The sequence below is a fragment of the Sorex fumeus genome, unplaced genomic scaffold (assembly GCF_029834395.1).
Source record: "Sorex fumeus unplaced genomic scaffold, SorFum_2.1 ptg000007l, whole genome shotgun sequence".
NCBI classification, from domain to species: domain Eukaryota; kingdom Metazoa; phylum Chordata; class Mammalia; order Eulipotyphla; family Soricidae; genus Sorex; species Sorex fumeus.
The window spans coordinates 897062-969150 of NW_026606064.1; the positions used below are offsets into that span (position 1 = coordinate 897062).

General features: G+C 42.0%; 6 protein-coding genes across 6 annotated transcripts; all 6 read right to left on the reverse strand.

Annotated features, from left to right (window-relative positions):
• Positions 1–3248: 3248 nt before the first annotated feature.
• Positions 3249–4172, reverse strand: LOC130041446 (olfactory receptor 4D11-like). Its single transcript, XM_056133616.1, has one exon. It carries the CDS (start codon positions 4170–4172, stop codon positions 3249–3251), a length of 924 nt encoding a protein of 307 aa, XP_055989591.1.
• Positions 4173–16548: 12376 nt separating this feature from the next.
• LOC130041454 (olfactory receptor 4D11) lies at positions 16549–17484 on the reverse strand. Its single transcript, XM_056133629.1, has one exon. It carries the CDS (start codon positions 17482–17484, stop codon positions 16549–16551), a length of 936 nt encoding a protein of 311 aa, XP_055989604.1.
• Positions 17485–30818: 13334 nt separating this feature from the next.
• Positions 30819–31742, reverse strand: LOC130041462 (olfactory receptor 4D11-like). Its single transcript, XM_056133641.1, has one exon. It carries the CDS (start codon positions 31740–31742, stop codon positions 30819–30821), a length of 924 nt encoding a protein of 307 aa, XP_055989616.1.
• A 5580-nt stretch (positions 31743–37322) lies between these two features.
• Positions 37323–38258, reverse strand: LOC130044855 (olfactory receptor 4D9-like). Its single transcript, XM_056137515.1, has one exon. The coding sequence runs from the start codon at positions 38256–38258 to the stop codon at positions 37323–37325; it is 936 nt and encodes a 311-aa protein (XP_055993490.1).
• Positions 38259–51183: 12925 nt separating this feature from the next.
• On the reverse strand, positions 51184–52128 carry LOC130044944 (olfactory receptor 4D6). Its single transcript, XM_056137615.1, has one exon. The coding sequence runs from the start codon at positions 52126–52128 to the stop codon at positions 51184–51186; it is 945 nt and encodes a 314-aa protein (XP_055993590.1).
• Positions 52129–65782: 13654 nt separating this feature from the next.
• On the reverse strand, positions 65783–66730 carry LOC130045804 (olfactory receptor 5A1). Its single transcript, XM_056138687.1, has one exon. The coding sequence runs from the start codon at positions 66728–66730 to the stop codon at positions 65783–65785; it is 948 nt and encodes a 315-aa protein (XP_055994662.1).
• Between the last annotated feature and the right edge of the window lie 5359 nt (positions 66731–72089).

Here is a 72089-nt window from a genome sequence, read left to right on the forward strand (position 1 = left end):
TCGGCTCGGGACTGGGCTTCCTCTACCCAGTTCCCCTGTTCTTCCAGTAGCCACACCCACAAACTACCCCCGGTGCCATGCAATCTTACAAAAGGCCATGATCCAGAGAATATGAAATAAAGCTCCCAGAAGAGAGCGATGTATTTCCTGGAGTACACAACTGCACTGGGGCTGTGCGATCTCTTTACTCTAGCCCACTGATATACCTAAAGTAGCACACATGTGTTTGGTTTTAACATACTTGCTTGTATTCTCTTATATATGCGCTTAAATGGCCCCAGAATGAAATACAACAACCTTCACACAATTCCCTCTTATTGTGGTGAGAAGATGTTTGCTGGCTGGGTGGGTGTTTGAATATTACCTATAATGAACTATTGTGAACTACTTTATGAAAATAAAATGTATAAAAATCGTAAAAAAATGGGTAGAGGAAGACATATCAAACACCTCCCCTGCTCATGCCCCCTTATATAAAACCCCGTAAGAAAAAGACATACAGAAGAGCCATTTGCACTGGTTTTTACTGTGGCCCATGCCCAGCATGGTGTATGGTTCCCTGTGCACTGCCAGGAGTGATCCTTTAAGCACAGAACCAGAAGTGAGTTTTGAGCAAAGCCTGTTGTGTCCCACCACCACTCCCCAAAAGAGAATACATATTGATGGCCAGGAGGAGTATAAAAAAGTGTTCATCATCACATGTTTTCAGGGAAATGTAAATCAAAAGGACAGGGAGATGTAATCTCTCACCACTGAGAATGTGAGAAAAAACATGCGGGAGACCACCAATGTTGTCCTAGCTGTGGTGAAGGGGAACCCTCTTCCACTGTTGGTGGGAATGCTGTCTGCCTCAGCCTCTATAGATAACAGTAGGGAGACTTCTCAAAATGAAAGAATAGAAATCCTATCTTATCCAGCCATCATCTTACTTGGTATCTGCTCTAAGAACCCCAAAACATTAATCAACAAAATATATGAACAGCTATATTCACCACAGAAATAATCATGACATGGAAGCAACCCGAATGACCAACAACAGATGAGTGATAAGGAGGTTGTAATATATATACATAATGGAATATTGCACACTTGTGAGAAAAGATGAAATCCTACAGTTCACTGAAAGTTAGATGGAGCTGTGAGGTTAAGCAAAATAAATTGGAGGGTGATGGATGAATACTGGAGATTCTCAGTCATCTAAGGTATATAAAACAGTGGACTATATAACAACTTGAATAACGACAAATCCTTGGCCCTGAGCACAACTGGGTGCACCTCCCTATCCCTGTAAGTCCCAATCCCACCCAAAAATTAAGAATGGAATAAAGAAAGTGGTGGAAAGTCTTGGGAACTTTGTTAGTGGTAAAGTTGCAGTAACTTTGTGTAACAGAACCACGATTGTTAACAGTATTGCAACCATATTGCTTAAATTGCAACCAAAAAAATGTTGATTTGTCTCATTTATTTATTACCTACCTTACTTTTGTCAATCAATGTTCATGCTTGTTACTCTACTACAGCTCCAGTATAGAAGTGCTATTTCACTTTTTTCACCTTTGCTCTGAATCTCACACCATCCAGCTACCATCTAAGTATGTTTTTATAATAAATTGTTTTTTGGGGATATAGTGATAGCACAGAGCATAGGGCACTTGCCTTGCTCATGGTTGACCAGGGTTTGATCCTTGTGTCCTCAAATGATCCGTTGAACCCAGCCAGGAGTGATCCCTGAGTTAAGAGCCAGGAGTAAATCCTGGGTATGGACCATCCCTTCTCCATCCACCCCCAATAAAAAACAACAAAAAATATTTGAGACAAATGTTTACTTTTTATTTCTACCAAAATGATTTCCAAAATAGAAAAATACTAGTCTTTACTATTTTAAAACAGTTAAAAATTATTCATTCAAGTTTCATATTGTTTAATGCTTCTCCGCATTGTCTCCAGAGGGACCAATCTTTAACAGTGAAACCAAACTGATATTGGTCTTAGTGAAGCTGCAACTGGAAAAATCACTTGTGAGTAATAAGGGGGAACATGCATGGAACCTTGAAGTTGTGTCTTTTGTCTACATTTCCATGAGTATATGAGTCTGGTAATCTGGCATGTTCAGTCTATAGTGGATTCCCTTTTCCCTCTGCTTTTTGGGTGACATCTGGTGATGCTCAGGGTTACTGCTGGCTCTGCACTCAGAAATAACTCCGTGTGGTGCTTGGGGGACCCTATGGGATGCCAGGGATTGAACCAGGCAAACACCCTTCCTGCTGTACTATAGCTCCAGCCTCTACAGTGAATTCCCTGTAGGCTTGATAGGCTTGAAATTTTAGCTTGATAGGAATCCATCAGGATTTCTTTAAGGTTAACCTTTAATGTTTTTTATAGGGTAGGAGCCCAATGGAAAAATCAAGAAAAATTCAGTCAAGAAAAACTAAGTCAAGAAAAATCCCTGAAAACAAACAAACAAACAAATAAAACAAAAAAACAAAAAAAGAGAGAAAAATCCCTGAATCTGTGATAAGCTGTTGGGCCACTGCTCACATGGGTTTTGTAGACCACAGCTGCAATTTGGCGTCAGCAGGCCCATTAATGTAATAAAAAATATGCTGATTGTGGAAAAACAATAAATCTGATACTTGAAGTCTTATTTCAAACTTAACATAAGACCCTGAGTAAACGAGGCTTCTATTTATTTTCTGCTTGAAAAGTACATTTAACTGCTTAATATTTGTCCTGTTGGGGACACCATTTTGGTCTTTGAGAGGAAGTACAATTGTCAGATTAATTTTGTACCCCTATTTACTTTATGGTTATCAGAAAACTGCTTAGGACTGGAGCGACTGACCAACCTCAGTTTGATCCCTGACATCCTGTAGGCTGCAGCGACAGTACATATGGATAGGGTGCTTGCCTTGCAAGAAGTCGACCTGGGTTCGATCCCTGGCATCCCACATGGTCCCCCAAGCACCACCAGGAGTGATTCCTGAGAGCAGAGCCTGGAGCAGCCCCAGAGCAACACTCAGTGTGACCCGAAAAGCAACAACAACATCAACAACAACAAAACAGCAACTCCTCCCCACCACAGAAAACTGGGTTGTCAAGACCCCTTTACTTAAATGAGAAAATAAATGGTATCTAGTAGTTGGAGATGTTTCTTGGCAATATATTTGAGTACAAGTTCAAGCCCTTGGGGAAGACAATAAAAGTAGGCTTTAGTGATGAAGAAGTGGGAGTTGATGCACTAATTTATCTTAGAAGAAGATGTTACTTTTAAGTTTTCTCATGGCTGTCTTTATCTCCTGGTTCCTCAGAGTATAGATCAGGGGATTCAGCAGAGGGGAGATGACAGTGAAGGTGACGGTGATGACCTTATCAGATGGGAGGGCAGTAAATGGTCGGGCATAGACGTAGATGCAGGGTACAAAGTGAAGAGTCACTACAGTGATGTGGGAGGTGCAGGTGGAGAGGGCTTTCCTCCTGCCTTCCCCTGCCTGAGACCTCAGCAACATGAGGATGAACATATAAGACACAAGCAGGAAGACGAACCACAGAATAGCGATCAAACCATTGTTGGAAATCATTAAGATATCAAGAGCAAAGGTGTTGGTACAGGTAAGTTTCAGGATCTGGGGGACATCGCAGTAGAAACCGTCCACAACATTGGGTCCACAGAAGGGGAGGGGGAGCAATAGGGCAATCTGCACAATGGAATGGGCAAAGCCCCCCACCCAGGAGGCCGCAATGAGGGCGAAACATCGCTCCCTGCTCATGATGGTCACATAATGCAAGGGCTTGGAGATGGCCATGTAGCGATCAAGGGCCATCACAGAGAGAGAGAAAACGTCTGCCCCACCAATGAGATGAAAGAAGAATATCTGTGTCATGCAGCCATCGAAGGAGATGGTCTTTCTCCTGGATAGAAGGTCTATGAGGACCTTTGGAGTAGTGATGGAGGAGAAGCAGATGTCCAAGACGGAGAGATTGCGCAGTAAGAAGTACATGGGGGTATGAAGGTGAGACTCACAGGTGACGGTGACCAGGATGAGGAGGTTTCCCAGCAAAGTTGTCATGTATACAAGAGCCAGAAAAAGAAACAAGATCAAGCTCAGTTGTTGGGACTGGGTAATTCCCAGAAATATAAATTCTTTTACCCTGGTGCCATTTCCCAACTCCATTGAGTCATTTTTCCTCTTCCTTGTGGAGCTTGGAAAGAAATAAAGTACTATTTCAGAAACTGTGCGATTTATCACAGTTTCAGGTTCATAGAGTCAGGTGTTAGGCAATATCGAGGCATTATTTCAGGTGTTCTGAGATAAATGCTCTAGGGGCCCCAAATGACATCTTACTGCATAACCACACTCTTATTCTTTCGTTCTGAATAATAGCTATTATAGGAGACGCAAGAAAGTAATCTTTCAACTATCTAAGGTCTATTTACTAAGGTGGCGAGGGATATGTTAAGCGTTCAGAAGTGAACTATTGCTGAGCCAGCCCCAGGTGTGGCCATTGTCTCTACCTCTTTGCTGTGACTCGTGTCCTTTGAGCTGCATGAAGCGTTTTCTCTTAGAGTGGGACCATTGAAATAAAATTAAGAATTCTCACCTGCAGAATGATTCTGAACTGAATTCTAGTAAAACACTCTTTCCATTTTTAAAAAAAAAATTGAATTGCTGTGAGATACAGAGATACAAGGTGGTTCGTGATTGGGTTTCAGTCATACAACTTTCCAAAACCCATCCCTTCACCAGTGAACATTTCCCACTATCGGTTTCCCCAGTTTCTCTCCTCCACCCCCTTCTCTCCACCCGTCCCCTACACCTCTCCCCCAGGCTACCTCTTTTCTTTCCTCCCTTCCTTTCTCTCTCCTCTGTCTGTCTGTCTGTCTGTCTGTCTCTCCCCCCACCCCTGTCTCTCTTCTTCTGGGCATTATGGTTTGCATTACCAGTACTGGTTGTTACCATGTTTGTCCCTTTACCTACTTTCATTACTCAGTTCTTGTCCAGAGTGATCATTTCCAATGATCTTTGTGTTTCAAATTTTGAATCGCTAAATAACAATGTAATAAAATTATGATTTATAGTAATCACAAAACAATCCTATAACAACACAGAAAAGTAGAACCAGTTTTTGTTTTGTCTTGATTTTGTTTGGGGCCACACCAGACAGTGTTCAGGGGTGTTTGCTTGTGTGTATGTGTGTGTGTGTGTGTGTGTGTGTGTGTGTGTGTGTGTAAATCTGAAGTAAAAGCAGGTAGGAGTTCACTCTTCTCAGTCCTCTCAAACAGGTTTTTCCCTTTGCTGACTTGGAATACTGTGAGATTAACTTGGTCTAAGGATCTCCTTCAGTTTCAATATACAGTAATGTGTTTTTTTGCAGTGGATTTTTCTGTTTCAATTTAAAAATAACTTATTATATCAGCTTTTCAAATGATAAACTATTAAAGTTGTTGAGAGGCATTATAGTAATCTGTGTACATAATAACCTGTGGTGAAAATACACTGCTTTTATTAAATCTTTGTTACAGTATGTGTGTTGTACAAATCTTTCAAATTGTTTTAGTTATCAAATATTTTATTTTTCTTGTAACTTCACATTTGTCATAAGAAACACTCACATAGCCTATTCTGAGGAGATCCATTTGGAGCAAATAAACTGGTGAATTCTCTCTTCTTATGAAAATCTAAATTAAAGGCTCCGTTCTGCCCAATACAAAACCAACTCATTTCTGTCTCCCATCTTCTTTTTTCCTATTTATCATCTGTGTTATCACTGAAACCTCAGTCTCAAATAAGCATCTGTGCACATAATAAATTTGATTCATGATATTTATCAATGTGAGCCCTGACATCTTTATCAACCTTTCGTACCCTTATTTTCATAGTCTTATGATAGACACCAGACACCACAGTCCCACACACTTATGCAGAATTACAATTCTTACTTAAAATCTCCACCTTTCAAGGACTCCAACATTTTAAATTATGTTCCCCTCAATAGGACACTCCTGTAGCTTACAAATATTCTGAAAAACACTCTTTTGAAGGCCATTGATTTCATTACCTTGTCTTCTCTCTTAAGGTGAAGAAGACAAACTCAAGAACTGTCTTCTCAATATTCCATGCTGATTCACAATGACCCTTCCTATTTAAAAATACCTTAATCTCAGAACTAGCACGAGAATTACCAGAGGGATATAGATAGATATGTTTGTGGAAACACTGCTGGTGGCGAGTGTTCCAGTGGGAGTAATTAAGAAATTATTCAGGTACATATGATCAGGCACATGCCCTTTTTCTAGATCCTAAGAATTTCTAGCAGTCCCTCATTGAGCAAGCTCTAGTCAGGATTTTCTGAACTTTTCAAGTAGGTTTTGACTTTTGGACTTCTGTGTTGGGCTTTTATGCATTGTCTAATTTTAGCAAAGATACTTCTGTCAGGTTAGCCAGAACTCCCGACAGTTATATCTGATGACATGTCCATATCCAATCAAACTACTCATCCTCTGCTGTCCTCTAGATGATAGCTGGTCATTCTGGCTTGTCTTTATTATTATGATTGAAAAGTTAAAGGGAAACTCCCCAGTTGACAGAAACAGTTTAGGACTAAGTTAAAAGTGAAGGTCTTTTGTGTAGTTCTTTATTTAAAAATTTTTAAAATGTTTTTGCTTTTTTGGGTCACACCCGGTGATGCACAGGGATTACTCGTGGCTCTGCGCTCAGGAATTATTCCCTGCGGTGCTCAGGGACTCACGTGGGATGGTGGGATTGAACCTGAGCCAGTTGCGTGCAAGGCAAGCTAAACCACTGTACTATCTCTCCAGCCTTATGAAGAAACTATTTTTTTTAAAATGTAGGAGTATTGCTATTTATTCAGCCTCTGATTAAGCTGATTGAATTGTGCATGAACTCCACCTTACTTTTTTTCCATTTTTTATAATTTTATTTATTGAATCACCGTGAGAGCAGTTACAAAGCTTTTGGGTCTAAGTCTCGGTCATACAATGAAACACCAGTACATGAAGGAACTTTTTGAGATAATAGAAATAGTAAATATTTTGGTTTTAATGGTGGTCCTATGTCTTTAATTGTCAAATCTCATTTCAAAAATGATATACATCACTATAGAAGAACTATAAACAAAAAAGACAGAATTTAGATCATACTGCATGTTATACATTGAGATGACTAACTCAAAATAAACAAATAAATATATTCTTGCTATAGAAATCACAGGATAAAGTAAGTGGGCACTGGATTTCAGATGGAAATCAGTAACATTTTTACTAAAAGCCAATTCTGTGAATTGTTTTTATAGGCTTTTTTCCTATTCCTCTGGGAATAGTTGCATAAGTCAAGTAGACCAGAGGTTAGGCTAAATCACAGAAATATCAAACTCAAGGTGACTTTTTTGTTTCCTTTATGGGTCACACCCAACAATGCACAGTGGTACTCCTGGCTCATGAACTCAGGAATTATTCCTGGCGGTGCTCGGGGGACCATATGGGATGCTGGGAATCGAACCCAGGTCGGTTGCATGCAAGGCAAATGCCCTACCTGCTGTGTTATGGCTCCAGCTCCGGTGACCTATTCTTAGTAGAGAGGTTAAACCTCATTAGTACGAAAGTTGCAGTAAAAAGAATTTTGGCCTTTGCAGCTTTGCTTGGAAGCCCAGAGACCATGTCCAGAGAAACATGACTACACAGTACAGCGGGTTGAATTCAGGCATGGAACACACATGCCCACCTATCTGAGCTATCTCTCTGGCCTCCTTTTGGACATTCTGTTTTTGTCCTTGGTGCCTGTATTTGAACACAAGGCAGTGAAGAGGTGAAGGACTCACCCTGCAACAGCTTGCTCTTCCCCTTAGTTCTTAGACTTTCTTTTCTTTTTTGGGGGGGGGGTCTTTTGGGGGACCATATGGGATGCTGGGAATTGAATCCAGGTCAACCAGGTGCAAGGCGAATGCCCTACTCACTGTACTATGGCTCTGGACCTATTTTTAGGTTTTCTTGCTGAACATTCTTGCACTCTTGCTGACGCCTTGCTGAGGACTCTGCACTTTTGCTGAGCACTCTTGCCGAGACTTTGCTTTCTGAGTACTTTTGCCGAAGCTGCAGAACTTCAGCATTCAGTACACAGTTTCCTTCAAGGGAAAGTAAAAAAAAAGTAAAGGCCCTCCCGTTGATCATCGATTTGCTCGAGCGGGCCCAGTAACGTCTCCATTGGAGACTTTGTTGTTACTGTGTCTGGCAGTTTCCTTCAAGGGAAACTGAAGGAAATTTCTAGATTGCTCTTAGCATAGGCCTATGCTTAGAAAAGGTGCTGGATTAGAGGTCAGACATAAGAACTGGAACTGCAGCTTTGGATGTCCAAAGCCCAAGCAATGAGGAAAATAGATCCCTGCCCACATATCGAACAGGCTAACACCCAGGGGCAGCTGAGTCTGGGGGACAGAGCCTGACCTCGGAGGGCATTTGGGACGTCCTTGGGAGAATCCTAGTCTGGTTTTGTAACCTTGGAAACCTGGGAATACATGACAAATAAGCTCATGTCCAGAACCTGCTTTGCAAACTAAAATGCTTGGGGGAATTTCAGCTTCTGTTCTCTCCTGCCAGGTGCCTGCCAATGCCCAACCTCCATTACATATTCTAGAAAATGGAGCTCTCGCCTTTGTTCTGGGCCCAATTCTGGAGCACAAGATTAATTGGGTCTGCTAGTGTAATATAACAGTGTTTTTCATCTTCTCAAATAATGTTGCTGGGTTTTTCACTGGTTTGTGGTGGAAATTTCTGCTAGAAACGCGAATAAATACTTCTTAGCCTAGCACTTTAAGCTCATGCTAATAAACATATTTTTTCTACCAAGACCACTGTGCTTATGTATGTATCTGAAATCAAGGGATTATAAAGCAATTGTTTTAAATATATTTGATGAATTTTGTGGCTTTTCTATTTTATTCTAGACTAATGAATCAGACTGATGAATCATATCACATACTTTAGAGATTGAAACCCACGGTATCAAAATATTGCCCAGAAGAAACTGTGTCCTCAAAGTGTGGGAATTGTCAGGTCGAGGGCAGAAGACTCACTGGAGTGCCGCTAAAATGGTAGATTCTACAACAGAACTACCGAATCTATTGGGGATGGAGCCTGTAGCTTTGCATTTTAATTAAAGCACTTTGCATTGGGAGTGGCTGATTTGGTGGCAGATTTCCAGCTCTGATTAGCGTGAGTCTAAAAGTTGTACCCAGAGGCCTGGGCGATAGTACAGCGGGTAGGGCCTTCGCCTTGCATGAGGCTAACCTGGGTTCCATCCAGGGCATCCCATTTGGTCCCCAAAGCACTGCCTGGAATAATACCTGGGTTCAGAGCCAGGAGCAACCCCTGAGAATTGCTGGGTGTGACCCAAAAAGCAAAATAAAATAAAATAAAATAAAAGTTGTACCCAGGGTTGTCTTCAGGTCAATATTCAGGAAGCTTCTGGAAGCTGTAATAGTCTGTATAATAAATAGCTTATCTACAAAGTCATTTTCCACTCCTAAATAAAGAGGTAATTTTGTTGTTGTTTTGGTGAGAGTAACTAATGGGATAGGGATTTTGCTCCTTTATTTCTGGGGGGAAAAGTTTCTTTCAAGTCTGCCTAACAACTATGGTATATATAGGAATGACTCCCTCTAGCGGTAAGGGATCAAAACAACTTCCTCTATGAACAATGCTTAGTGCTTTTTATTTTTTTTTCAATTTTTTATTTTAATGAATCACCGTGAGATACACTTATAGACTTTCTTTTCTTTTTTTCTTTCTTTCTTTTTATTCACTGTCACTGTGACTGTCCTCCCGTTGTTCATCAATTTGCTTGAGCGGGCCCAGTAACATCTCCATTGGAGACTTTGTTGTTACTGTGTTTGGCATATCGAATACGTCACGGGGAGCTTGCCAGGCTCAGCTGTGAGGGCGAGATACTCTCGGTAGCTTGCTGAGCTCTCCGAGAGGGGCGGAGGAATCGAACTCGGGTCGGCCATGTTGGCTGCGTGCAAGGCAAACGCCCTACCACTGTGCTATCGCTCCAGCCCTTTTTATTCAAAAAAATAAACATTTATTTATTGAATCACTGAGAGAACAGTTACAAAGCTTCAGGTTTAAGTCTCGGTCATACAATGATCAAACACACATCCCTTCACCAGTGCATATTTTCCACCACCAAGAACCCCAATATACCCCCCATACCTCCTCCTGCTTGTGAGGCAGATGATTTCCACTGAACTCTCTCTGTACTTTGATTACATTCATTATTTCGACAAAAGATGCACCATTATTATTTGGAATTTTCCCCTAACAATCAGATCTGCTGAAAAGGCATGAAATAATTTGTTTTCTATTGCTGGTTATGGAAGAACATACGATGTCATGTGGCCTCCATAGTGGCCAAGTGATTTTTGGATTGCTGATATTTTACTAATTAAGTCTGGAGGGATTTCTGTCAAAAGCTGCATAGTTCCAAGATTGGCTTGTGTACTTGGCCATGCCAGAGAGCGGCTTGTGGAGGGCAACTTGTGGTCTTGGCAGGGCGGGAAGGTTGCGCCGGTTCTGCGCACCCCATCCTATGAGGCCACAGTTGCTGTCACCGCCAGCTCATACCTAGCTGTCCAGAAGATTCTGAGGAGGCGGCTACTGTGCCGCTGGGTGTGTGTGTGTGGGGAAGTTGGAAGGGACAGGCACCCTTTCCCTCCCAGAATGGAGGGCACGATGCCGTAGCTTACTGCATAATCCATTCACATTTCTGCCAAAAGCTGCTGGGTTTCGAATTAGGTCCGTGTGCCTCTAGGGCCATGACCATGGTCTCCGCAGAGAGGGAAGGACATCGATTAGTGCTTTTTGACTGTGTTTGCAGCCTGGAGGTTAAGCATTCCACCTTGCTGTGTGTGAGGCCCTGGGTTCATTTCCTGACAATACAAAAAGTAGGAAAAGAGAACTCTCCAGTGTGGAAGATACTGAACAACTTATCGAGTTTTTTAAATAGAATTTTATTTTAAATAGAACTTTATGTTTTGTTTTGTTTTGGAGTTACACCTGGTTATGCTCAGGAGTTGTCCTCAGAAATTTCTTCTGGCTGTGCACAGGAAACTGTATGGGACACTGGGGTATGAATCCTGGATTGACCACTTGCAAGGCAAGTGTCCTCCCTGCTGTATACTCTCTTTGCCTCCATAGAACTTTATTTTAAATAGAGTTTGTCCTGTCACCAAACAAAATGTTGTGATCTTTGTACAGAAAAGAAATCCTTTTCCTTTAGTCATAGGAAATGGATTTTTGTATATACTACTTATTGCCAAAGCACTTTGTCTTTTATAAAGCTTCACTAAGCAAATGTAAATAAGGTAAAGGTAAAGGCCCTCCTGTTGATCGTCGATTTGCTCGAGCGGGCCCAGTAACGTCTCCATTGGAGACTTTGTTGTTACTGTGTCTGGCATATTGAATGCTCTCGGTAGCTTGCCGGGCTCTCCGAGAGGGGCGGAGGAATCGAACTCGGGTCAGCCATGTTGGCCGCTTGTAAGGCGAACGCCCTACCCGCTGTGCTATCAAATGTAAGGTTTTAAAAAAATCTTTGCTCATCCCATCGAAAAAATGGGTAGACATGCTGAAGGTAACTATCCACATGCTCGGATGAGCTCCACTCATGAAGAAACTGGCAGGGGAATCCAGGTATGCAGGACCCATGACTGAAATCTCCAAGCCCGCTTGGATTGGGACTGGGCCTCCTCTACCCAGCTCCCCAGTTTTCCAGTAATCTGGCAGTCACATCCACAAACTACCCCCGATGCCAAGTAATCTCATCAATGGCCATGATCCAAGAGACTATAAAATAAAGCTCCCAGAAGAGAACGATATAGTTCCTGGAGTACAAGATCGCATTTGGGGCCACGAGACCTCTTATTTCCTAGCCCACTGATTTACCTAAAGTAGCACACATGTGTTTGGTTTTTAACAAACTTGCTTGTATTCTCTTATATATGTGCTTAAATGGCCCCAGAATGAAATACGACACCTTCACGAACTTCTCTCTTATTATTGTGGGGGAAGATGCTCACTGGTTGGGTGGGTGTTTGAATATTATTTGTAATGAACTATTGTGAACTACTTTATGAAAATAAAATGTATAAAATCGTAAAAAATGGGTAGAGGAGATGAGCACTTTTTAAAAGAAGACACATCAAACACCTCCCCTGCTCCTGCCCCCTTATATAAAACCCCGTAAGAAAAAGACATACAGAAGAGCCATTTGCACTGGCTTTTACTGTGGTCCATGCCCAGCATGGTGTATGATTCCCTGTGCACTACCAGGAGTGATCCTTTAAGCACAGAACCAGAAGTGAGTTTTGAGCAAAGCCCATTGTGTCCCACCACCACTCCCCAAAAGAGAATACATATTGGATGGCCAGCAGGAGTATAAAAAAGTGTTCATCATTATATGTTTTTAGGAAAATGTAAATCAAAAGTACAGGGAGATGTCCCCTATCATTACTGAGAATGTGAGAAAAAAGAAGGGCTGGAGACCATCAGTGTTGTCCTATCTGTGGTGAAGGGGAACCCTCTTCCACTGTTGGTGGGAATGCTGTCTGCCTCAGCCTTATAGAAAACAGTAAGGAGACTTTTCAAAATGAAAGAATAGAAAACCCATCTGATACAGCCATCGTCTTACTTGGCATCTGCTCCAAGAACCCCAAAATATTAATTCAACAAAACATATGCACAGCTATATTCACCACAGTAATAATCAAGACATGGTAGTAACCCAAATGTCCAACTAAAAAATAGTGGATAAAGATGTTGTGCTAAGTATACATAGTGGAATATTACACACTGTGAGAAAAGATGAAATCCTGCAGTTCACTGCTAGTTGGATGAAGCTGTGAGATTAAGCAAAATAAATTGGAGGGTGATGAATGAATACTGGAGCTTCTCAGTCTTCTAAGGTATACAGAGAAACAAAACAGTGAATAATGACAAATCCTTGGCCCTGAGCACAGCTAGGTATGCCTCTGTATCCCTGTAAGACCCAACCCCACAAAAAAATTAAGAGTGCAATAGAGTAGTGCAGAGTCTTTGGGAACTACTACAACTGTTCTAACAGAATTACAATGGTAGTTTTACCACTACTACTATTGTTATAGCAGAACTACAATTGTGAATAGTACTCTAACCATAATGCCTAAATTGCAAACAAAAATAAAAGTTGATTTGTCTCATCTGTATGTTACCTTCCTTACTTTTTTTTTTTTTTTGCTTTTTTGGGTCACACCTGGCAATGCACATGGGTTGCTCCTGGCTCTGCACTCAGGAATTACCTCTGGCGGTGCCCAGGGGACCATCCCTGGAGACTATCCCAGGGGACCATATGGGATGCTGGGAATTGAACCCGGGTTGGCCACATGCAAGACAAATGCCTTACCCACTGTGCTATTGCTCTAGCCCCCACTACCTTACTTTTGTCAATCAATAGTTATGCCTGTTACCCCACTATTACTCAGTATGGAAGTGGTATTTCACTTTTTCACCTCTGTTCTGAACCTCATACCATCCAACTACCATCTAAGTATATTTTTATAATAAAATTTTTTTGGGGGATATAGTGATAGCACAGAGCATGGGGCACTTGCCTTGCCATAGTTAACCAGGTTTTGATCCTTGTCTCCTCAAATGATCCATTGAACCCCGCCAGGAGTGATCCCTTAGTTAAGAGCCAGGAGTAAATCCTGGGTATGGACCATCCCTTCTCCCTCCACCTCCAATAAAGAAGCAACAAAGAATATTTGAAACAAATGTTTACTCTTTATTTCTACCATGCTTTCCCAAAGAGAAAAATATTAGGCTTTACTATTTTCAAACAGTTAAAAAATTATTCATTCATATTTCTACTTTGGACAAACTGGCAGGCTACCGAATGTAGCCTGCCCACACTGCAGAGTCTGGCAAACTCCCCGTGGCGTTCCCAATATGCCAAATACCAGTAACAATGATGGGTCTCATTCTCCTAAAGAGCCTTGAATATAATCTCAGGGCTAGGATGAAGGAGACTTTACTGGGGCCTGCTCAAGGCAATCGACGATTAACAGGATGATTTGTGATTTGTGATTGATTTCATCACTGTGCTACTGGAGTGATAGCACAGCGGTAGGGCGTTTGCCTTGCACGCAGCCAACATGGCCGACCCGAGTTCGATTCCTCCGCCCCTCTCGGACAGCCCGGCAAGCTACCGAGAGTATCTCGCCTGCACAGCAGAGCCTGGCAAGCTACCCGTGATGTTTTCGATATGCCAGACACAGTAACAACAAAGTCTCCAATGGAGATGTTACTGGGCCCGCTCGAGCAAATCGATGAACAACGGGAGGACAGTGACAGTGACAGTGACAGATTTCATATTGTTTCATGCCTTGCCTCATTGTCTCCAGAGGGACCAATCTTTAATGGTAAAGCCAAACTCAGATTGGTCTTAGTGAAGCTGCAAACTGGGAAAATCACTTGTTGAATAATAAGAGGGAACATGCATGGAACCTTGAAGTTGTGTCTTTGTCTACATTTCCATGAGTATGTGAGTCTGGTAATCTGGCATGTTCAATCTATAGTGGATTCCGCCCCCCCCCGATTTTTTTTCTTTTTGGGTCACACCCAACAACACACAGGGGTTACTCCTGGCTCTGCATTCAGGAATTACTCCTGGTGGTGCTCAGGGGACCATATGGGATGCTGGGAATTGAACCCGGGCTGGCCACATGCAAGGTGAACGCCCTACCTGCTGTGCTATTGCTCCAGCCTCTCCCCCCTGCTTTTTGGGTGACATCTGGCGATGCTCAGGGTTACTGCTGGCTCTGCACTCAGAAATAACTCCTTATGGTGCTTGGGGGACCCCATGGGATGCCAGGGATGGATCCCAGGTAGACTGTGTGCAAGGCAAACACCCTTCCTGCTGTACTAAAGCTCCAGCCCCTACATTGAATTCCCTATAGGCACTTTAGCCTGATAGGAATCCAGCAGGATTTCTTTAAGGTTAACCTTTAATGTTCTCTATAGGGTAGGAGCTCAGTGGAGTTTAACGAAGTCAAGAAAGATCACTGAGTGTGTGATAAGCTAAAGATACTGCCAGGGCACTGCTTACGTGGGTTTTCTAGACCATAGCTGCAGTTTGGCAGCGGCAGGCCCATTAATGTAATAACAAATTTGCTGATTGTGGAAAAACAATAAGTCTGAAACTTGAAGTCTTATTTCTAGACTTAACATAAGACCCCGAGTAAGTGAGACGTCATTTATTTTCTGCTTGAAAAGTACATTTAGATGCTTCTTTTGTCGAAATAATGAATGTAATCAATGTAGAGAAGAGTTAAGTAGAAATCATCTGCCTTACAGGCATTTGGAGGGGTGGGAGGGGGGTATACTGGGGTTCTTGGCGGTGAAAAATAAGTACTGGTGAAGGGAAAGGTGTTTGATCATTGTATGACCGAGACTTAAACCTGAAAGCTTAGTAACTTTTCCCACAGTGATTCAATAAATAAACATAAAAAGAAATAAAATAAAATAAAAAAAATGTACATTTAGATGCTTAATGTTTGTCCTCTTGCATACACCATTTTGGTCTTTGAGCGGAAGTACAGTTGTCAGGTTACTTTTGTACCCCTGTTTTATTCATGGTTATCAGAAAACTGGGTTAGGGCTGGAGCGACCAACTAACCTGGGTTTTATCCTTGGCATCCTGTAGGCTGGAGTGAAAGTACAGTGGGTAGGGTGTTTGCCTTGCAAGAAGTCCACCTGGGTTTGATCCCTGGCATCCCTTATGGTCCCCCAAGCACCACCAGGAGTGATTCCTGAGTTCAGAGCCTGGAGTGGCCCCAGAGCAACACTCGGTGTGATACAAACAGTAAAAACAACAACAAACACCACCCCCTCCCCTACACAGAAAACTGGGTTGTCAGTGACCCCTTCACTTAAATGAGAAAATAAATTGCATCTAGTAGAGTTGTTTATTGACAATATATTTGAGTATAAGTCTGAAGCCTGGGGAAAATAATGAAAGCAGTTGTTTATAATGAAGAAGTTGGGGTTGTTACTCTTATTCATTTTAGAACACAGCGGTAGGGCGTTTGGGTCACATAATGCACGCAGCCGACCTGACCTACTGGGATTCAATTCCTCTGCCCCTCTTGGAGAGCCCCGCAAGCTACTGAGAGTATCTTGCCCGCACTGCAAAGCCTGACAAGCTACCCATGACGTATTCGATATGCCAAACACAGTAACAACAAGTCTCACAATGGAGACATTACTGTGCCCGCTTGAGCAAACCAACGAACAACCGGAGGACAGTGACAGTGGCAATTCATTTTAGAAGAAGGCCCTAGATTTTTTTTTTTTTTGCTTTTTGGCTCATACCTGGCTATGCACAGGGGTTATTCCTAGCTCATGCCCTCAGGAATCACTCCTGCAGGGCTCAGGCAAACATAGGAGATGCTGGGAATAGAACTGGGTCAGTCTTGTGCAAGGCAAATGCTCTTCCTTCTGTGCTATCGCTCCAGGCCCAAGAAGGCACTACTTTTAAGTTTTCTCATGGCTGTCTTCATCTCCTGATTCCTCAGAGTATAGATCAAGGGATTTAGAAGAGGGGAGATGACAGTGAAGGTGACAGTGATGACCTTATCAGAGGGGAGGGCAGTGAAGGGCCGGGCATAGACATAGATGCAGGGTACAAAGTGCAGAGTCACTACAATAATGTGGGAGGTGCAGGTGGAGAGGGCTTTCTTTCTGCCTTCCCCTGCCTGAGACCTCAGCAACATGAGGATGAACATATAAGACACTAGCAGGAAGACAAACCACAGGACAACAATCAAGCCATTGTTGGAAATCATTAAGATCTCAAGAGCAAAGGTATTAGTGCAGGCAAGTTTCAGGATCTGGGGGACATCGCAGTAGAAACCGTCCACAACATTGGGTCCACAGAAGGGGAGGGGGACTAACAGGGAAATCTGCACAATGGAATGGACAAAGCCCCCCACCCAGGAGGCCGCAATGAGGGCGAAACATCGCTCCCTGCTCATGATGGTCACATAATGCAAGGGCTTGGAGATGGCCATGTAGCGATCAAGGGCCATCACAGAGAGAGAGAAAATATCTGCCCCACCAAGGAGATGGAAGAAGAATATCTGTGTCATGCAGTTTGCGTAGGAGATGGTCTTTCTCTTTGACAGGAGGTCCACCAAGACCTTGGGAGCAGTGATGGAGGAGAAGCAGATGTCAAGGATGGCGAGATTGCGGAGCAGGAAGTACATGGGGGTGTGAAGGCGAGACTCACAGGTGACGGTGACCAGGATGAGGAGGTTTCCCAGCAGAGTTGTCATGTATACAAGAGCCAGAAAAAGAAACAAGATCAAGCTCAGATCTTGGGACTGGGTAATTCCCAGAAATATAAATTCTTTTACTCTGGTGCCATTTCCCAACTCCATTGAGTCATTTTTCCTCTTCCTTGTGGAGCTTGGAAAGAAATCAAGTGCTGTTTCAGAGAGCATTTATCACAGTTTCAGGCTCATAGAGTCAGGTATTAGGCAATAGCGAGGCATTATTTCAGGTGTTCTGAGATTAATGCTCTATGGGTCCCAAATGACTTCTTACTGCATAACCACACCCTTATTCTTTCATTCTGAATAATAACTAGGATAGGAAATGCAGGAAAGTAATCTTTCAACTATCTAAAGTGTATTTACTAAGGTGGCGAGGCACATGTTAAGTGTTCAGAAGTGAACTATTGCTGAGTCAGCCCAGGGTGTGCTTCATTGCTGTGACTGGTGTCCTTTGAGCTGTGTGAAGCGTTTTCTCTTAAGGATGGGACCATTGAAATAAATTAAGAATTCTCACCTGCAGAAAGGTTCTGAACTGAATTGTAGCACCAGTGCACATTTCCCACTACCAGTGTTCTCAGTTTCCCACCTGCCACTCTCTTCACCAGTTCCCTACATCTCTCCCCCATCCTGCCTCTATGGCAGGTACCTCTCTGTCTCTGACTCTGTCTCTGTCTCTGTCTCTGTCTCTCTCTGTCTCTCTTCTGGGCATTGTGGTTTGCATTAACAGTACTGGTTGTTATCATGTTTGTCCCTTTACCTACTTTCATTACTCAGTTCTTGTCCAGAGTGATCATTTTCAACTATCATTGTCTTTCAAATTTTGAATCACTAAGTAAAATTGTAATAAAATTATGATTTATAGTAATCACAAAACAACCCTATAACAACACAGAAAAATAGAACCAGTTTTTGTTTTGTCTTGATTTTGTTTTGGGCCACGCCAGACAGTGTTCAGGGGTGTGTGCTTGTGTGTATGTGTGTGTGTGTGTGTGTGTTTGTAAGTATGTGTAAATCCTAAGTAAATGTAGGTAGGAGTTCAGGCTCCTCCGTCCTCCCCAACAGGTTATTCCTTTTGCTGACTTGGAATACTGGGAGATTAACTTGGTCTAAGGGTCTTCCTTAGTTTCAAGATACAGTAAAGTGGTTTTTCTGCAGTGAATTTTTCTGTTCCAATTTTAAAATAATTCATTGTACCAGATTTTCAAATCGTAATCTGTGAAAGTTGTTGAGAGGCATTATAATAATCTGTGTACATAATAACCTATACATAATAGCCTATGGTGAAAATATGTTGCTTTTGTTAAATCTTAGTCACATTATGTGTGTTGTACATGGGTTTTTTTTGTTTGTTTGTTTTTGCTTCACACCCAGCAATGCACAGGGGCTACTCCTGGCTCATGCACTCAGGAATTACTCCTGGCGGTGCTTGGGGGACCATATGGGATGTTGGGAATCAAACCCGGGTTGGCCGCATGCAAGGCAAACACCTTACCCGCTGTGCTATCGCTCCAGCCCGTGTTGTACAAGTCTTTCAACTTTTTTAGCTATTAAATGTTTTATTTTTCTCGTAACTTCACATTTGTCATAAGAAACACTCACATAGCCTATTCTGAGGAGATCCATTTAGAGGAAATAAATTGGTGAATTCTCTCTTCTTATGAAAATCTAAAATAAAAGGCTGCATTCTGCCCAATACAAAACTAACTCATGTCTGTTTCCTGTATTCTTTGTTCCTATTTATTATCTGTATTATCACTGAAACCTCAGTCTCAAATAAGCATCTGTGCACATAATAAATTTGATTTATGATATTTTTGAACGTGAGCCCACATCTTTATCAATCTTTCATACACTTAATTTTCTGAGTCCTATGACAGACACCAGACACCACAGTCCCACACTCATGCAGAATTACAATTCTTACTTAAAATCTCCACCTTTCAAGGACTCGAACATTTTAAATAATGTTCCTATCAATAGGACACTCCTGTAGCTTACAAATATTCTGAAAAACACTCTTTTGAAGGTCATTGATTTCATTACCTTGTCTTCTCTTTTAAGGTGAAGAAGACAAACTCAAGAACTGTCTTCTCAATATTCCATGCTGATTCACAATGACCCTTCCTATTTAAAAATACCTTAATCTCAGAACTAGCACGAGAATTACCAGAGGGATATAGATAGATATGTTTGTGGAAACACTGCTGGTGGCGAGTGTTTCAGTGGGAGTAATTAAGAAATTATTCAGGCACATATGATCAGGAACACGCCCTTCCTAGCATTCTCATTGAGTAAGCTCTAGTCAGGATCTTCTGAACTTTTCAAGTAGTTTTTGACTTTTGGACTTCTGTGTTTATGCATTGTCTAATTTTAGCAAAGTTAGTTCTGTCAGGTGAGCCAGAACTCCCCAACAGTTATATCTGTTGACATGTCCATATCCAATCAAACTACTCATCCTCTGCTGTCCTCCAGATGATAGCAGGTCATACTTGCTTGTCTTTATTATTATTATTGAAAAGTTAAAGGGAAAGAAACTCTCCAGTTGACAGAAACAGTTTAGGACTAAGTTAAAAGTGAAGGTCTTTTGTGTAGTTATTTATTTTTTAAATTTTTAAAATGTTTTTGCTTTTTTGGGTCACACCCAGCGCTGCACAGGAATTACTTCTGGCTCTGCACTCAGTAATTATTCCTGGCGGTGCTCAGGGACTCATGTGAGATGGCTGGGATTGAACCTGAGTCAGTAGCGTGCAAGACAAGAAATAGTAAATATGTTGATTTTAATCGTGGTCCTATGTCTTTACTTGTCAAATTTTAAAATGATATCATTCACTATAGAAGAACTATAAATGAAAAAAGACAGAATTTACATCATACTGCATGTTCTCAATGACTAACCCCAAATAAACAAATCAATATTTTCTTGCTATAGAAATCACAGGATGAAGTAATTGGGCATTGGATTTCAGATGTAAATAAGTAACATCTTTACTAAAAGCCAATTCTGTGAATTGTTTTTATAGGCTTTTTTCCCTATTCCTCTGGGGATAGTTGCATACGTCAAATAGACCAGAGGTCAGGCTAAATCTCAGAAATATTTAGGTGACCTATTCTTAGTAGAGAGGTTTCTACCACATTAGGGTGAAAGTTGCAGAAAAAATAATTTTGGCTTTGCTTGGAAACCCAGAGACCACTCCTAGAGAAACTTGACTACACAGTACAGTGGATTGAATTCTGGCATGCATGGCAGGTGCCCAACTCTTCGCGTTACTCCTTTGGCCTCCTTTTGGACACTCTGTTTATGTCTCTGGTCCCAGGATTTGAACACAAGGCAGTGAATATGTGAAGGACTCACCCCGCAAGAGCCTGCTCTTCCGTTTAGTTCTTAGGCTTTCTTTTCTTTTTTGTTTTTTGGTGGGGGGTTTCGGGAGACTACTTGGGATGCTGGGAATTGAACCGGGGTCAGCCAGGCACAAGGCAAATGCCCTACCCTCTGTAATATCGCTCTGGCCCTCTTTTTAGACTTCCCCCTCCTTTTTTACAGTTACAAAGCTTTCATGTTTGAGCTTCGGTCCTACAATCATCAAACACCCATCCCTTCACCAGTGCACGTTTTCCACCACCAAAATGCCCAGTATTCCCTCCACCCACCCCTTTTCCAACTCGTTCCTTGCCTGTGTGGCAGACAATTTCCCCCATACTCTCTCTCTATTTTGGTTACATTCAAAATTTGACGCCAGTCTCACCACCACTCAAACCTGCTGAAAAGGCAATGCGAGATGATTTGTTTTGTATTGCTTGTTATGGATAGAATATAATGTCCAAGAAATTCTGTATTGTTCTCTTCTGGGAACTTTAGTTTATAGTCTATATAGTCTTTAGTTTATAGTCTCTGGGTCATTTCTACTATGGTTCATCCCCTCTTGGGTGAGGCTTGTCCGAGTGCGTGGAGAGTAGCTTTGCTCATGACTGTGGCTGGGTTCTGGAGGTTTTCGGCTGTCAGGGTTCTGCTTAGGGCAAGGAGGGAAACTCAACCCACCCCCCTCCAAGGTGCCCCAGTGAAGACAGCCTGGCACGGGGCCAAGGCATTCTGCAGCGCTCTCTTCTGGGAGCTTTAGTTTATAGTCTCTGGGTCTTAGCCATTGATGAGAGTACATGGCAGTGCCAGGGGAAGTTTGTGGGTATGACTGCCAAGATACAGGAAAACTGGGGATCTGGGTGGAGGAGGCCCAGTCCCAATCCAAGCAGGTTTGGAGGTCTCAGTCACGGGTTCCCTCATATATGGTTTTTCCTGCCGGTCTGCTATCTGGTGAGGTTCACCCCATCTTGGTGAGGCTTGTCCGAGCATGTGGAGAGTGGCCTTGAGCATGGAGGCAGTTGGGTTCTGGAGGTTTTTGGCTGCTGGGGTTCTGTTTGGATCAGGGAAGGAGACTCAATCGCCCCCTTCCAAGGCGCCTCAATGGAGACAGTCTGGTGCGGGGTCAGAACACTCAACGGTGCTCTCTTCCGGGAGCTTTAGTTTATAGTTTCTGGGTCTTGGCCTTTGATGAGATTACATGGCATTGAGGGTAGTTTGTGGGTGTGACTGCCAAGCTACTAGAAAATTGGGAATGTTGGGGAAGGAGGCCCAGTCCTGATCCAAGTGAACCTGGAGCTCTCGGTCAAGGATTCCTGCCTACCTCTGAGCTACAAGCCCTAACTGCATCTTTTGATCTCAATCGAGATTAATGGGTCTCTGAAATAAGGCCAATAAATAAGCTTATCTATCTGAGCTGGAGGTTTTTTGTGGGTGTGTCTCCCACATACCTAACTTTTGGCCATTTAATTTCTTGGTAAACTTGGCCCCAAGTTGTTGGGGTCTGGCCAAAGTAACAGCAGCAATTTGGGGGTATCTGAAAGTCTGAAGGCACCAGCAGGCTTCTGATGCACTCGTCCTACAGGTTTACTTGCTGGTGGCACCATACCCCCTCTTTTTAGACTTTCTTGCTGAGCTCTCTTGCGCTCTTGCTGAGGTCTTGCTGAGGACTCTGCACTTTAGCTGAGTACTCTTGCCGAGACCGTGCTTTCTGAGCACTCTTGGTTTTATGCACAAGGGCTGCAGAACTTTAGGATTCAGTACACAGTTTCTTTCAGGGGCCGTAGAATGCCCCGAGTATAGGTGTATGCTCAGAAAAAGTGTGGGATCAGAGGTCAGACATAAGAACTGGAACTGCAGCTTTGGGCATCCCAAAGCTCAAGTGATGAGGAAAATAGATCCCTGCCCACATATCAAACAGGCTAACACCTACGGGCAGCTGAGACTGGGTGACAGAACCTGACCTTGGAGGGCATTTGGGATGTCCTTGGGAGAATCCTAGACTGGCTTTGTAACCCTGGGAACCTGGGAATACATGGCAAATAAACTTATGTTCTTGAGGTGGTCTAGACCCTGCTTTGCACAATAACATACTTGGGAATCTCTGCTTCTGTTCTCTCTTGTCAGCTGCCTGCGATATTCAGGCAGATATTCAGAATATCTAGATATTCAGATATTCTAGAAAACAGAGCTCTCCCCTTTTTTCTGGGCTAGTTCCGGAGCACAAGTTTAATTGGGTCCACTAGTGTAATCAACCAGTGTTTTCCAGCTTCTCAAGGAATGTTGCTGGGTTTTTCACTGGCTTGTGGTGGAAATTTCTGCAAGACAAGCAAAGAGTAAGCACTTCTTAGTCCAGCACTTTAAGCACATGCTAATAAACATGTTTTTTTTCTATCAAGACCACTATGCTTATGTATGCATCTGAAATCAATGGATTATAAAGCAATTGTTTTAAATATATTTGATGAATGCTGTGGCTTTTCTATTCTATTCTAGACTAGCTCATTTTTTCCAAAGTGTTTGATCAGACTGATGAATCACATCACATGCTTTAGAGATTGAGACCCATAGTATCAAAATATTGCCCAGAAGAAACTGTCTCTCGAAGTGTGGAAAGTGTCAGGTCGAGGGCACGGAACTCACCAGGGGTTCCGCTAAAATGATAGATTGTACAACAGAACTACGAAATCTATTAGAGATGGAGCCTGTAACTTTGCATTTTTATTAAAGCAGTTTGCATTGGGAGCTGCTGATTTGGTGGCAGAGATTTCCAGCTCTGATTAGCCTGAGACTAAAAGTTGTACCCAGTGGACCTTCAGGTCAGTGTTCAGGAAGCTTCTGGACGCTGTGATAGTCTGTGTAATAAATAGCTTATCTACAACGTCATTTTCCACTCCAGTTTTTGTTGTTGTTTAGGTTAGAGTAACTAATGGGATAGGAATTTTTGCTGCTTCATTTTTTATTTATTTATTTATTTATTTATTTATTTTTATGTAGGAGTACTGCTATTTTTTCAGCCACTGATTAGCTGATTGAATTGTGCATGAACTCCACCTTACTTTTTTTTCATTTTTTATAATTTTATTTATTGAATCACCGTGAGAGCAGTTACAAAGCTTTCGAGTCTAAGTCTCGCTGCTGCTTTATTTTTTGGGGGAAAAGTTTCTTTCAAGTCTGCCTAAGAACTATGGTATTGGAATTGCTCCCTCTAGTGGCACTGTAGCGCTGTAGCACTATCCTCCCGTTCATTGATTTGCTGGAGCCGGCCCAGCAACGTCTCCATTGTGAGACTTGTTGTTACGGTGTTTGGCATATAGAATATGTCCCGGGGAGCTTGCCAGGCTCTGCCCTGTGGGAGAGAGCCTCAGTGGCAAGGGATCAAAACAACTTGTGTTTGCAGCCTGGAGGTAGAGCATTCACCTTGCTATGTGTGAGACCCTGGGTTCATTACCTGACACTACAACAAGTAGGAAAAGAGGTCTCTCCAGTGTGGGAGACACTGAAGAACTTATCAAAATTTTAAATAGAATTTTATTTTAAATAGAACTTTATGTTTGGTTTTATTTTCGGGTCACACCTAGTGATGCTCAGGAATTGCCCTCTGAAAATGCTCCTGGTTGTGCACAGGTAACTGTGTGGGCTGCTGTGGATTGAACACGGGTTGACTGCGTGCAAGGCAAGTGTCCTCCCTCGGCCCCCATAGAACTTTATTTTTAAATAAAATTTGTTCTTTCACTAAACAAAATGTTCTGATCTTCGTACAGAAAAGAAATCCTTTTCCTTTTGTCATAGGAAATGGAGTTTTGTATATACTACTTATCTCCAAAGCACTTAGTCTTTTAGAAAGCCCCAAAAAGCAATGAGATTTCAAAAGATCTTTGCTCATCCCAACAAAAAGTGGGTAGACTAGATGAACACTTTCTTAAAGAAGACATATCAAACACCTCCCCTGCTTCTGCCCCCTAATATAACACCCCCCCCAAAAAAAAGACATGCAGAGGAGCCATTTGCACTAGTTTTCATTGTGGTCCATACCATGCACTGTGTATGATTCCCCGTGCACAGCCAGGAGTGATCCTTTAAGCACAGAACCAGAAGTGAGTTTTGAGCAAAGCCAGTTGTGCCTCACTACCACTCCCCAAAAGAGAATACATATTGGATGGCCAGTCGGAGTATGACAATAGTGTTCATCATCACATGTTTTCAGGGAAATGTAAATCAAAAGGACAGGGAGATGTAATCTCTCAGCACTGAGAATGTGAGAAAAAGCAGGCGGGAGACCACCAATGTTGTCCTACCTGTGGTGAAAGGGAACCCTCTTCCACTGCTGTTGGGAATGCTGTCTGCCTCCGCCTCTGTGGAAAACAGTAGGGAGACTTCTCTCAAAATGAAAGAACAGAAATCCCATCTGATCCAGTCATCATCATACTTGGCATCTGCTCCAAGAACCCCAAAACATTAATTCAACAAATCATATGCATAGCTATATTCACCACAGTAATAATCATGACATGGTAGCAACCCAAATATCCAACAGCAGATGAGGGGATAAAGAGGTTATGGTATATCTACATAATGGGATATTGCACACTTGTGAGAGAAGATGAAATCCTGCAGTTCACTGCAAGTTGAATGGAGCTGTGAGGTTAAGCAAAATAAATTGGAAGATGATGGATGAATACTGGAGGTCCTCAGTCATCTAAGGTATATAGAGAACATAACAGTGGATTACACATATCAGGTTGAATAATGAGAAATCCTTGGGCCCTGAGCAGAGCTGGTTGTGCCTTCCTAGCCCTGTAAGTCTCAACACCAAAAAAAAAATTAAGAGTGGAATAAAGAATAGTGGAGAGTCTTGAGAACTTTGTTAGTGGTAAAGTTGCAGTAACTTTGTATAACTGAACCACAGTTGTTAACAGTACTGCAACCATATTGCCTAAATTGCAAACAAAAAAGGTGATTTGTCTCATTTATTTATTACCTACCTTACTTTTGTCAATCAATACTTACGCTTGTTACCCCACTACAACTCCAGTATAGAAGTGGTATTTCACTTTTTCATCTCTGCTCTGAACCTCATACCATCCAGATACCATTGAAGTGTATTTGTATGATAAATTTTTGGGGGGAATATGGTGATAACACAGAGCATAGGGCACTTGCCTTGCTCATAGTGACCAGGGTCTGATCCTTGTGTCTTCAAATGATCCGTTGAACCCAGCCAGGAGTGATCCATGAGTTAAGAGCCAGGAGTAAATCCTGGGTGTGTACCATCCTTTCTCTCCTCCCCCCCAATAAAAAACAACAAAAAATATTCGAGACAAATATTTACTCTTTACTTCTACCATGCTTTCCCAAACAGAAAAATACTAGTATTTACTATTTTCAAACAGTTAAAAACTTATCCATTCAAGTTCCATATTCTTCAACGCCTGTCCTTATTGTCTCCAGAGGGACCGTGGCAAATCCTTAATGGTGACGCCTTCTCCAGATGGAATCCCGGTGACCATGAGCTTCTACAAGCATGGCTCTGGCATGGGGGTACGAGGACAATTTTTTCTGAACTGCAATGGAGCCACTCCGGCTCCCAAGAAACTCCTGATTCCAGAAGTCATGCCCACAACTCTCCCCCAAGTGCCATATTACAGCACACAGCAGCCAAGAAGAAAACCAGCTGGAGGGCCCCATAGCTCCCGGAGAATGCTCCGGGCCCCAAACAGAGCCGATATCCCCGGGAGGTCCCAGATGAGGTCGGTGCTGTCTCCCCATCTTCTCCAGATGGAATCCCGGTGACATTTCCTGATATGCAAAGTGATCAATGGAAGGTAAATCATCCAGCATTTCTCCCTGAGAATCAGGCTTGAATGGTGGTGGAAAAATCTGAGCAAAAGAAATACGTCTAGACTGTGTATTTAACTATGGTGCTATGCCGCTCTGGGAGGGGGAGGGTGTTTGCCCCTCCGCCTGTCCCACTCTGCGGTGGTGACATGGTGGCCTGCACTTTTTAATGAACAGCCAGGTATGTGACTGCATTGACGAGGCACATGGAGCTTCGTGAGATGGGGCGTGGAATCGGCCCTGCTCCCCGCCATGACAATGCTCTGCCTTGCCACCTTCAAACGCCTCCTCCGGCTTCTGATCGACCATGAACCCAGAGGCACACATACCAATCTCGGAACCCAGGGACTTCTGGCAGTAATCCCTCTAGGTTTATTACTAAAATATTAGAAATCCAAATTCACGTGGCTGCTATTGTGGCCACACAGCATCATATGCTCTTCATAATCAACATTAGAAAACAAATTTTTTTTTTTACAATTTTTTGTGCTTTGGTTTCAATTATACAATGATCAGATACCCATCCCTCCACCAGTGCCCATTTTCCACCACCATGGATAATATCCCTCCCACCCCCATCTCCCCATCCCCCCTGTCTCTGTGGCAGGGCAATCCCCTGTGTTCTCTCTCTCCTTTTGGGTGTTGTGGTCTGCAAAAGAGGCATTGAGTGGCAAACATGTTCAGTCCATAGTCTACTTTCGACATGCATCTCCCCTCCTGGGAGGATCCTCCAAACACCCTTTATTTGGTGCTCCCTTCTCTATCTGAACTGCCCTTTCCTCTAGGATACCCGGCTGGCCTCTAAGTTATGGAGTAATCCTCCTGGTGCTGATCTCAGCTATTCTTGGGTATTAATCTCATACTTTGTTACTTTATATCCCCCAGATGAATGCAATCTTTCTATGTCTATCCCTGGAGAAAACAAATTTTCTAATTATGTCTTTGTGGCAGGTATGAATGTTGGGGAAAATTCCAAATAACAGTGGTGGGTCTTTTGTCGTAATATATATATATATATATATATATATATATATATATAGAGAGAGAGAGAGAGAGAGAGAGAGAGAGTAAAGTGGAAATCTGCCACACAGGTGGGGGCTGGGTGGAAGGTGGGTATACTGGGGTTCTTGGTGGTGGAAAATGTGCACTGGTGAAGGGACAGGTGTTTGATCATTGTATGACCAACTGAGACTTGAATTGAAAGGCTTTGTTACTGTTCTCACGGTGATTCAACAAATAAATAAAAAATTAAAAAAAAATCCTTAATGGTGAAGCCAAACTGAGATTAGCCTTAGTGAAACTGCAATTGGAAAAATCTCTTGTTGAATAATAAGAGTGAACTGGGTAATGCATGGAATCTTGGAGTTGTGTCTTTGTCTACAATTCCAAGAGTATGTGAATCCGGCAATCTGGCATGTTCAGTCTATAGTAGATTCCCTTTGCCCCCCTGCTTTTTGATTGACACCTGGCAATGCTCAGGGTTATTCCTGGCTCTGCACTCAGAAATAACTCCTGGTGGTGCTTGGGGGGTCCTATAGGATGCTGGGGATCAAACCTAGGTCGACTGCATGCAAGGAAAACACTCTACCCACTGTACTATAGCTCCAGCCCTATAATGAATTCCCTGTAGGCACATTTAGCTTGATAGGAAACCATCAGGGTTTCTTTAAGGTTAACCTTTAATGTTCTCTATAGGGTAGGAGCCCATATGGAGTTTAACTAAGTTAAGAAAATCACCGATGGGGGTATGGTGCTGCCAGCAAGTCAATCTGTACCTGTGAGGCGAGTGCATCAGCAGCCTGAGACTTGAATTGAAGACTTTAGACTTTAGACTTCCAGATACCCCAAAATTGCTGCTGTGCCTTTGGCCAGACGTCAAGAACTTGGGGCAAAGTTTACCAAGAAATTAAACGGCCAAAAGTCACGTGTGTGGGAAACACACCCACTAACCACCTCCGGCTCTGCTATATAATTGGAGGCATGGCCTTTCTGGCTCCTGATAGAACTGCTTAATCGCCATGATCCCAGAGACTCAGAAATGAATCTCAGAACCCAACGACTTTTGGCAGAAATGTGTCCTGTTCCTGTAGTAGGTTACCGGCGCTGGGCCACTCCAGGTGGGAATAGGTTTCTTGCCTTGGCCTGTTTCCCCTGGTGGCCCGGTGACCATCATTCTCTAGAGACAGTCAGGTTTGGACCCGCAGTGACGAGACACATGGGGCCTCACGGGATGGGGGTGGAGCCAGCCCTTTCCTCCCCACCCCAACGAGACCTCAAGTTGCCGCCCACAAACGGCTTCTCTGGCTCCTGATCAAGCTGCTTAATGGCCTGATCCCAGAGACTCAGGAACAAATCTTGAATCCCAGCAGCTTTTGGCAGAAATATGTCCGGACTCTGCAGTAGGTTACTGTCACTGGGCCACCCCACGGGGGAAAGGGTGCTGTCCCTCCACCTGCTCCCCCTTGGCTGCTCAGCCGAAATCCTCCAGAGCCCACTAGACAGTCAGGTTTGGATCCGCAGTGACGAAAGACGCGGGGCCTCATGGGATGGGGCTGGAGCTGGCCCTTTCCTCTCCATCCCAATGAGACCTCGAGTCGCTGCCTATGAACGGCTTCTCTGGCTCCTGATCAAGCTGTTTAACGGCCATGATCCCAGAGACTCAGGAGAAAATCTCAGAACCCAGCAGGTTTTGGCAGAAATCCCTCCAGATTTAAGTGTTAAAATTTCTGAATTTCAAAATCGCACAGCCACTACTGCAGCCACGCGACATTGTATGTTATTCATAACCAGCAATAGAAAACAAATTGTCTACTGTTGCCTTTTCAGCAGATCTGAATGTTGGGGTAAAATCTCAAATAGTAATGGTGGGTCTGGTGTCAAAATATTGAATGTGATCAAAGTAGAGAGAGAGTAATGTGGACATTATCTGCCCCACAGGTAGGGGGAGGGTGTGGGTTGGGGGCATACTGGGGTTGTTGGGGGTAGAGAATGGGCATTGGTGAAGATACAGGTGTTTCACTGTATGAACGAGACTTAGACCCGAAAGCTTTGTAACTGCTCTCACGGTGATTCAATAAATAAAATTATAAAAAGTGGAAAAAAAAAGAAAATCACTGAATCTGTGATAAGCTAAAGATACTGCAGGAGCACTGCTCACATGAGTTTTCTAGACCACAGCTGCAGTTTGACAGCGGTAGATCCATTAATGTAATAAAACATATGTTGATTGTGGAAAAACAATAAATCTGATACTTGAAGTTTTATTTCTATTCTTAAGATGCCGAGTAAATTAGGCTTCTATTTATTTTCTGCTTGAAAAAATACATTTAGGGGCTGAGCGATAGTGGGTAAGGCGTTTGCCTGCACGCATCTGACCCAGTTTCAGTTTCCAGCACCCTATATGGTTCCCCGGGCACCACCAGGAGTAATTCCTGAGTGCATGAGCCAGGAGTAACCCCTGTGCATCACCAGATGTGACCCAAAAAGCAAAAAAAAAATACATTTAGCTGCTTAATGTTTGTCCTCTTGGACACACCATTTTAGCCTTTGAGAGAAGTAGAGCTGTCAGGTTAATTTTGTACCCTTATTTACTTCGTAGGGCTGGAGCGATAGCACAGCGGGTAGGGCGTCTGCCTTGCACGCAGCCAACATGGCCGACCCGAGTTCGATTCCTCCGCCCCTCTTGGAGAGCCCGGCAAGCTACCGAGAGTAGTCGATATGCCAGACACAGTAACACCAAAGTCTCCAATGGAGACGTTACTGGGCCCGCTCGAGCAAATCAACGATCAACGGGAGGGCCTTTACCTTTACCTTTACCTTTATTTACTTCATGGTTATCAGAAAACTGAGTTAGGGCTGGAGCAACTGTAGGATGTTAAGGCTGGAGTGACAGTACAGTGGGTAGAGTGTTTGCCTTGCAAGAAACTAACCTGGGTTTGATCCCTGGCATCCGTTTTGGTAACCCAAGCACCACCAGGAGTGATTCCTGTCTGCAGAGCCTGGAGTAACCGCAGAATAACACTGGGTGTGACCTAAAAAGCAACAAAAACAAAAATCCACCAACCCCCTTCCCCCCACAGAAAACTGGGTCTCAGTGACCCCTTCATTTAAATGAGAAAATAAATGTTATCTAGTAGTTGGAATTATTCCTTGGCAATATATTTGGGTATAAGTCTGAAGCCCTGAAGAAGATAATAAAAGTAGTCATTAGTGATGTAGAAGAGCTTGGGGGTTGTTACTCTAATTTATCTTAGAAGAAGGCATTACTTTTAAGTCTTCTCATGGCTGTCTTTATCTCTTGGTTCCTCAGAGTATAGATCAGGGGGTTCAGCAGAGGGGAGATGACAGTGAAAGTGATGAAGATGACCTTATCAGAGGGGAGGGCAGTGAAGGGTCGGGCATAGACGTCGATGCAGGGTACAAAGTGCAGAGTCACTACAGTGATGTGGGAGGTGCAGGTGGAGAGGGCTTTCCTCCCGCCTTCCCCTGCCTGAGACCTCAGCAACATGAGGATGAACATATAAGACACTAGCAGGAAGATGAACCACAGGACAGATAGCAAGCCATTGTTGGAAATCATTAAGAGTTCAAGACGAAAGGTGTTAGTGCAGGCAAGTTTCAGGATCTGGGGGACATCACAGTAGAAACTGTCCACAACATTGGGTCCACAGAAGGGGAGGGGGAGTAACAGGGAAATCTGCACAATGGAATGGACAAAGCCCCCCACCAAGGAGGCCGCAATGAGGATGAAACATCGCTCCCTGCTCATGATGGTCACATAATGCAAGGGCTTGGAGATGGCCATGTAGCGATCAAGGGCCATCACAGAGAGAGAGAAAACGTCTGCCCCACCAAGGAGATGGAAGAAGAATATCTGTGTCATGCAGTTTGCGTAGGAGATGGTCTTTCTCTTCGACAGGAGGTCCACCAAGACCTTGGGAGCAGTGATGGAGGAGAAGCAGATGTCAAGGATGGCAAGATTGCGGAGCAGGAAGTACATGGGGGTGTGAAGGCGAGACTCACAGGTGACGGTGACCAGGATGAGGAGGTTTCCCAGCAAAGTTGTCACGTATACAAGAGCCAGAAAAAGAAACAAGATCAAGCTCAGATCTTGGGACTGGGTAATTCCCAGAAATATAAATTCTTTTACCCTGGTGCCATTTCCCAACTCCATTGAGTCATTTTTCTTCTTCCTTGTGGAGCTTGCAAAGAAATAAAGCGCTATTTCAGAGAGCGTTTATCACAGTTTCAGACCCGTAGAGTCAGGAATTAGGTAATATCTGAGGCATTATTTCAGGTTCTGAGGTTAATGCTCTAGGGGCCTCGAATGATACTTTACTGCATAACTACACTCTTATTCTTTCGTTCTGAATAATAACTATCAAAGGAAATGCAGGAAAGTAATCTTTCAACTATCTAAGGTCTATTTACTAAGGTGGTGAGGGATGTGTTAAGTGTTCAGAAGTGAATTATTGCTGAACCAGGTCCCAGGTGTGGCCATTGTCTGTGCCTCTTTGCTGTGACTCATGTCCTTTGAGCTGCGTGAGGCGTTTTCTCTTAGAGTGAGATCATTGAAATAAATTAAGAATTCTCACCTGCAGAATAGTTCTGAATAATTCTAATAAAACACTCTTCAAATTTTTTTAAATTGAATTACTCTGAGATACAGAGATATAGGGCTGGAGCGATAGCACAGCATAGCGGGTAGGGCGTTTGCCTTGCACGCAGCCAACATGGCTGACCCGAGTTCGATTCCTCCACCCCTCTCGGAGAGCCTGGCAAGCTACTGAGAGTATCTCGCCCGCATGGCAAAGCCTGGCAAACTACCTGTGCCGTATTCGATATGCCAAAAACAATAACAACAGGTCTCACAATTTGTTGTGAGATGTTACTGGTGCCCGCTCGAGCAAATCAATGAATAACGGGAGGACAGTGACAGAGATACAAGGTGGTTCGTGATTGGGTTTCAGTCATACGATGTTCCAATACCCGTTCCTTCATCAGCTCACATTTCCCACTACCAGTGTTCTCAGTTTCCCTCCTGCCACCCTCTTCACAAGTCCCCTACATCTCTCCCCCAGCCTGCCTCTATGGCAGGTACCTCTCTGTCTTGTCTCTGTCTCTGTCTCTGTCTCTGTCTCTCTCTCTCTCTCTCTCTCTCTCTTTCTTCTGGGCACTGTGGTTTTCATTAACAAGTACTGGTTGTTATCATGTTTGTCCCTTTACCTACTTCCATTACTCAGTTCTTGTCCAGAGTGATCATTTACAACTATCATTGTCTTTCAAATTTTGAATCACTAAATAACAATGTAATAAAATGATGATTTATAGTAATCACAAAACAATCCTATAACAACACAAAAGTAGAACCAGTTTTTGTTTTGTCTTGATTTTGTTTGGGGCCTAACCAAACAGTGTTAGGGGTATGCATGCGTGTGTGTGTGTGTGTGTGTGTGTGTGTGTGTGTGTGTGTGTTTGTAAACCCTAAGTAAAAGCAGGTAGGAAATAGTTCACTCTCCTCAGAGGGTAATTCACTCTCCTCAGTCCCCTCAAACAGGTTATTCCCTTTGCTCACTTGGAATACTTGGTCTAAGTGTCTCCCTCAGTTTAAAGATAAAGTGTTTTTTCCTCAGTGGATTTTTCTGTTTCAATTTAAAAATAATTCATTATATCCGTTTTTCAAACGATAAACTATGAAAGTTCTTGAGAGTTATAGTAGTCTGTGTACATAATAACCTATGGTGAAAATACATTGCTTTTGTTAAATCTTAGTAACAGCATGTATGTTGTATAAGTCTTTCAACTTTTTTTAGGTATCAAATACTTTATTTTTCTCAGAACTTCACATTTCTCATAAGAAACATCTATATAGCCTAGTCTGGGAAGATCCATTTAGAGAAAATAAACTGAATTCTCTCTTCTTACGAAAATCTAAAACAAAAGACTGTCTTCTGCTCAAGACAAAACCAACTCATTTCTGTCTCTCGTCTTCTTTGTTTCTTTTCTTGTCTGTGGTAGCACTGAAACTTCAATCTCAAATGAAGCATCTGTGTACATAATAAATTTGATTCATGATATTTAACAACGTTAGCTCTGACATCTTTATCAACCTTTCGTACCCTTATTTTCTGAGTCTTATGACAGACACCAGATGCCACAGTCTCACACACTCATGCAGAATTATACTTCTTATTTAAAATCTCCACCTTCCTCAAGGACTCCAACATTTTAAATAATGTTCCCATCAATAGGACACTCCTGTAGCTTACAAATATTTTGCAAAATACTCTTTTGAAGGTCAGTGATTTCTTTACCTTGTATTCTCTCTTAATGTGAAGAAGACAGACTCAAGAACGATCTTCTTAATATTCCATGCTGATTCACAATGACCCTTCCTATTTAAAAATACCTTGATCTCAGAACTAGCATGAGAATTACCAGAGGGAAAAAGATAGATATGTTTGTGGAAACACTGCTGGTGGTGAGTGTTTCAGTGGGAGTAATTAAGAAATTATTCAGGCACATATGATCAGGAACACGCCTTTCCTAGCATTCTCATTGAGTAAGCTCTAGTCAGGATCTTCTGAACTTTTCAAGTAGTTTTTGACTTTTGGACTTCTGTGTTGGGCTTCTTCTATTCATTGTCTAATTTTGGCAAAGATACTATTGCCTTAGCTAGAACTCCCCAACAGTTAATATCTGATGTCATGTCCATATCCAATTAAACTACTCATCCTCTGCTGTCCTCTAGATGATAGCTGGTCATCCTGGCTTGTGTTTATTATTATTATTTAAAAGTAGAAACGTTTATTGGAGAATTAAAGGGAAAGAAACTCTCCAGTGGATAGAAACATAGTTTAGAACTAAGTTAAAAGTGAAGGTCTTTTATGTAGGTCTTTATCTTTGAAGGCTGGGTTCGTTAAATGTTTACAGAAAATGAAATGTTTATTGAAAATAGGTGGTCTGTCTAGCTTTAGGTCCTTTGGATGATACATTTGACCATGAACCTTCCCTATTATACATTATCTCTTATTTTATTTTTTATTTTCATTTTAACTGGGTTACCATGAGATACACAGTGACAAAGCTGTTTCATGATCGGGTTTCATCATACAATGATCCCTCTGCCAGTGTCCATTTCCTGCCACCAAGGACCCGAGTTTCCCTCCTCCTGCCACTTCCCCTACCCCCACCCCCAAGCTATCTCTTTAATTTTGGTAAGCATAATATCTGGGGCAGAATCTATCGTTTGGGGAATTATTATCTTCTCATGTATCAGAAAAAGCCCAGGAATTCAAAGGGGTGTTAAAAATGTAGGATGGAGACAATAAAAAAATGAGACTTCTCACTGCGGCTGGCAAGGAGAAACAGACTTCCTCTTTCATTCCCCCTCTCAAAGATATAACCCTGATTGAAATCCGAGGAAGAGACATTGAGTCATTTTGGCTACTCCCTGTTGATTAAGGGTTTCTAACAGGGACCCAGTGAAGTCAGGGAATCTTAGGAATGGAATTGTTCAGAGGCCCGCTGTCCTGTGACTAAATCAACTGCATCCTGGCTTGTCTTTAGTAAGAATTCTATTAGGTCAATTCTAATAGAATCCTCATAGTCCCAGGGTATATTTATTTTTTGGGGGTAAACCTAACAAAGGATGTGAAAGACCCATATGCTGAAAATTATAAGACAACGTGTAAAGAAACAGATGAGGGGATGTAGCGGGTAGTACAGTGGGTAGGGCATTTGCCTTGCACACGGCCGACCTGGGGTTCGATTCCCAGCATCCCATATGATTCCCAAGTACCAGCAGGAGTAATTCCTGAGTGCAAAGGCAGTAACCCCTGTGCATCGTGGGGTGTGACCCAAAAAGCAAAAACAACAACAAACAAAAAAAACTCCCAAAAACCAAAACAAAAAAAAGATGAACACACACAAAAAAATGGAAAGACAAAAAATATCCCATGTTTATAGTTGGGAAGATTCAATATTATTCAAATGATTATCTTGTCTAAAATAATCTATAGATTCAGCATAATCTTGATCAGAATGACAGAGTCATTTTTCAAGGAAATACAACAAATAGTTCTAAACTTCTTAAAAATTACACTTAGCATGAGGATCATGAAGTACTGGGGATGAAATCTGGTTCTTCAATATGCAAAGCATCTGTTCTCCAGTCCACATAATTATCATGTTTATATGAAACCTTTTCCACTTCGTAGAAGCCTGTGTTCTCCCTTAAACAAGTGTTTCTCTCTTAATCTTCCCTCACATCAGAAATATTTCTAAGATTTTCTAAGTAAATTTCATTCTACAAAAAGTATTTAAAAAAAAGACATTTTTTTGCTTAACTTTCTGCCAGTTTTCCTTTGTGATACTTTTGTCTCAAATTAAAGATTCCTTTTGTTTGTGTCATCTTCTCTGTTTATTTATATATGAGCAAGTCACAGCATGTGACAGCTAATATTAAAATATTTTGGGACTGCAGCAGCTTGTGGCAGAAATGTGAATGGACTATGAGTTAAACTATAGTGCCATGTCCCCCTGGGAGGGAAAGAGTGTCTATCTCTTCCACCTTCCCTCCCCACCCACCCCCCCCACCCCCGCCCCAGCAGCATGCTGACTGCCGCCTCAGAGCTTGTTGGAAAGCCAGGTATGAGTCTGTGATGATGGGACATGGGAAGTCTCATGGGAAGGATGGCTAATCGGCTCGTCCTTCATGTCCAACCGAGGACACGAGTTGCCCCCACGAATGGCTCTTCGGTACCGCCATGGCACCAGACACACAGAAACCAATCTGGTAATTATCTGGCTCTTGGCAGAAATCCCTCCAGATTTAATTAGTAAAATATCAGAAATCCAAAATCGCATGGCTGCTATTGCGGCCGTGCAACATCGTATGGTTTTTCATAACCACTAATAGAAAACAAATTATTTCACAATGCCTTTTCAGCAGTTCTGATTGTTGGGGGGGTGGGAATTCCAAGCAATAATGGTGTATCTTTTGTCGAAATAATGAATGTAATCAAAATAGAGGGAGAGTTAAATAAAAATCGTCTGCCTCACAGGCATTGGGAGGGGTGTGAGGGGGGCTATATTGGGGTTCTTGGTGATAAGAAATAATTACTGGTGAGGGGAGGGGTGTTTACCAAGACTTAAACCTGAAAGCTTTGTAACTTTTCTCATGGTGATTCAATAAATAAATTAGAAAAACATTTTAGGGGAGCAATGGTAGAACAGGTAGGACTCTTTTTTTTTTTTTTGCTCTTTGGGTCAGACCCAGCAAAGTTCAGGAATTACTCCTGGGGGTACTTGGGGGACCATATGGGATGTCAGGGATTGAACCAGGGTCGGCCGTGTGCAAGGCAAATGCCCTACCCGCTGTACTATCACTCCGGCCCCGCAGGTAGGATTCTTGCCTTGCATGAGGCAAGCCTGGGTTCGATTTCTGGCACTTCATATCATCCCTAAAACCCTTCCAGGAGTGGTCTCTGAGCACAGAGCCAAGAATAAACCCTGAGTGCTGCTGGGTGTGGCTCCAAAAATATTTAAAAAATTATTTGCTCATACCCAGTGATGCTCAGGAGTCAGTTCTGGTTCTGCATTTGGGAATTACTCCCGGTGGTGTCTGAAGGGTACATATAGGATACAGGGAATTGAACCTGGGTTGGATGCATGCAAGGCAAGTGTCTTACCTGCTGTGCTAAAATGAGAAAATTTTAAGTTTTATTTGCATCTTTATGTAAGTCATACAAGGCTATTCCCTTTCAGAACGTGTGAGTCTTTTCTTCAGTCTCTTCATGGATGACTTCATCTCCTGGTTCCTCAGGGTGTAGATCAGAGGGTTCAGAACAGGAATGATGATAGTAAAAGTGACTGAGACAGCTCTGTCCATGGGGAGGGCAGTGAAGGGCCGGGCATAGACGTAGATGCAGGGCACGAAGTGCAGGGTGACCACGGTGATGTGGGAGGTGCAGGTGGAGAGGGCTTTCTTTCTGCCCTCCCCAGTGTGAGACCTCAGCATCATTAATATCACCGTGTAGGATGCAAGAAGAAGGACAAACCACAAGGTAGTGATGAGGCCATTGTTGGAAATCATCAGGAGTTCAAGAACAAAGGTGTCAGTACAGGCAAGTTTCAGGACCTGGGGGACGTCGCAGTAGAAACCATCAACAACATTGGGTCCGCAGAAGGGGAGGGGGAGTAACAGGGCAATCTGCACAATGGAGTGAGCAAAGCCCCCCACCCAGGAGGCTACAATGAGGGCAGTGCACCGCCCCCTACTCATGATGGTCACATAATGCAAGGGCTTGGAGATGGCCATGTAGCGATCAAAGGCCATCACAGAGAGAGAGAAGATATCTGCTCCACCGAGGAAATGAAAGAAAAAGATCTGCGTGATGCAGCCATCGAAGGAGATGGTCTTTCTCCTGGAGAGAAGGTCTATGAGGACCTTTGGAGTAGTGATGGAGGAGAAGCAGATGTCCAAGACGGAGAGATTGCGCAGCAGGAAGTACATGGGTGTGTGAAGACGGGACTCACAGGTGACGGCCACCATGATGGCTATATTGGCTAACACAGTCGTTGCATAAACTAGAGATAAGAAGAAAAATAAGAGCAAACTTAGCTCTTGAGACTGAGTAAGTCCACAAAAAGTAAATTCAGACACCCTGGTATGATTTTTCAGGGCCATTGGATAGATCTTCATCTATGTTTAAGCTTTGAAAAAAATAAAATGGCATTATGAGGCAAAGGAAGCAAGAAAAAGGATTATCTCTTAGACAGACATTAAACATTCATAAATATGAATTTTTTGTTATATAGTTTATTTTCTATGCACCTTGAGTCACCTAAGGAAATAATTCAGTTGGACTATTTCAGCAATTTCATTAGTGCAAATTGTGGGGTGGGCTGGGTTTTTAATTTGTTAGGGTCTTTCTTTGTATTCCATTAAACCCCACTTTGGGAGAAGAATCCATGGCAAGAGCTGCGGGTTTCTTCATCCTCTGTGAATCAGAGATACTCTAAATTTTTTATTTTGGAGGGTGTGTGAGCCACACCCAACAATGCTCATGGATTACTCCTGGCTCTATGCTCAGGGGTCACTCCTGATGGTGCTCAAGGGACTATATAGGATGCCAGGGATGGAACCTAGGTTTGCTGCTGGCAAGCGTTCTACTGACTGTACTGTTGCTCTGTCCCCTGGAATGCTCTAATTTTTGTTATTTTTCTTTCTATAGCTTAAAACTCCACGAAATAAATCAACCTTTAAGTGCCTTTCAACAACAACATGACAGAGGTAAAACTGAGCAATAAAATAAAAATGATTGTGCACTAAGATGCAAAAAAATTTCCTAACACCCTTTATAGTTAGGAAGCCTTTTTTCATTTCTTTTATAATTTTTTTTTTGGTATTTTTCTTCATCTATGTATAGCTTTGAAAAAAAATTAAATGGCACTATGAAGTCACACCCAGCTGTGCTCAGGGCTTGCTCTTGGCTCTGCACACAGGGATCATTCCTGGTGGGCATTGGGGAACCAACCCAGGCTGGCTACATGCAAGGCAAGAACCCTACCTGCTGCATTATCTTTCTTGTTCTTTTAAAATTTTATTTTAGAGAAGGGCAGAGTCTCTTGCCTCCATGCCTGGCTGTCCTCACTGGGGCCCCTTGGAGGAGGGTGGGTTTAGTGTCCCTCCCCACTCCGAGCAGAGCCCCGGCAGCCGAAGACCTCTGGTTCCAGCCACAGCTATGCTTAAGACCACTCTCCACACATTAGGATGAGCCAAACAGGCAGAGGAACCCAGGTGTGTGGGACCTGGGGCGTAGATCTCCAAGCCTGCTCAGATTGGGACTGGGCCTCCTCCACCCAGATCCCCCATCTTCTAGTATGTAGGCATTACACCTACCAACTGCCCCTGCCTTGTAATCCCATCAATGGCCAAGACCCAGAGACTATAAAACCTAGCTTATCTTATTATCTAGTTCTTACTCTGGAGAACCTGCCAGGCTACCAAAAGTATCCTGCCCACAAGGCAGAGTCTGGCAAACTCCCCATGGCATATTCAATATGCCAAAAATCAGTAACAATGATGGGTCTCATCTCCTGACCCTGAAAGAGCCTCAAATGTGGCACTTTCTAAAATCTCAAGGCTAGGATGAAGGAGACGTTACTGGTGCCTGCTCAAGGAAATCAATGAACAACAGGATGATAGTGATATAGTGATCTTAGAGAAGACACACTGGCAATGATCAAAGTTGACTCCTGGCTCTGTGCTCAGGATCAATTCTGGCAATGCTTGGGATACTGTATGTGATGTCAGGGATCAAACCCAGCTTGGCTGTATACAAGTCAATCACCCTACCTGCTGTACTATCTCTCTAGCCCTGAGGGAAGGCCTTTTAGCAGTCTCACTTCAATAATACTGAAACAGCTCAGTATACCCAGGTAAGCTTTTCAAGGTCCACTCAGGGACTGGAGCGATAGCACAGCGGGTAGGGTGTTTGCCTTGCATGCGGCTGACCCGGGTTCAATTCCCAGCATCCCCTATGATTCCCCGAGCACTGCCAGGAGTAATTCCTAAGTACAGAACCAGGAGTAACCCCTGTGCATCGCCAGGTATGACCCAAAAAGCAAAAAAAAAAAACCCCCAAAAACAACACTCCCCCTTGTTTTTAAACAGAAAATCTTTACACTATAGTACACTGTACGAATTTATAAATTCATAATTTCATATATTCTAGGAAAATTGTGTAGAGATTTTATTAGAATTTTTCTTTCCACAGTGAAGATTGCCATTCTCAACTTTCTTTCTCCATCTTATTTTTAACTTTGTTTTTCTATTGCATGCTAGAGATTACAGTCTTCTCTATATTTTGGTTTTATTTCATACGCAGAATTTGAGTCTAATACAAAAAAGATGACAGACATGGTGATGAAAAGGATTTTGTTCAGAAAAATAACAAAGATCTAGGCATGCATAGACAGAGTACTTAAAAGAGAAGGCCCCAATAATTATGCAGGCAGTAAATACAAATTTTCTTCTGCACTTTGTGGTAAAACATTAGCAATTTCTTGAGCTGAGGATTCATGCTTCAGAGTGAAAAATCCATACAGGACAGAAGATATGGTTGCTCCTTAACTCTGGAGACCTGGAAAGGCCTGATTGGGGAGGGAGAAGGCTAATTTAGAGAACTAATTTAGAGAATTTTAAATTAGCATTATTTTGCCATTTGTGTCAGGCATAAGCCACTTTTTGTAATGTCGGGATCAGTTCAGGCAATATAGAGCTCCTGAATGGTTCTGTGACATGTAGAGCTGGTGATGAAGTCAGAATTTGACTTTCAGCCCTGTGCATTTTCTATGTCATTTGGATAGTTTCTGAGAAGACTTAGGATGGTGGCAGAAGGACAAAATGACCTCAGTCTCAGCCTCTGAGGAGTTATCTGGTAGATGGTTCTTAGATCAGTGCCCAGTGGATATCTTTGTGTAAAGACAAATTCTGGGGAGGTGGGTGCCAAGAGAGACTATGTGAACCAAAAAATATTCCCAACCACACTTGTTGGATAACATTGGGTTGTCCTTGTTCCTTCTGCAGAGAACTTAGGTTTATCAAGCCACTCCCACGACAGCATACACAATTCCATCAAGCACTAATAATCCTATGTTGCTTTTCTCCTTCCTTTAGGTCATTTGTAGGGCTCAGTCATGTCCTTTTTCTGTATAGACACAGGAAGACAGTTGATGCTATGCTTCTGTAACATGAAAGTTAAGTGACTCCAAAATAATATTTACCCCTGGGCATCTATATTTACTTACACTTCAGTTGCCCTTAGTTCTCAGCATTCCCAAAAGCAGGGTCCCGATGAAGGGACTGGATAGACCCAGGGAAAGCTGTAAGCTACTCTGGCATCAGGAAGGGACAGACTAAGCACCATAAGTATAATAAGTTAGGAGCACAGTCGTGGAACAAACTCTGTCATGACCCAAAAAGAAATAACTGAATAAGGATCCTGCCTGGGTTGGGAAAGATTAACCTGGGACCTCAGTACTGTGGTCCGGGATATATAGTGAGATATCCCCAGGAAGAGCCAACCTTTAAGCTTAATATATCTCTTACTGTGTTCATACAAAATGATAGAAATATTTTAAGTAGTAAATTTACTAGGATTTTTTAAAAGGATTTCTAGCTGAGAAAGGGAGAAAGTAGTACATCCTAGATGGAATTCCGCCCTTGAGCAGATCTTCTAGTAATCTGGAGTGCTGAACCCTCAGATGAGATTTTGTGCTGGAGTTAATCTTCACTGCTCTGAAGAAGTGGCTTTACCTCTGTTTGTTGTTATGACAATGTTTAACCCCACCTATGTGTATCCCACCCTTTATGATTGCTGTATAACTATGCTGTAAGGAAAGAAGAGACTTGGGACTTTGAGGACTTTTAGGATTTAGAGAGAAGATGATAATAAGGAAGAGGATATAATGAAGTAGAGGACTTTGAGATCTATGAGGAGACTAGGATGATGGAATTATGATGACTGGGACTACACCAAACTACAACTATGATCAGACTATGCTGGGAAGGAGAGAGAAATAAACTGACTACCGACCATCCTGGGGCCCTGCTTCTCTGTTACCCTGGTCCTTCAACTGTCCGCCGCTGTGGACCATCTAGGGGAACGTTTCTTGGCCACTGAATGCTTGAATCCCACATAGGTGCCCACGTCTTTTTCTTTGAAACTCACACACATTAACTTTCAATTTGCCTCTAGAGAATTTATCAATGTGCCTTATTTTCCAAGTTTATTCATTTCCACAGCATGTACTGAAAGTTGACATGCTTTGAAGACTGAACATCTCTCATTGCAAAGACCCTGAGTATTGTGTGAAACATTTAAGAATTACATCTCCTTTATTTCTTTCATTTTATCGCCTTTTCTTCAACCCTTATTAAACCTTAACTTACCCTTAAAGTGTTTCAGGAGTTTCCTAAGTAGTCACTTGTCCAGTACAGTTTTTTTTTAATTTCTAATTCATAATTGCTGGTATTTTAGGAGCATCTTTTGATCATAAATGGAACCCTTTATCCAAAAGCATTTTTAATAATAATGATAAATCCAAGAGGATTTAGCATCTCAGTCCTTTACACAGTATCTAAAACTTTTCTCTATTTTGGATGTGTGTGTGTGTGTGTGTGTGTGTGTATTGTTGTATTTCACCGTTAAGCCCTTTTTTTTTATTGGTAACACTCAGAGATGCACAGGGATTACTACTGGCTCTGTGCTCAGGAATTACCCTGGCGGTGCTTGGGGGAACATACTGGGAATCGAACCTGGGTTGGCTGAGTGCAAGGCAAATGCCCTACCTGCTGTGCCCCATTAATACTCCAGCCCCTATTAAGCTCTTCTATGGGATTACTAACATGTTGTTGAAAGTTGAGACTTGTGTGCTTGTATATGTGTGTGCATTATATACATGTATGTATATATATGCATATGCATATATATTTTGATGTTATGGGGCGTTGTTCTTTGACCCTCTGTTTCAAGCATTTAAACCAGAAACAAATTCTTGCTGGTCCAATCTTGGGATCTGTTTTTCTGTTGCTCTCTCTCCCCTCTGTTCTCACCACTCCCAGACTCTCCCAAGTTACATCAAACATTACATTTTCAACATGCCTGTCTAGAAGCTTTTCTTCTGTGAATATTTTTCTGAGACCCCTCTCTGCCCCCCCCATGTTAATTTCTCTCCTGAGTCTCAGTTTGTTTCAGCCAATTTCTCCTTGATTCATTAGTATAATTTCTCTATTACATTCCAAGTTCACCCTATATTTCCAGTACTTTAGCTATCAATATCACCAAAGTTTATCTGCGGGGGGGGGGGGATTACAATAAATGATTGTGCTTAGTACATGGTTTTGGGTTTTGGACCACACCCAGTGGCACTCTGTGGCTATTCCTAGCACTGTGCTAGGGCTGTGGTCACCATAACCACATGTAAGGCAGGTGACTTATCATCTGTACTATCTCTTAGACCCCTTAATAAATTTTTTTCAATGAATGATTCAAATTGATATAAGCACGTAGACAGGGAAAGGCCCTTGGCAATAAAACTTAAGTCAACAGAACTTCTGGGAGGAAAATTCTAAGACTGTGGATACAGAAAACAGACTTGATAAGACCTTCACCAGACCCTGAGGAGGTTGGACCCCATGAAGTTCCTCAAATCCTCGGACCTCTCCCTTAATCTGATTAAAATGTGATCCAGCCCCGAGAAGACTCCAGAACTTCCAGATCAAGACAACTGGAGAAGAGCCTATAAAAGACACTTTGAACAAAGGAAGGGTGCACATATGCTGCCCAAGCCTGTGTGCTGCTTGTGCCCTCATGGCCGAGCACATGTGGTGCCTGAGCACATGTGTCACCCACATCTCCCCTCTTGAGATGTGTATGCTTTCCTATCTAATGCTGGGATGTGTGTAGGGGCGCTCCCTCCACCCTTGGAGAAGCCTGAATTCTCTCTTGAGCAATTACTCTGTCTCTCTAACTTTTCATTCTCTCCCACTTTCTCTGCCTCCTTCCCTTCAAAAAATGCTCCAAATAAAATCTGTTTTACTTCACTGTTTGTCTACTCCTGAAATTCTTTTCTGTGAGCGAGACAAGAACCCAGTAACCCTGGGTCCTGGGTGAGATAACTCTGGAGAAAATGACTATCTTTCTCCTCCCAACTCATGTGAGCCACCCGTGGGGTCCACCAGCATCAAAATCAAACCATCCCACATGATTTAGAAGCATTGGCACTAGAGTGTATTGAATCTATTGACTCCTAAGAAACTTTTGTTAATAACCATGATTGACCTTAGGTGCCAGATAGATTTGCTTTCTGATTCAGGTAACAAAATATCTCTCTCATCCTGAGCAAGTCATATTGACATTCTGTGTCCCAATTTCTTTTTTTTTTAAATTTTTATTAGTGAAACACCATGAGGTACAGTTGTAGACTTACAAATTTTTGTGCTTGGATCTCGGTCATACCACGATCAAATACCCATCCCTCCACCAGTGCCCATTTTCCACCACCAGGATAATATCCCTCCCCCCCATCCCCCCCATCCCCCCCTGCCACTGTGGCAGGGCATTTCCTTTTATTTTCTCTCTCCTTTTGGGTGTTGTGATCAGCAAAAGAGGCATTGAGTGGCAAACATGTTTAGTCCAGTCTACTTTCAACCTGCATCTCCCCTCCTGGGAGGATCCTCCAAACACCCTCCATTTGGTGCTCCCTTCTCTATCTGAACTGTCCTTTCCCCTAGAATACCCGGCTGGCCTCTGTGTCCCAATTTCTTAACAGTAAATATTGGGTCAGGCTAGTGTCATACAGAGTGGGCAATGCTGAGAGACCTGGAGAAGGGCACACTGGACTCTTGCCTCTTTCTCTTTTGTTACCTAGAACAAGTTCTTTATATTCCTTTCCTTTCTTTCTTGTAAATTGGGAGCAAAATACTTACTTCACTAGGCAAGATTATTAAGTGTTAGGATAAAAATAAGTTTATAAAGGATTGAGCACATAGTGGGCAGAGAATTTACTTAATTTCTTTTCCTTTCCCCTGAAAATTGCATCTACCTTGCCATTCATGAAGAGCTATTTATGAAGATATTCATAGAATATGAAATGATATGCAAGGGTCAGAGTGATAATAAAGTGGGTAGGGCATTTTCCTAGCACATAGCCAACCAGGGTTTGATCCTTGGCATCCCGTATAATCTCCCAAGCACTGCCAGGAGTAATTCCTGAGTGCAGAACCAGGAGTAACTCCTGAGCATTGCCGGGTGTGACCCAAAAGAAAAAAAAATTACAATATGTACAATAGAGGGATAGCTTTTTTAGAGCCAAGTTACGTTTTTTATTGCAATAAACTAATATGGGGCTGGAGCAATAGCACAGCAGGTAGGGCATTTGCCTTGCATGCGGCTAACTTGGCCGACCCTAGTTCAATTCCTCTGTCCCTCTCGGAGAGCCTGGCAAGCAACCGAGAGTATCTCGCCCACATGGCAAAGCCTGGCAAGCTATCCGTGACATATTTGATATGCTAAACACAGTAACAACAAGTCTCACAATGGAGATGTTACTGGGCCCGCTCAAGTAAATCGATGAACAATGGGAGGACAGTGCTACAGTGCTAAACGTTATGAATTAACCAAGGTAACCAGGGACTTCAACATTAGGTCAATGGGTTTTGAAGTAGGGTTGGCTCAAGATTGAAGGTAGAAGAGTCATGAGCAATGAATTCCAGAGCAAACAGAGAAGATGATGCTCTTTTTAAAAACTCTGTGATTTTAAGAGAAATTGGAGTTAAAAAATCATGAGTTTAGGGGCTGGAGAGGTAGCACAGCAGGTAAGGCGTTTGCCTTGCACGCAAACAACCCGGGTTTGATTCCCAGCATCCCATATGGTCCACTGAGCACCGCCAGGAGTAACTCCTGAGTGCAGAGCCAGGAGTAACCCCTGTGCATTGCCAGGTGTGACCCAAAAAGCAAAAACAAAACAAAACAAAACAAAAACATGAGTTTAAAAAATTGAGTACTAATTTTTAAAAAGTTTTTGGGTCACACCTGGAGATGCTCAGGGGTTACTCCTGGCTCTATACTCAGGAATTACTCCAGGTGGGATCAGGAGACCATATGGAATGCCAGGGATCGAATCCAGGCTGGATTCTATTTCTCCAGCTCTAAGTACCCATTTTCATGGGAAATTATAATCCCTTATGTCAAACTCTAAACTGGATCAAAATTACACTTAGATTCAGATTTATTATCCCACCAAGTATAGCTGTTTTTCTTTTATCAAGCTGATATCATTTGACTCCCTCTTAACTAATTTTTCTGCTTTCTTAGTGTTTAACATTTGCTTCATGTTTTTTATTACTAAAGTTCTCTACCATTTCTGCAATACCTTCTATACTGAGTATATTTTTAATAGTCTATTCATGTAAAATCACAATATATTGCATGCTTTGACAGTTCAGTATACTTACCCAAGTTCTTCAGCATCCAATAAAGAAGCTAAGCCATCTGACTGAGTAGCTGACCCCCCAGCTTAAATGATGCTACAGAGATATTGTGTTGTATGGTGAGGCTCTTCTGAAGGTCAGAGTTCAATGTCTTCTCTTAATCTTCATGTTGGAAAGGACAGAGTCAGAGACTCATGTCATTATGGCTTTGCTGCTTGTCCCAAAAAAGTCCCTCAGGTCCAAGCCTGATATAAGAATTAGCAAAGGGAATTTTATGGTACGTGAGCATGGAAATAGAATGGACATGATTCTAATAATGTTGGAGTTCCAGAGGGAGTTATTAAAGTTTCAAGTCATTATGGTAAGCATGAAAGTCTGCACACACACGTGCTTGTAGACATGTATGTTCACACACATAGGGAAATAGACACCACTATAATTCTCAAAGTTTTGCAATCCTTTAGAAGATATAAATCTGTCTATTCTGTGAGTGTTTTTGAGAAATGTCAACAGAAATCTGTAATGTTCTATGACCACTTAATGCCAATAAGAGCAAGATATTTGTGGTAGCAAAAACAGGTCCCTCCAAGTCTTCGATATAACTATGATAAGCACCACTTAAAAAAACATCAGCCTGGAAAGATAGTACAGAAGTTAATGAGCTTACTTTGCTTACCTCGGTTCAATCTCCAGTACTGCGTATGGTCCCCCAAGTACTGCTAGGAGTGATGTCTCTACACAGAGTGAACAGTAAACCCAGTTCACTTCTAAGTGTGATACCCAAAGAAAAATGTAAACAAAACAACACTTTCAGTGTATATCAAGATATTCAGTATACCTTTGGATTAAATTTTTTTGTGGGTAAACAATTAAGAAAAATATATTATAAATTCTTGGGGCAAATACATTTTTTTGTTCATTTATCATTGGTTAAGAAACCATAGAATTCCACAGGCAAAGGAGTTTGAGAAACACTGGCCTATGATTATGAACCTTGCACCATCTCTCTGAGTTACCTACTGAGTGCTTTGTGCCCAAATATTCACTGTATCACTGTATCACTGTCATCCTATTGTTCATCGATTTGCTCGAGTAGGTGCCAGTAACGTATCCATTTGTCCCAGTCCTGAGATTTTAGCAGTCTCTCCTTATTCCTCCTTCCCAAAGCTGCGGTATTGGAGGCTCTTTCAGGGTCAGGGGAATGAAGTCCATTATAGTTACTGTTTTTGGCATATCGAATATTTCACGGGTAGCTTGCCAGGCACTGCTGTGTGGGCGGGATACTCTTGGTAGCTTGCCAAGCTCTTCAAGAGGGACAGAGGCTTTTTGGGGGACAATAGAGGTCACAATAGTTCATTACAAATAATATGCAAACACCCACCCAACCCGCGAGCATCTTCCCACCTCAATAAGAGGGAAGTGTGTGAACCTTGTACTATCTCTCTGAGTCAGGTTGTTGTATTTCATTCTGGGGACATTAGCACTGAATAGCACTGTCCACCCATTGTTCATCAATTTGCTCGAGCGGGCCCAGTAATGTCTCCATTGTGAGACTCGTTGTTACCGTGTTCGGCATATCGAATACGCTACGGGTATCTTGCTAGGCTTTGCCAGGCTTAGTATTTTACACCTCTCTTTTGAATTTTTTTTTACCGGTGAGATACTCTCGGTAGCTTGCCGGGCTCTCCAAGAGGGGCGGAGGAATCGCAGAGGAATCTAACCTGGTTCGGCTGGCCAGCAAACGCCCTACCACTGTGCTATCGTTCCAGCCCCTGGGGCCATTAAAGGCTGTATATAAGAGAATACAAGCAAGTATGTTAAAACCAAACACATGGTGCTGCTTTAGGTACATCAGTGGGTACATCAGCCCACTGAAGTACCTAAAGCCCAAATATTATAATCTTATAATATAAATTAGTATATATTGTATCACTGGAGCGGTAGCACAGCTGGTAGGGGATTTGCCTTGCACATGGCTGACCCTGGTTTGATTCCTCCGTCCCTCTTGGAGAGCCTGGCAAGCTACCGAGAGTATCCTGCCCGCTCAGCACAGCCTGGCAAGCTCCCCATGGCATATTCTATATGCCAAAAACAGTAACAACAAGTCTCACAATGGAGACGTTACTGGTGCCCGCTCGAGCAAATTGGTGAACAATGGGAGGACAGTGCCACAGTGCCATATATTGTATATATATTAATATATAATTGCAATCTTAAACAAGTTGTTACCTGGGTTGCAATTTTCTGAGCATTTTTACACCTCTCTTTTGAATTTTTTTTAATGCCTTGGAAATTAGGGGGAATTTGAGTTGATTGTAGAAAGCACAATGATTTATTTTCTTTCTGCCTATATGCAATATTTCTTTTGGGGGAGAAGTGGATTACAGCATAGAGCCAGGAGCTATTTCTAAATGACACTGCATATGATGTGTTTTTTTTCTCTTTTGGTACACAAAATAAGTCTTGGGTGTGTGAAAAGTTATTTCTCAGTTAATTGAAAAAAATACAAACTTGTCTTGAATTATTTATGCTTAATAGATATGCTTAATTGGAAAGGTCGGACTACAGTGAATCTCACAAAGACAATGTTTATGAGAAACAGTCTCATTCCTGATGTTCCATTTGCTCTCAACGGAACGAACATCTCTGAACATCTCTGAACATCTCTGCAACAGTCATGTGTATCTAGGTCGAGAAGTCGACATGATGAATGACCTGGCACCTGAGTTGCTCAGGAGGAAGAGAGTGGCTTGGAACGCCTTCAAGAGCGTCAAAGAAATAGCTAAGAGGACAAAGAACCTCCAGCTCTGGGCACATGTCTTCGATTCCTCTGTTCTTCCTGCATTAACATATGCCTCAGAGACCTGGGCCCTATGAAAACAGGATGAGAACGCTATTCGGGTCTTCCAAAGAGGAATCAAAAGAGCTATGCTTGGAGTATCATGCCTCACTCAAATGAGAGAAAGAATCCGGAGTTCCAACTTCCGTCGACGATCAAGAATCAGGGATGCTGTCTCATTTGCCAAGGCATCAAAAATCAGATGGGCTGGACACATAATGAGATTTGGAGACGACTGCTGGACTAGAGCCATTACTGACTGAATTCCACAGGATGTCAAAAGACTGCATGGCTGCCCACCTACGAGATGGTCAGACTTCTTTGTCAAGACCCTGAATGATCGGTTTGAGGCTCTTCGTGTTTCTAGAACGAACAGACGCCATTGGGCTACAGTAGCATGGGACAGGGACGAATGGAGACATTACTGGCGCCCACTCGAGCAAATCGATGAGTAACGGAATATCAAGTGACCAAGTGATCTATGCTTACACAAACAAAAACTACAGTTTTACTCTGATTCTAAAAGTCCCGGAGTGGAACAGAATGAGTTAACAGAGGAAAGGTAGATTCGGGTTATCATATAGGAAATTGGTCGTGGTATTGTGCAGATTACATTAAAATTGTACAAGAATTTTAACATTTAATTTTATTTATTCATTTTTGTTTTCAGCACCAAAAATTGAACCTAGGGCCTCATACATATTTGTGTTCTATTGCTTAGCAAAATTCTTAGACATTGTACAGTTACTTTTGAGATTAATTTAGTGAGAAAAGTCTTTAGAACAATTTTGATGATAGGATATATTTGGTTCATGAATATATTTTTCCATGATTGTATCTGGCTTCACACAACTGAATATAGTCCCTTGAGCTAAATGGTGAAATATACTAAAGATATATTTAGTATATTTAATATTCTAAAGACCTAGATTCAGGCCTGAAAGATAGTTTAGTGTGTAGGGTATTGGCCTTGCAGTGACCGACTCAGTTTGATAACTAGCACCCCATATGGTCCCTGGAGGACTTTCAGTTGTGATCCCTGAGTGCAGAGTCAGGAGTAAACCCTAAACATAGCCAGGTGTGACCTCAAACAAAACAAGACAAAACAAAAAATATTCTAGACTCAAATGATTAAAATTCAGGAGAGATTTGTACAATTTTACTGGAAATAATAGAGGCATTCCAGAGAGTGTGTAGAAAATACATTTATATTCTACATTTGTGCATATTAGAAATAGAGGCATATGTACTAGGAAACATTGACTCTATACCTGATTAATACCAGAAGTGAGTCTAACAACTACCTCCCGGTCAACATTTACCACCTTTGACTCTCAGGACAATCTTGTGAGATGTCCATATGACAGGTATTAAAACTAAAAGGAGATACACTTGTATGAGATTACAGATAATATCAACATAGCATTTAGGTAATTCATTTCAATCTTATGTCCCATATGTCTCTCAGTTTCCCACCAGTCCAAGAACTCCTGTTAATCAGTCTCATCACTTTCATTTCTTTTCTTTGTAGGCCACCCTAGGTCGTTCTCAGGGGATCATGCAGTGTTAGGGATAGAACTGCAGACTCTTGCATACCAGCACTTCCTCCAGCCCCTCAAGCTATTTTCCAAGCCCTCAGCTCTTCCTTTTGTTCCAATAGTCTCTGGAGTGGAGCTGATGACCATGAGAACCTATAAATTCGATGGTGGTGAAAAGATCTAGTTGTCCTTTACCATTAGGCTAGCAAGTGCAAACAAATCAGATCAGAGCTCCAGCTCACCCCAGTTTACTGTTCTCAGAGGGCCCAAGCTTCCTGTGTATTCGCTTCATGGCTGACTTCATCTCTTTATTCCTCAGGGTGTAGATCATGGGGTTCAGCATGGGCGTGATGACTGTGTTATTAATGGATACGGCTGTATCCATGGGCAGTGTAGTAAAGGGCCGGCAGTAGATATACACGCAAGGCACGAAGTGAAGCGTCACCACCAGGATGTGGGAGGTGCATGTCGACAGAGCCTTCTTCCGGCCCTCCCCGGAATGCGACCTCAGCATTATGAGGATGACAGTATAGGACCCTAAGAGCAGGAGGAACCATAGCAGGGTCACCAGCCCATTGTTAGAAATCATGAGAAGCTCCAGAGTAGAGGTGTTGGTACAGGCCAGTTTGATAACTTGGGGTACATCGCAGTAGAAGGCATCCAAGAGGTTGGGACCGCAGAATGGGAGGGGCAACATCAGAATTATTTGGACAATGGAATGCAAGCCTCCACCCACCCAGGAAGCCACCACCAAGCCTAACCACACCTCTCGTCTCATGATTGTCACATAGTGCAAGGGCCTGGAGATGGCCAGATATCTGTCAAAGGCCATGACGGAGAGGAAGAAAATATCTGCCCCACCGGCAAAGTGGAAAAAGAAAATCTGTGCCATGCAGCCATTGTAAGAGATGGACTTCCTCTGTGATAAAAGATCCCCCAGGAACTTGGGAACGGTGATGGATGAAAACACAATGTCCAGAACTGATTTGTTCCGCAGGAGAAAGTACATGGGAGTGTGGAGGTGGGTCTCACAGGTGATGGTCACCACAATGAGGGCATTGCCCAGCAGAGTTGTGATATACACAGCAAGGAAGACCACAAACAAGAAAAACTCCAATTCCCGGAAGCGAGTGAGTTCAACGAAGACAAATTCCTTCACATGGCTGTGGTTGCTCTGACCCATGACGGGTCCCAACCGCTTCCAGGTCTACCGGTCTACCTTGGGAGGAGAGACGCTGGAGTTAGGACTATGGTGCTATGGGCTGGCAACCTCACTTGTCTGCTTTTGTTTGGTTTTTATTTTTGGGCCACACCTGGAGGTGCTCAGGATTTACTCCTGGCTCTGTGCTCAGGGATCACTTCTGGTAGAGCTCAGGGGACTATAGGGGATGCTGAGGATTAAAATCAGGTCAGCTGCATGCTAGGCAAGCGCCCTCCCCACTTGTACCATTCCTCCAGCCCCACTTGTCTGCTTTTGAGGAGGCTGTCTCAAACATTTAGATCCTCACAACTCTTTGGAAAAATCAGGCTAGTGGCTTCCTTTTGTGATCTGAAAAAAAAAATCATCCTGATGATTCTTGTTTCATATTGTAACTTCTCTGGGGTGTTGGGAAAGATTGCCACACTCCCATGCTTGTAGCCTGCTTAGAGGAAGATAGAAGCACTACAACATGAGTTTCCTTCTGTCCTAGGAGAGCCATTTCAGAGGATGCAAAACTTTATCATCTACTAAAGGTTTGCATCTGCAACATCTCCTCATCTTTTGATTTTCATGGTAATGTTGTGGAGTCAATAACAGTGGTTGTGGTTAATTCTGGGTCAGATAGGACAAACCAAATCTTAGAGTTATGAGATTTGCCTCCATTTACATATTTGCAACGTCAACAATTAGCAAATCAATGATTCAAACCCAAGTTACTTTTCTGACTCGACAGACTCCTCTTTTTTTTTTTTTAAATAATGTAGTGATAAGGTAGGGCTGGAGCAATAGCACAGCACGTAGGGCGTTTGCTTGCATGGGGCTGACCTGGCCGACCCGAGTTCGATTCCTCCGCACCTCTCGGAGAGCCCGGCAAGCTACCAAGAGTATCTCGCCCACATGGCAAAGCCTGGCAAGCTACCTGTGACATATTCAATATGCCAAACACAGTAACAACTAAATCTCACAATGGAGACATGACTGGACCCGCTCAAACAAATCGATGAACAACGGGAGTACAGTGCTACAGTGCTACAGGAATACTGCTATTTGTTCAGCCATTCATTAAGCTAGTTGAATTGGACATGAACTCTAGATTACTTTTTTTTTAAAAAATTGTATCATCGTGTGAGATAGAGTTGACAAAGCTTTCATGTTTGAGATTCAGCCATACAATGATCGGACACCCATCCCTCCACCAGTGCACACTTTCCATCATCCATATCCCAGTCCTCACCCTGCTGGTATGATAGACAATTTCCCCAATACTCTTGCTCTAATTTTGGGCATGATATGTTGCTCAAAATTTCCCACTGCCATTCAAGCCTACCCGCCAGGGGCAGACGCTAGATAATTTATTTTCCATTGCTCATTTTGAATATCATAAGAGCTCACATGGCCGTGATTGTAAATGTAAATTTCTAGATTGTAAATGATTGGGTTCCAGAGACATCTCTGTATGGCACTAATCCATTTTGGGATTAAATTGGGGCCAGATTCTTCTCTGATTTTCTGTTAAGACCCTTGAAGTCTTTTTTATTTATTTTTTTTAACCTCTGAGTTTACTCTTGACAAGACCTGGAACCACTAGGGCTACTCCTGGGGATGCTTGGAGTGGGGGACAAGGGTTTGGGGTGCTGGGGATAAAACTCTGGGAATCTCACATGCCAGAAGTGTATTCTACTACTGGAGCCACATCCTCGGCCCTAAGCCATCTTCTTAACTTGCCCTCAGCTGGGACCGTCCACTTCTTTCTTTGATGAATAGGGCACTATTAGCAGTTTTACTAGTCTTAGCAAAAATTAGTTTAGCAAGAAGTTCCTACCCTGATATCTGATCTCTTCCCCACCTGTGGCATCTAGCTCCTTTACATCTAATTTAAGAGAAAATTATATATAGAGAAAAATGCTATTAGAGCTAGTTAAGAACTCCTCTGTCCTGATCTATATACTCTGACTAATATTTTATCTACTGCTCACTCAACTCATGGCTTATAAATACCACTTGTGTCGGAGTTGAAAACAGTCTTTCTTTGCCATCATGCCAGTCTTAATCCTTACTGTAACCTTCTAGAGTATAATCTGTCCTGTCATATTTTTTGTTTGTTTGTTTGGTTTAGGGGTCACAGGGAGCTGTGATCAGGGCTTACTTCTACCTCTGAGCTCAGGAGTCATTCCTGGTGGTGCTCAGGGAACCAAGGATGAACCTGGGTCAGCTGTGTGCAAGGCAAACATTTTCCCTGCTGTACTATCTCTCCTGCCCCTGTCATGTCATTTTGTTCTTTTCTTTTCTTCTTCTTCTTTTTTTTTTTTTTGCTTTTTGGGTCACGCCCAGTGATGCTCAGGGGTTACTCCTGGCTTTTGCACTCAGGAATTACTCCTGGCTGTGCTTGGGGGACCATATGGGATGCTGGGGATTGAACCCAGGTCAACTGCATGCAAGGCAAACGCCCCACCCTCTGTACTATCACTCTGACCCCCTTGCCATTTCTTTCTTTCTTTCTTTCTTTCTTTCTTTCTTTCTTTCTTTCTTTCTTTCTTTCTTTCTTATTGTTTCGTCTCACTGTTTTTAAGAATCCAGGGAATAATTGTTCTTTAACTGTCTCAAAAGTTTTTCTACCATGCCAATTTACAGAAAGACTGGAGTTTATATCAGAATTATGATGGGTAAATAAACAAACAAATAATTATTTGAGTAGCCTGGCTATTTATTCCTCATCTAGTCTCTTAAAGGGTTTAATGGGTTGGGTTTGTTGCTCAGTGGTAGACCAGTTGCATGTGTAAAGCTCTAAGTTTGATTCCTCACACTGCTAAAATAAAGAGAAAAAGAAAGAAAGGAAGAAAAGAATAAATACTTTATCACTACCCCTTCCTGCACTTTGAGAAATTTATACTTCACTTGTGCCTTCTTTGTACTTGCAGAGTCTAAAGCTGCAATCTTATAGTTAATCTACCAAAGTGCCGTACCCACTGTGCTATTTGGCCCTGCTTTGTCTCTCCTGTACTTAAAAACATACATATTGTTTAATTTCCTAGTCTTTATTTTTTAAGTGTAATCTCATAAAATTCTTATTACATTAAAAAATTGTTGTTTACCTTTCTACTCTACGTCTTTTGACTGATGTAAAATCTCCCTAATCTTTTGTTGAAATGTGAAGAGTAAATACATTTGTTAGTAAGACAGAGACCGGTTTGCAGAGGTGCTACTGAGAGTATCCCGCCTGTATGGCAGAGCCTGGCAAACTCCCCGTGGTGTATTCGATATGTCAAAAACAGTAACAACAAGTCTCACAATGGAGAAGTTACTGGTGCCCGCTCGAGCAAATTGATGAATAACAGGAGGACTGTGCTGTGCTGCAGGAGTTTTGCAATAGAGGAGAATATTGCACTTCTCCAAAGAGTTTTAGACTTGACCAAAAAAAAAATAAAATTTTTACTTCAGAAACTTTGAAAATAAGGAAAACCCCAAAATAAGCAACAAACTTGGTAAATTTAATATAAAAAAATGCAAAATGTAAATAGACTATGCTTGTGATGTCTAAAGGGTTCTTATCATCTAGTAAGAAGCCTGAAGACAGCATTCCAGATTGCAAAGCAAATGCTCTCAAGAGCACAGAATTATTTCCAATGCAAAATCAAGAATATGCATTCTGTTGCTTGGAAACAATGAGAAAAGATATGATAGTAAATAAAAAATATAAAGAAGTAGGCAGACAGTTTTAAAACAAAATTGGTTCATAATTATAAAGATAGTTGGCCAGGCAACATATAAAAATCATCAATCACAATATCAATTAAGGAAATACACATTAAAATTGTACTGAGTTATTACTTTTCTAGGATATAGGCCAGTAGTGAAAGATACATTATGTATATTATTCAAAGAGTGACATCAGGAAAAAGATATCTTCACTTATTCACTTATAGACAATAATAAAGATCTTATACTTAATTATTATTGAGTATAAGACAAAACTCACAATGTGCAAATTTAGAAATCAGGAATCTTTACAAATTCTATTTTAGAAATTTATACAAAGGACTTAATAAGCTAAACAACCAATGTCACATATACAAAGAAAGTTCTTAAGGTTTAGTAAGAAGAAATTAGAAGCTAAGTCTGATTTAAAAATGATTTCAACAGTTTTTGCATAAAATTGAACAATTTGGTATTTGGAACAATTTGTTATTTGGAGGCATTCAAGCTGACAATGTAGAACTTTACATGTAGACTGACAATAAATACTCCCTTTAAGCAAAAGTTTGAACAATAAATATATCATACAGTGTTGTTATGGGAAAAATTATATCCTTGGAAGAAATCTGGAAAGATGTATATTGCAATAGTGGTATCTATTATCTGTGAGAAATTGGATTTTAGAAAATATGTCTTAAAATTATTTAAGACATGTACTGTGTCTTAACATTATTTAAGACATGTATTATGTATTGTGTCCAGTTTATAAAAATGTTTTAAAATAGTTTCTAATCTTGAAAGTCAAAAAACAGACATACTTTTTATTTGTTTGTTTTACAATTTGAAATAGAAGTTTTACTCCATGGTTTGTAAACTCTGACATGCCTCTTTTATTTTTCTTTCCTCTTTAAAATTGTCCTAATAAATGTGACTTAGGGAAGAAATGTGGGTGGGGAAGACAGTTCTAACTTCTTTTGGTATATTATGGCTCTATGAGGCATTTGCCAGAAGCATTGGCCAGAGGCACGCAGTGGAGAACCTGGGGGCAGCCAAATCAGAGTTTGGAAACTAAGGTAGAACTGTTCTGTTGTTGTTGAATCACTGCGAGATAGTTACAAAGCTTTCATGTTTGAGTTTCAGTCATACAACGATTGAACACTCATCCCTCCACCAGTGCACATTTTCCACCACCAATGTCCCCAGTATTCCCCCCACCCACCATCCCTACCCCTGCCTCTATGGCAGACAATTTTCTTCTTTCTCTCTACTTTTGGGCATTATGGTTTACAATACAGATACTGAGAGGATATCACGTTTGGTCCTTTACCAACTTTCAGCACACTTCTCCGATCCAGAACGATCCCTCCAACCATCATTGACTTAGTGATCCCTTCTCTATTCCAGCTGCCTTTCCCCCAGCACATGAGGCAGGCTGTCAATCATGGAACAATATTCCTGGCTAAGGTAGAACTCTTGACTTCTAGTTTGCATTACATGATTCCCCTTGCTTTTCAGATCAATCACCTTCAAAGTTCTAGACTACCAAGCAAACTACCAAGCCAGGGTGGAATGAGAGCCTTTCTAGTTTGTAATCCCAGGGTTTTATTATGGCACCTAATGACCGTTTGCTTGAAAGCATGACCTTTAGACTATTCCAAGTTTAAAATGTTGACTCTTTTCCTTTGAGCATTTTAGCCTCTGAACATTTTAGCTGTTAAGAAACCTTTTCCACGGAAAAGGGCATCAGAAAGCTTGTTGTTCAGTTGGATTTTTCTTATGATGCTTTTTTTTTTTTTAGGAATTACTCCTGGTGTTGCTCATATAGGATGTAGGGGATTGAACCCAGGTTGACCCCATGCAAGGCAAGACCCTACCCACTGTCCTATTGCTCCAGCCTCATAACCTCTCATTTTTACTGCCTATTGTCTTCTGCTTCTATCCAAATGTAATCTCCTTCAAGATAGTTACTTACAGACTTTGTATCTCCCTCTTTCTACTTTGCACATATCAATTATTCAAAATTATTTTGCATCAGCGAATGAACAAATGGATAGTCAATATCTGATATGGAGTAGCTGTTTGAACAGTACTTATTCATTATACCATCTCTAGTCTCTTCTTAAACTTCCTGGTGTCCTTAAATTCATTCTTGTTTCTATATGTTGGCTAAGTGACAATTCATATGAGAATCCCTTGTAAATGACAAAGTGTTATGTAAACATAAAGAATTAATATCATTGTAAAACGAGTGTCATATAATTATTTCTCTCCCTGTAACTCAATTTCTAAAATGCCTTTATGACTTGGTTGTAAAATGATACTTTCCAGTTTTTGAAAAATGATTGATGTATAACCACTGTATGAGTTGAATGTACATTCATGCATGGTACTTTCATTTACATTTGTTGTAAAACTACGACCATATTCACAATAGCCTTAGTTAAGACTCATCTCTCATACAGGTACAATCGAAACAAATAAAGGAAAAAAGCAGGAAAAAATTTCTTTTGATAAGAATTCTCAAATTATACATTAATTATATTAATAACATTTAGATACATTATTCAGCTTGTGTTAGCTATGTTTATTACACCACTAGTACTTATTTGTGTTATAATTGAAAGTTTAAGCTAGTTTTTATCAGAAAGGGAGTGTGCCAGACTTATACCCCTACACTTTGTAGGTGCCCAATGAATGTTTATAAATTGAGTTTAATATTAAAATTTGACCTAATTTGAAGTAGAATATTTTACATAAGGAAGAGAATGTCTCCATCAATCCAAGACTTTCAGTTTACTCTAACTGACAGATGCTTAGAGAATTGCACTTGGATATTTTACTTTTCAGGGACTGTATCAAAGTCATTATATTATCAAAATCATTATATTATCAAAGTCATAAAATTCTAAGTGTGTTAGCCTAAAGTTGACTCCAAGTGTGTCTTTCAATACCTCCACCTACCTTTGCTTACAAAGGTGAGTCTGTCGGGTTCCCCATCTTCACTTCCGGGTCCCCTTTGAACCCAAACACAATATATGCTTCTCTCTCAGACAATGAGTTGAAAGTCTGATATAGTAATCAGCATAGGGAATAGTGTTAGATAGTTGTTGGAAACGTAATTTCAATGGAGAAGTTGGCGGTTGTAGATGCAATGGGAGTTATTAAAAAGTTAATAGGCAGCATGAATATATTTTGGGATTTTCCATTTATCTTTCTGTGATTGCTTTTTAGTTTAATTACACTGTGGTCTATGCATATGTTTTGTATGATTTGTGAAAGTGTGCCCTCTGGCACAGAGTGATCTTGTTGAACTTTCTACATGAGTTTGAGAAGAATGTGCATTCTTAATGTTGTTGGATGAAATGCACTATAAAATCAATTAGATCCAGTTGATTACTGATATTATTTAATTCAGATTATACTTTTTACTCAATACTTACATATTGGATTTCTCAGTGAGAGATATTCAAGTTACCACTGATCACACTGGCTTGTCTATTTCTCTTCTATTTCTACTAGTTTCTTCCTCCCATACTCCATCCTAACACTTTGTTAAGTGTTAGAACACAATTGTTAACTCTCAGAGAATTGATCATTTTATTGTTACATTACTTAGCTACCGAGAGTATCCTGCCCACATGGCAGAGCCTGGCAAACTCCCCATGACATATTCAATATGCCAAACACAGTAATAAGTCTCACAATGAAGACGTTACGGGGCCCGCTCGAGCAAATTGATGAACAACGGGTGGACAGTGCTACAGTGCTACTTAGACTTGCTTCTTAAAATTGAAAATATAATTCATTTTAGGATTACACAAAATAAACTGACATTTTTTTTTTCTTTTCGCTTTTTGCATCACACCTGATGATGCACAGGGGTTACTCCTGGCTCATGTACTCAGGAATCACTCCTTGGTGGTGCTTGGGGAAGCATATGAGATGCTGCGAATCGAACTCGGGTTGGCCATGTGCAAGTCAAATGCCCAACCCGCTGTACTATCGCTCCAGCCCCGAGTTGACAATTTTATATGAAACAAAATAAGCATTACATCGAGTCATTTTTCTATCTATTCTTAGCATTTTTTCAAATTTGCATAAAAATTTTTTTTTAATTTTTTTTAATTTATTTATTGAATCACTGTGGGAAAGGTTACAAAGCTTTCAGGTTTATGTCTCAGTCATGCAAATATCAAACACATTTCCCTTTACCAATACTTATTTTTTACCATGAAGAACCCCAATAAAACCCCACCCCTCACCCCTCCCCGTCCCTGTGAGGCAGATGAATTCTAGTTAACACTCTATCTGCTTTGATTAGATTCATTGTTTCAATAAAAGATTCACCACTATTATTTAGAGTTTACCCCCCCCCCCCCAAATCAGACATGCTGAAAAAGCATTGTGAAGTGATTTGCTTTCTACGGCTGGGTTCAAGAATTAAATGTTGGTTTTGGGTTTCTGCTCTTTTACCTATTGACCCTGGAAGTATTTCTACTGAAAGTCAGATAGTTAAGAAATTGGTTTCTGTGTTCTGGAGTCGTGGCCGTGCTGGAGAGCCGCTCGCGGCGGGCAACCGGTGGCCTCGGTAGGGCGTGAAGGGCGGAGCGAAACGCCCCCCGACCCATGAGGTTCTAGTCGCCCCCACACTCGCGGCTCATACCTGCTGTCCACAAGGCTCCCATGTGGCCGCCATCTTTCTTTCCAGAGAGGAGAGGGTGAATGGGGCAACACCCTTTCCCCTCCGGCAGACTTGATGGCCTGGATCAATGCATAGTCCGTTCACTTTTCTGCTCCAAGCTGCTGGGTTCTGCATTAAGTCCTTGTGCTTCTGGGGCCGTGGCCGTGCTGGAGAGCCGCTCGCGGGGGGCAACTGGTGACCTCGGTAGGGCGTGAAGGACGGACCAGAAAGCCCCCCTTCCCATGAGGTTTTAGTCGCCCCCACACCCCCGGCTCATACCTGCTGTCCACAAGGCTCCCATGTGGCCGCCATCTTTCTTTCCAGAGGGAGGAGGGTGGAAGGGAGCAACACCCTTTCCCCTCTGGGCAGAAATGATTGCCTGGATTAACGCATAGTCCTTTCACTTTTCTGCTCCAAGCTGCTGGGTTCTGCATTAGGTCGTTGTGCTTCTGGGGCTGTGGCCGTGCTGGAGAGCCGCTCGTGGGGGCAACTGGTGGCCTCGGTAGGGCGTGAAGGGCGGAGCGAAACGCCCCCCGACCCATGAGGTTTTAGTCGCCCCCACTCCCCCGGCTCATACCTGCTGTCCACAAGGCTCCCATGTGGCCGCCATCTTTCTTTCCAGAGAGGAGAGGGCGAATGGGGCAACACCCTTTCCCCTCCGGCAGACTTGATGGCCTGGATCAATGCATAGTCCGTTCACTTTTCTGCTCCAAGCTGCTGGGTTCTGCATTAAGTCCTTGTGCTTCTGGGGCCGTGGCTGTGCTGGAGAGCCGCTCGTGGGGGGCAACTGGTGACCTCGGTAGGGCGTGAAGGACGGACCAGAACGCCCCCCTTCCCATGAGGTTTTAGTCGCCCCCACACTCCCGGCTCATACCTGCTGTCCACAAGGCTCCCATGTGGCCGCCATCTTTCTTTCCAGAGAGGAGAGGGCGAAAAATTTGCATAAAATATCTTGTCTAGGGGCTTCATGTTATAAACTAAGTCTTTGTAGCTTAAATATTTCATATTTGGGTATTTGTACCTTTTGATTCTCTTCATTCTTTGGTTTTCAAACTTTTGTTAGCATTCGGTACTGCTTTTTTTTTTTTTTTTGTCTTTTTGAGTCACACCTGGGAGCGCAGGGATTACTCCTGGCTCTGCACTCAGGAATTATTCCTGGTGGTGCTCAGGGGACCATATGGGATGCCGGGGATCGATCCCAGGTCAGTCACATGCAAGGCAAAAACGCCTTCCCCGCTATACTATACTCCGACCCAGTATTGCCTTATAAAGCATATCTTTTTAAGAGAAAAAAATTTTTCCACATTATTTTCATTTCTTTGAATGTTATGAAAGTTGAATTGTTATTAAAGTACAATAGTTTTCCTTTTGATTGATTTAGCCCTGGGTTAAGAATTATATATAATTCCAGGGGTATAATTTTATATACCCCTTTCAATATGTCCAATCCTTACTATATCCATTGCCAAAGTTCTAGTCCTTCTACAGAAATGAGCCCTATACTTCTTCCCATCCCTCCTCTCCCCATTTCCCTCTGGTACCTATCATAGTTTTTAAAAAGTCTAGGAGTTAGTTTTTGCTGTTTTTCTTTTTTCCGGCTCATTTGCTTTAGTAACTAATATTAAATATATTAGTAAAACCATTTGATAATAACTTTCTTTTCCCTACTTTTTTTAGTATAATCACCTCAGACTCTAACCATTTTGTCCCCAAAGACATGAATAAAGAAACTATGGCTATATATGCTCAGTGGAATAGTACTCTGATAGGATAAAATTGTACCATTTGGGGCACGCTTTTTTTTTTTTTAATCTTGGGCACACCCAACAATATTCAGGGTTACTCCTGGCTCTGTACTCGGAAATTACTCCTCATGATGCTCGAGAGACCCTAATGGGATGCTGGTGATTGAACCTCCATATTGGCTATGGGCAAGGCAAATGTCATACCTGTTGTATTCTCTTCACTCAATATTTTAATTTTTAAAGCGCATTAATTCACTTACTTGGAATGTGTTTTATTTTGTTCATTTCACATTTTTGAAGTCACCTGAATATATTTTGAATCTAGGAGAAGATAATTAAGTGAAATCATTTGACCTCTGCTCAAAAACATTAAATGTGTTTTAGAAAATGTTTCTATAAGCTGTTGTTAATATTTCACAAAATCACCCTATATTTGACTGAAGTTAAGATAGGCTCTAATTTTTAAGAAGAAGGAGTTAAATTTAAGAGATGAAAACTTTCTGAGAGGGAGAAAGCTAATGTCCACAGGGCATTTTATTCTGAAAACAGGATACTTGTGATACAATGATATCTTCCTTCTTTGTCTGTGATTAAAAAGGCTGAAGAGAGTTTGGAGGAGATGTATTTGTTTTTATGTTAGAGCCAGAGATTTATTTCTTAGATTAGGAAAGTTGGTGCTTTGATATCCAAAGAAGAAATAAACTCATAAAATATAGAAATATGGCAACATGCCTTTCACTGTGATTAATCATTTTTTGCATGGGTTTAAATAAGTTACATCTAGATACAGCAACAATGGAAAACAACTGATGATTTTTGAATAGGGTTTTTTATTTGTATCAATGTCTGGTGTCTGTTTTTCTTTTCAATGATTTATAGTGGTATACTTATGGTAATCAGTATTGCCAGTTTTTAAGATTGATATTGATAGTTTAATTAAAATGTCTTAAAAATTTAAAGAGGCTCTTGGATTCCTGAATGTATATGATGTATGTGATGTAGATCTGATCACAATCAATCAATCACAACCATCCTGTTATTCGTCAATTGCCTCAAGCAGGCCCCAGTAACGTCTCCTTCATCCTAGCCCTGAGATTTTTTTAAAAAAAAGTGCCATATTCAAGGCTCTTTCAGAGCCAGGAGAATGAGACCCTTCATTGTTACTGGTATTTGGCATATTGGGTACGTCATGGGGAGTTGGCCAGACTCTGCCGTGTGGGCAGGTTACATTCGGTAGTCTGCCAGTTTTTCCAAAGTAGGACTGAGATGATATTTACGGCCGCATGCTTCTGGGAGCTGAGTTTTATAGTCTCTGAGTCTTGGCCGTTGATGGGATTACACGGTGCCAGGGGGCCAGTTGGTGGGTGTGACCCCCGCCTACTGGAATTTGGAGGATCTGGGTGGAGGATGCTCAGCCCTGATCCGATCTGAGGTGGCTTGGAGATCTGACAAGAAACTGAAAAAGCCAGGACAACTGGGACAGATTATTTTTCCCTCTCGCTGTGCTTATCTATTCTCTTCCAGGTATGAAGGAAAAATTCTATTTGCATGAATGATTAGACTAAGTTTGCATATTTGAATATTCTTTAGACCAGATATCAATGGGAAAATAAATGTGATGGGAAGGGGACAGAAACACAAAGGGTTGGGAGAGACTAGCAGAAAAGGTTGTATTGGGCATGACAGCTCCATGGTAAGTGCCTTCCATAAAGGAGTAATAGCATGAGCATCTGGCATATATCTTCCTGATCTAAAGGCACATGATACTCCATGAGAGTCAGCAAGTGCTAATCTATTCAGGTGAAGAAAAACTTCACAAGAGCAATTTGCTTAGATAAGAGAAAGCAGGAAGAACTCAGAGAGTGGGGATCAAAAGGGAGAATGAACTGTGAAATGTAACCAGGAGCCAGATATAGAAGAAGTAAGGTAAAGGTAAAGGTAAAGGCCCTCCCGTTGATCATCGATTTGCTCGAGCGGGCCCAGTAACGTCTCCATTGGAGACTTTGTTGTTACTGTGTCTGGCATATCGAATACTCTCGGTAGCTTGCCAGGCTCTCCGATAGAAGTAGTAGAGCTAAAATCTAGGAGACACTTAATGAAGAAGTTCAGGTGATGGATGGTACTTTTGGATAAAAAATGTTGAAACGCCTACATAAATGAGATAAAGAAAAAAAGGGTAATGTCCTTCAATATGTGCTTAGCAAATGATTTAGTTATGATTGTGGGAATCCGAAGGGGGAAATTGTGGAGACAGAATTTATGGTGAGGGAGTAGACATCTTGTTCTTGCAATTTACCTCAACTATACGTAATATATTTCTCTGGGTCTTGCTGTATGTCATAAATAAAAGTTAGATACTTGTTCAACTTTAGGAATCTTGGTTGTTGCATGAGGAAGGCAACATTTGAGAAAAGCATGAATTCTGAAGTCTGGAGAACTTGGATCTAAATCAGAGTCCTGCCCTTATTACCTTCATAAACAGTCAATTTTCTTCACTCTTACCTTTCTTCTTCATTTGTAACAGAGACAGGGCTATGTGCCTCCCAGCACTATTAATTAATTTAATAACTTTTGTATCTGATGCATATTAGTACCCAATCAAAGGAGGTTGTATAAATCTTTAAGACAGCAGCCATGGGACAGACATAGAAAGATTGCACTCATCTGTGGAATATAAAGTAAGAGAATTGGGAAACCAACACCCAAGAATAGCAGAGATAAGAACCAGGAGGTTTGCTCCATGGCTTGGAAGCTGGCCTCACATGCTGGTGGAAGAGGCAGCTCAGATAGAGATGGGAACACCAAGTAAAGGGTGTTTGGAGGGCCCACTCGGAATGGGAGGTGTGTGCCAAAAGGAGACTATAGACTGAACATGATGGCCATTCAATACTTGCATTGCAGACCACAACACTCTAAAGGAGAGAGAGAGAGTAAAAGGGAATGCACCTGCCATGGGTGGTGGGGGGGGAAGAATGTGGGGATGGGAGGGACACTGGGAACATTGGTAGTGGAGAATGGGCACTGGTGGAGGGATAGGTACTTGATAATTGTATGACTGAAACATAAGCACGAAAGTTTGTAAGTCTACAACAGTACCTCATGGTGATTCATTAAAAAATGAAAAAAAAAGACAGCAGCCACTTTGTAACAGTAGGAGATAAGGAAAATAATGAATACATTCTCTCTAACAATGACCACCATGAGAAAATTCATCAGTTGACTAAGGATGCAAGACAGGTAGGAAGACACAGAAGAAATGGTTGGTCAAGTCAAGGGAGTTGTTATTGTGCTATTTGGGAGAAAAAAAGCTATCCTAGGAAGTTATTAAAAAGTAATCTCTTATTTCTTCTGAGTTCCTGTCAATAGACAAGCAACCATAAGGGATGGTGGCAGTTGAAACCTGTATTTTCAAATATGCACACAAAAAAGTCTCCCTTGCTTAAACTCAAGGTAGAGGTAGATGCCACGGGTGATTTAAGTCTCTGGAAGTTTGGAGAACTAGGCTTTCAGTGACAAACTAAGAGAACACTTTCTTCTTCTCTAGCACCTTCCGTAAGGCATCTTTGATCTCTTTGTTCCTCAAACTGTAAATAAGAGGGTTCAACATGGGGATCACCAGTGAATAGAATACAGAGACCACTTTGTCCCTGCCAAAAGAGTAGCTGGAGCTGGGTCTCAGGTACATGAAAAGGGCTGTCCCAAACAAGAGTGTCACCACCATCAGGTGGGAGGCACATGTGTTGAAGGCTTTCCTTCGGCCCTCCACTGAGCGGATCTTCAAGACAGCAGACACAATGTAAGTGTAGGAGACAAGGAGGATGACAAATGAGGTCCCTCCAACAATGACCACCACGAGAAAGTTCACCACCTGACTGACGAAGATGTCAGAGCAAGCCAGTGCCAGGACTGGAGGGAGGTCACAGAAGAAATGGTTGATGATGTTGGGTCCACAGAAGTCAAGTCGAAATATGGAGCTGGCCTGGATCAGGGAACTTAAGAAACCACCAACATATGCCCCAACCACCATGCGTGTACAGAGGCCTGGGGACATGATGACAGTGTAGAGCAGGGGGCTGGAGATGGCGGCATAGCGGTCATATGCCATAGCAGTGAGCAGGAAGCACTCAGTGAGACCCATGCCGACAAAGAAGAAGAACTGAGCAGCACAGCCCAAGAATGAGATAGTCTTCTGCTTCTGGAAGAAGTCCGTAAGCATCTTGGGTGCCACGGTAGAAGAGTAACAGATGTCAATAAAGGACAAGTTGCTGAGGAAAAAGTACATGGGTGTGTGCAGACGAGTGTCGCCTCTGATCAGAAAGATGAGGGCCAGGTTCCAGGCCACAGTCACCAGATAGATGCTGAGAAAGGTCACAAAGAGGATGATCTGGATTTCTGGGTGGTCTGCAAATCCCAAGAGGATAAACATGGTTACTGAGGAGCTGTTTCGGGCCTTCTCTGTGGACATGTTCCTCATGAACCACAAGGACAAGATGCAGACCTGGAATGATAACAGTAACACACATTAGAGGAGGTGCCTGAAAGGAGGGCGGAGTATTATTATGGGGTACAGCTGTTTGCAAAGATCCCCTCTTGTCCTCTCAGAGGCAAGTGGAGCCACTGTTGTATTATCATTATTATTTATTTTATTTATTTATGTATTTATTTTTTTGCTTTTTGGATCACACCCAGTGATGCACAGGCATTATTTCTGGCTCTGCACTCAGGAATTACTCCCGGAGATACTCAGGGGACCATATGAGATATTGGGAATCGAACCTCAGTCAGTCACGTGCAAGGCAAACATCCTACCCGCTGTGCTATCACTCCAGCCCCTGTTATTATTTATTTTTGGGCCACAACTGGTGGTGCTCAGGGCTGATTCCTGGCTCTGCCAGGGATCACTCTTGGAGGATCATATAAGTTGTCAGAGTTTGAACCCCAGTTGGCCATGTGCAAGGCACGTGTCCTACCCTCTGTACTCTGTACAGCCCCAGAGCAATTCTTTTAAATGCATGTTTTATTTAATGTGATTATAATATAGTTGATTTGAGCTTATATTTTGAATTTAGACTCTTTGTGGCCAACACTTCCTTTATCACTTACTATCTATGTCACTGTGGGCCTGGTATCTAACAATTCTGGGCTTTCATTTCCTTAACTTTATTTTTTAATTTATTTTTGTCTGGTTTTTTTGGTCACACCTGGCTATACTCCTGGCTCTGAACTCTGAACTCCTACCCAAGCATACTACCTACTGTACTATCTCTCTGATCCAATTCCGTTCTTTTTAAAAGTCTGGCAAGACTCACATCACATATTTGTTTAAAGAATTTAGTTTATAAATTTCCTGACACACAAGAAGTCCCAAGTGAAAATTATCTCCAGAATAGTTTTGTGTGTTTCAGGTGAGCATATCATGTCCTGAGTTAACTATTTGTCTAAACTCTTTCAAGTTTTAATACTACAGTGGAGAAACCAAATAGAGGAATAAGGTTCAGTTATGCAGGTGTGAAAGAATCAGTAAGATAATTTTCAAGATATGTCGTCAATCTAAAGTATTAGATCAGAAGTTGCCGCCCATGAACAGCTTCTCTGCTCCTGAGTGGCCGTGATCCCAGAGGCACACAAACCAATCTCGGAGCCCAGCAGTTTCTGGCAGAAATGCTTCTGGACTGTGAACTAAGCTACGGTCCTGTGCTGCCTCGGGAGGGAAAAGGTGCTTGTCCCTCCTCTTTTTCCCCCTTGGCGGCAGCATGGTGACCACCATCTTTTAGAGCCTATTGGACAGAGTTATGAGCTTGCAGTGATGGGGTGCATGGGGCCTCTTGGGATGGGGAGGCAGAACCAGCCTTTCCCTCCACCTGGACGAAACCCTGAGTTGCCACCCATGAATGGCTCCTCTGCTCCTGAATGGCCATGATCCCAGAGTCACACAACCAATCTTGGAACCCAGCATCTTCTGGAAGAAATTCCTCTGGACTTAATTACTAAAATACCAGAAGTCCAAAAGCACATGGCCACAACATCAAGTGCTCCTCATTATCAGCAATAGAAATCAAATTATCTAATGATGCCTTTTCATCAAATCTGATTGTTGGGGAAAAATTCCAAATAATAATAGTGGGTCTTCTGTTCAAAAATTAAATGTAATCAAAGTAAAGAGAGAGTAAAGTGAAAATCATCTTCCATACAGGCAGGGGGAAGGGTGAGATGGGGGGTCTACTAGGGTTCTTGGTGGTGGAACATGTGCACTGGTGAAGGGATGGGTGTTTGATCATTGTATGACCAAGTCTTAAATCTGAAAGCTTTGTAACTGTTCTCACGGTGATCCAATTAAAAGAAAAGAAAAGAAAAGAAAAGGTTTCTCCATAAAAAAGTGTTAGATCACATGTGCATAGAAGGGCTAGCTGCCAACTATTCAGTCTGAATATACTAATGTAGTTCTAATCTCACATTTATCTTCAGTTCTAGCTCTCTAAGCTATTTAATTTTTAGGCACTGGATTTAGACTTCTTGGATTTAATTTGCTGCTTAATTTTCAAAAATCTGGGCAATGAATTTAGACTGCTTGGACTAAATTTGGGCTGGAGCAATAGCACAGCGGGTAGGGCATTTGCCTGGCACGTGCTGACCCGAGTTCAATTCCTCCACCCTTCTCAGAGAGTCCAGCAAGCTACTGAGAGTATCTCACCCGCACGGCAAAGACTGGCAAGCTACCCATGACGTATTTGATATGCCAAAAACAGTAACAGCAAGTCTCACAATCTGTTGTCAGACGTTACTGGTGTTGATGAACAATAGGAGGGCAGTGCAGTGCAGTGCAGTGCAGGATTAAATTTGGACTAAATTTCCAGCATTAGTTAAAAGATCTATGATCCTGGATGAGTGACTTGAATTCTATATGTTTCTCTGTAAAAGCAGAGATAGTAATAATACTTAACTGATCTCTATTCCTATCACCTATTTTCTTTCTCTCCTCTCATCTAGAGCCTTCATCTCTAATCTCTTTTAGAAATTCTTTTTTTTTAAAAAAATTTTTATTAGTGAAACACCATGAGTTACAGTTGTAGACTTACAAATTTTTGTGCTTCGGTTTCAGTTATACAATGATCGAGTGCCCATCCCTCCACCAGTGCACATTCTCCACCACCAATGATCCCAGTATCCTTCCCACTCCCCCATCCCTCCATCCCACCCCGCCTCTATGGCAGGACACTCCCTTTTGTTCTCTCTCGGAATTCTTGGTTTTCAGTAATTACTCTGTAAGTGTTCATTGCCCTTTAAGTCAAAACTACAAAGTATCCTCAATCAAATAATTAGAATTTTTAGTGTTTGAAACAATTGTCAAGATCAAGGACTAGATTCCATCCAATCTATATCGCTATGATTTTATTTTTAGACTTCCCCCTTTATACACATGTCAGTGTGCATGTGTGCATGTGTGTGTGTGTATGTGTATGTGTGTGTGTGTGAGTGTGTGTGTGTGTGTGTCTAGGGGTCAGGTCACACCCAGCTGTGCTCATGGCTTACTCCTGACTTTGAACTCAGAGATAATTCCTGGCTGGATCTGGAACACTGCATGCAGTGCCTGTGATTGAACCAGGATTGACCATGTGCAAAGCAAATACCTTATCACCAATGCTACCCTCTGGTCCAATAGAGAAATTTCTAACACCTCTTCCATCCTCTACATTGTCTCCAATCTACATAAATCAGAACATAGCCTATGGTGCTAGCAAGGTTTTGAAGCTGAGGTTTTTAAAGATAAAGAAGTCACCAGAATAAGTGAAGTCAGAGGATTGGTGGCTTACATTGAATGATTTTAGAAGCTACGGTATATAAGCATCATACCCAGGAGTGTTCAGAATTTTCTCCTGACTATATCTAGGAAATCACTTATTCTCTTTCTTTTCTTTTTTAAAAAAATTTTAATCACCCTGAGATACAGTTACAAAGCTTTCATGGTTGAGTTTCAGTTGTGCAATGATCAAACATCCATCCCTCCACCAGTGCACATTTTCTACCACCAAGGTCCCTAGTATCCCTCCCGCCATCCCCACCCCATCCTACCTCCTGCTTCTGTGGCAATCACCTTCCTTCTTACTCTTGCTCTACTTTTGGGCAGCAGGGATCACTTCTGATCACGGTAAGGACCCATATGCGGTGCCAAGAATTGAACCAGAATCAACCACCTGCAAGGCAGGAGTCTTAAACTCGGTACTGTCTCTCTGGTCCTGGAGCAGATTTTGATTCCTCTTCATTTCTTAACTCAAACAGTTTAGAAATCAATGAAATTACATTAGATACTTTCAATGCTATATACCTCTCGATATACAGTGAATCTCATAAATTTTATATTTTCAAGTAAGTAAGCTATTTTGTTAACTTTTCAGTTTTGATTTTGGGGTTACATCCAGTGATGTTCAGGGGTTATTCCTGGCTCTGAACTCAGGGATCATTCCTGGAAGTCTTGGGGGATCATATTGGGTGCTGGGGATCAAACTTGGGTTGGCCATGTGAAATGCTCTATACCCTCTGTACTATTGCTCTGGGGTCTCTATTTTTCTAATTTAAAAGAAAACCATGTGAAAAAATGGGCCAGAGCGGTAGTACAGTGATAAGTTGCTTGCTCTGCACACAGCTGACCTAGGTTCAATACTGGCACCACATATGGTCTCCCAAGCTCTACCAGGAGTGATCCCTGAGTCCAGAGCCAGGAGAAAGCCCTGAACACTGCCAGCCCCCAAACAAAAACACACAAAAAATAAAAAAATTGAGAACTTAAAGTGATTCAATCAATATATAATTGTGAAATACTCAACTCTAAAATCATGTGCAATTCCTGATCAATTTGAATAAAACTTTGAAAATGAAAAATATGAAATTTTATTTTATGGAATAGCAGCTCTTAACATTTTGGTGTATGCTTTTTATATGTATGTTAGTGTATACATGTGTGAGTGTTTGTATTATAGTACAAAAATCCTCTATAACTAAAACAAATAATTTAAGTTATACCAAATCATTAACTTCACAGATTGGGAATTAGTAATAACTCAAAGTCTTTTGAGGGGAGGGTTTTTGGTTCACGGTTCATTCAGCTGTTCTCAGGAGTTGTTCTCGGCTCTGTACCCAGGAGTGATTCCTCACGATGCTTGGTGGAGCATAAGTGGGTCTGGGGATTTGAACCAGAGTTGCCTCATGCAAGATAAGGGCTTACTTTCTGTATTATCTCTTTGGCCCCACCATTTCTCAAATTACCCTAAAAGATTCTTGCTCAATTTATAAGACCTTTTTCGTTTCAATATCATCAGTTTGTCATAAGTTAATTCATAAATGTCTGTAGTCAAGATCTCACTAAGCATCTTAACTTTCTTCTTGGAACTTGCACAGAGATACCCTTGAAATGAGGCTCTCCACTTCTTAGCTCCGGCTTAGCTTAGCTCTGAGCCCTCCAAATTTGAACAGTGGAGAGAATCACCACATCATCACTAGCTCAGAGTTTCAGACAATCTCTAACATTACTTCAAATCTAGTTAGCCAGAGTTCAGCTAATGTGCCCTTTCATATTAACGTAATGCAGTCTTCCCAGAATCAGAAGAGAATTCTTTTACTTTGAAAGCAAAGGACTCATGAGAGTATTTGACGTAACTTACTGCAGATATAGAGCTACATGAAGATACTGAGAATTAGAAAATACAATTCTACTGTACTTCTCACCCATTCTGTGTGATAGCATGAAATTTGTGATGGGATTCATGCTCATCTGGGGCACTTATGTTAATAAAAATGGGAGTTAGATAAGGGGGTTTTGTGTGTGTGTT

Bases quoted from the DNA above. Each gene is read 5' to 3' on its own strand.
- LOC130041446 (XM_056133616.1), bottom strand. From the start codon at position 4,172: ATGGAGTTGGGAAATGGCACCAGGGTAAAAGAATTTATATTTCTGGGA.
- LOC130041454 (XM_056133629.1), bottom strand. From the start codon at position 17,484: ATGGAGTTGGGAAATGGCACCAGAGTAAAAGAATTTATATTTCTGGGA.
- LOC130041462 (XM_056133641.1), bottom strand. From the start codon at position 31,742: ATGGAGTTGGGAAATGGCACCAGGGTAAAAGAATTTATATTTCTGGGA.
- LOC130044855 (XM_056137515.1), bottom strand. From the start codon at position 38,258: ATGGCCCTGAAAAATCATACCAGGGTGTCTGAATTTACTTTTTGTGGA.
- LOC130044944 (XM_056137615.1), bottom strand. From the start codon at position 52,128: ATGGGTCAGAGCAACCACAGCCATGTGAAGGAATTTGTCTTCGTTGAA.
- LOC130045804 (XM_056138687.1), bottom strand. From the start codon at position 66,730: ATGTCCACAGAGAAGGCCCGAAACAGCTCCTCAGTAACCATGTTTATC.